The sequence below is a fragment of the Eutrigla gurnardus genome, assembly GCF_963514095.1.
Source record: "Eutrigla gurnardus genome assembly, contig: SCAFFOLD_54, whole genome shotgun sequence".
In the NCBI taxonomy this organism is placed as follows: domain Eukaryota; kingdom Metazoa; phylum Chordata; class Actinopteri; order Perciformes; family Triglidae; genus Eutrigla; species Eutrigla gurnardus.
Genome location: NW_028155488.1, coordinates 100411 through 172499, shown reverse-complemented (window position 1 = coordinate 172499; position 72089 = coordinate 100411). Strand labels below are relative to the sequence as shown.

The 72089-nt window shown below is 45.0% G+C and overlaps 4 protein-coding genes and 2 pseudogenes across 6 annotated transcripts; all 6 read right to left on the bottom strand.

Moving 5' to 3' along the window:
• Positions 1–12431: 12431 nt before the first annotated feature.
• On the bottom strand, positions 12432–13912 carry LOC311010252 (zinc-binding protein A33-like; annotated as a pseudogene). Its single transcript has one exon. The product of its transcript is annotated as a zinc-binding protein A33-like (transcript).
• A 10318-nt stretch (positions 13913–24230) lies between these two features.
• Positions 24231–26816, bottom strand: LOC311010262 (nuclear factor 7, brain-like; the record flags this gene model as incomplete). Its single annotated transcript, XM_084040796.1, has 2 exons — positions 24231–25581; positions 26707–26816. 2 exons carry the CDS (start codon positions 26814–26816, stop codon positions 24231–24233), a joined length of 1461 nt encoding a protein of 486 aa, XP_083896922.1.
• A 5090-nt stretch (positions 26817–31906) lies between these two features.
• LOC311010261 (nuclear factor 7, brain-like) lies at positions 31907–33367 on the bottom strand (annotated as a pseudogene). The gene has a single exon. The product of its transcript is annotated as a nuclear factor 7, brain-like (transcript).
• Positions 33368–38464: 5097 nt separating this feature from the next.
• Positions 38465–39925, bottom strand: LOC311010259 (nuclear factor 7, brain-like; the record flags this gene model as incomplete). The annotated part of the gene is made up of 1 exon (XM_084040795.1): positions 38465–39925. One exon carries the CDS (start codon positions 39923–39925, stop codon positions 38465–38467), a length of 1461 nt encoding a protein of 486 aa, XP_083896921.1.
• Positions 39926–48914: 8989 nt separating this feature from the next.
• Positions 48915–51167, bottom strand: LOC311010243 (zinc-binding protein A33-like). The gene has a single exon (XM_084040785.1). It carries the CDS (start codon positions 51141–51143, stop codon positions 49683–49685), a length of 1461 nt encoding a protein of 486 aa, XP_083896911.1. The 5' UTR covers positions 51144–51167; the 3' UTR covers positions 48915–49682.
• Positions 51168–55968: 4801 nt separating this feature from the next.
• Positions 55969–61014, bottom strand: LOC311010258 (uncharacterized protein; the record flags this gene model as incomplete). Its single annotated transcript, XM_084040794.1, has 2 exons — positions 59865–61014; positions 55969–58781 (listed from the first exon to the last, which is right to left on the bottom strand). The coding sequence occupies exon 2, from the start codon at positions 57091–57093 to the stop codon at positions 55969–55971; it is 1125 nt and encodes a 374-aa protein (XP_083896920.1). The 5' UTR covers positions 57094–58781; positions 59865–61014.
• Between the last annotated feature and the right edge of the window lie 11075 nt (positions 61015–72089).

Genomic DNA, 72089 nt, shown 5'->3' with positions numbered 1-72089 from the left:
AAGCTTGCTTACTTTGTTGATCTGGTACAAAACATTGTACCATACAATGGTGCTTACCAGAAAAGGCCATGTCTGCATCTCCTTGTAGATCCCTCTCGCTGACGAGACAACTTCTGCATCCCTCTTTTCCTTGGCATGGTCCTCTAACACAGTCAACACCTTTAGGATGTCAGGCAACTGATAGCGAACAGCTTTGACAGCTTCAATTCGACATTCCCATCTCGTTGTAGACAGTGCCTTTACGGTAAAGGTCTTCACATGGTCCTTGAGGATGGTCCAGCGGTGTACTGAGGAGCTGAAGAGAGTTTAGAGACGCTGCAACAGACCAAAGAAACCGACTGATGCCACAGATGACTTGGCTGCGTCACCAACAACAAGGTTCAGTGTGTGACTTCCACAGGGAACACATAAGGCTTTGCTGTTGAGATCGAGCACTCTCTTCTGGACCCCTTGGTTCTTGCCCTGCATATTGCTGCCATTGTCGTATTACTGGCCACGACAGTTAGCAAGGTCCAAACCTAGTTTTTCTAGGTGCCCTAAAAATAACTCAAACAGGCCTTTGCCTGTTGTATCATGGGCCACCAGAAATCCAACGAAATGTTCGTGAACTGCTATGCCTTTTTTTAAATCACAATTGACTATGCGCAGCACAACCGAGAGCTGCTCGTTGTGACTCAAATCAGGTGTGCAGTCCATTATTACCGAGTAATATTTGGCTTTTTTTATTCGGTCAACAATGGCATCTGTTGTGCACTTGGCCACTTGGTTAGTGCTGCTTCCAGCTATCAGTATTTTTCCTGTGCTCTTCAGACCTTTCATGGTTGATTAGATGCATTGCAAGGTTTTTCCAGTCTTTAAATCCTTCCTCACTCAGTTGTTGTTTTTGTTTTCCAAAAAGGCGACAACAAAAGCAAAAAACACGGTCTGCACTTTCACTGTAGACTAACCAAGTCCTGTTCACCCTCTCACCATTTTTCATTACTATGTAATAGTATGCTTTTGTGAATCTGCGGCCCTTTTCATTTTGTGGAAAATCTTTATCTTTGACCTGGACTGGACCCAATTTGACTATCGAGCAGCGCTCTCTATCAGTGAGCAGCTTGGGCCAGAGTGCTGGGTCATCCACAAGAATATGTGTCTCGCAGTCATTGTTATCGTCATCATTTTCAATAACCGAAGTGGAAGAAGGACAGTGAGAAATATTCACTACCAGTTGTGCATCATTTCCGTCAGTTTGTTGACACACGTCATTAGCATCGCTGCTGGCTGAGCCAGAGCCACTTGGAACGAAAGGAGCAGTAACGTTACCAGTGACAGCAAACGACGATGACGGCTGCTCTTGATCCGCCGACGGTCCCGCTGCCACTGCGGTGGCTGTAAAAAAGCTGGATAGCTTTGGCAGCTTTGAAAGAAAGTCCTTCCTTTGGTCTTTCTTTTTCTTTTTATGTGACCCGCTTTCATACGATCGCTTCATGTTTCACTCAATTTATGTCTCACTCGATTTCTGTCTCCGCTTACTGGTTTGAATTTGACATCATTTCCGCATACGCGTGATGAGCGTGATGCGTGTAACATGGAATAGTCCATGTAGTGCAGACTGAAGGGGGGTGCACACAGAAAGATCGTCAAAACATGAGCAATTAGACATCCGGATGCTACTATTGTGAAGAGATTTTTATAAAAAGAATAAATATGGGGACAAAATATATGCATTGGGGCATTTTGGGGGCCCCAAAAACCTTCTATGGGGCCCGGGGCTCCAGGCAAATGCCTGGTTTGCCTAATAGTACGGCCCGCCCCTGCTGATGAGGAAGAGGAGGCTGATCTGACTGTTTCTCAGGAGGAAAGAGTCACTTCCTATTTGGTGGAGAAGATCAGGAGGTTTTTAGCAGAGACCAAAGGTCATAGAGCAGTGCAGATAGAGCAGTTCTTCCCTGATCTAATTGGTTTCATCAGATCTGTGAATCAACTTAGAAAAGATGGTGTTTTCAGCAATCTGGAGATTTTCAGACTCAAGAAGCTGGTGACAAAGGCAAAAGTCATTTTGGTTGGAAATGATGATTAACTTCATGAAGATGTACATTTTACTCTCTGTCACTGTATTTGCTGTCTGTTTTTGTGTCATGGCGAACATTAATATTGGGACCATTAATATTAATGGGGCACGCAATGAAGCAAAGAGAGCTTCTCTGTTTAAACTGTGTGAACTGAAGAAGCTGGATGTGTTGTTTGTCCAGGAGACTCACAGTGACGATAAAAATGAGGGGGACTGGAGGAAGGAATGGCCAGGGCAGGTTTTCCTCAGTCACAAACAGTCCAACAGTGCTGGGGTGGCAATACTTTTCTCCAGAGCCTTCAGTCCTGAGAATGTGGAGCTGCAACACGTCATGGCTGGACATGCTCTCATGGTTAAAGCACATTATGAAAAGGTTAAAATGGCCTTCTTTTGTGTATATGCTCCAGTGGTAACAATGAACAGAATTACTTTGTTAAATGAGTTATGTGACATTATAAGTGGTATATCTGATGAATATTTATTCCTGGGGGGTGATTTTAACTGCACTGCGGATACGGCGCTAGACAGGAATCACATGGAGCCCCATCCTGCCTCGTCTGCTCGGCTCAAGCGTCTCATTGAGACACATGATTTGAAAGACGTGTGGAGGGGTTTTAATGGCAGGAATAGACAGTATACCTGGTCTCACTGCAGAGACAACACAGTGTCTCTGGCCAGACTAGATCACATTTATTGTTTTAAACATCATTTTAGTGTTTTTAAAAGCTGCCGTATTGTCCCGGTGGGTGTGTCGGATCACTCCTTGGTTCAGTGCAGTCTTTTTATCCAGAATGTAAAGACATCTAGTGCCTACTGGCACCTTAACACAGCTCTTTTAGAAGACCGTTCTTTTAGAGAGGCTTTTAGGTTTTTATGGCTTTCACATAGGCAGAAGAAGTTCACGTTCACGTCAGTGCAGAGGTGGTGGGACTTCGGAAAAACTGTCATAATACTGTTTAATACAAATAAATTATCTCTAAATCTCGGTAAAACTAAATACATGCTATACGGTAAGAGAGGCAGCAATAACAATCCCAACATTCATGTAAACGGAGTTAATATTGAGAGGGTCCGTGAAAATAATGTTCTGGGAGTGATTATCGATGACATGTTAAGTTGGAAGCCACACATAGCACAATTAAAAAGGAAGTTGGCTAGGAGTGTGTCTATACTTTGGAAAGTACAAAAAATCCTAAATCAAAAAGCACTTCATCTGTTATACTGCACACTAGTCTCTCCGCACCTGCAATACTGTGCAGAGGTGTGGGGACACACATATAAAGGCTCCACACAGCCCTTGTTAATTCTCCAAAAAAGAGCCTTGAGAATCTTACACTATGCCAACTACAGGGCACACACCAACCACTTATTTATCGAATCTAAAATACTCAAACTATATGATTTAATAAACTATCGCACAGCACAAATGATGTACAAAGCTTATAACAGAACTCTCCCTCAGAACCTACAAAATCTCTTCATACACAGAGAGAGACACAATCTTAGAGGGAACATGATTTTCAGGCAAAGGAAGGTACGAACTACGTTAAAATCATTTTCCTTATCGGTCACAGGGGTTAGACAATGGAATGTGTTAGAAGAAGAAGTCAAAAAAACATCAACACTAAGTGGCTTTAAGAAGAAGTATGTATATTCAACCGTTGACCGGTATAGATTACTGCATGAGAGTTGATAAGTGTCTGAGACACGAATCAGTAGACATGTGTTGTGACGGGATGGGAGCATAACAAATAACAAATGAACATTCTGTACCCAAACAATAAGTTGGACCGAAGAAACTGTATGGTGTGATGTCAGTTGTACGTGGTAGGGAGTATCAACAATGTGTAGATAAATGAGGTATGAATACCAAGCGCAACTGTTACTCCTACAATTCACGATGGAGTTACTGAGCTGGTCACTGAATGCTATCGACAGAGTGTTCTCAACACGGCGTGCGGGTTCTGGTGAACCTGCGTGCCCGGATGGGACCTTCATGTCCGGCTACATCATGGATGGTTGGGGAAAGTGGAGAGTCATCTGCCTTGCCACTCTGGATGTGGAAGACGTCGAGAACGTGTACGTATTCGCGTTCATGACAACTGGAATGATCGCCTTGGGATGTGGAATCTTCATGCTACATCGGAAACTGAGAAAGATCGCCACGGAGGTGACCGGCGTGAGGGTGGACAACGCCACCACTCGGTCTACTGTGGTCGGGATGGGCTCTGACATCTCTGCAGTTCGTGACTCCACGGCACTGGTGCGAGTTGAAGTGGCCACTAACCGGGAAGAAATAGTGACCAATCGGTCAGCCATGGTCGGGATGCGCGCTGACCTCTCCGCACTTCGCGAGTTCCCGTCACGGAAGCGAGCTGAAGTTGCCAATAACCGGGAGGAAATGGCTAAGTCAAGGGCAGCGAAAGCTGCAGAGTACAGTGAGGATTCATAAAAAAAAAAAATAATAAAAAGGGGGGGGCTCCCTCACCATCTCTCACCATCTCCAAAACTAGTACCTACACTGGACTTTATTTTTTATCTTTATTTTTACTTTTCTATTTTTAATTTTTACTTCTCTTTTCCCTCGGACCTTGTCTACATGTTGAGACTGTTGCTCTATTGTGATGAACAATATGGACATGTGTGCAGACACACAGGTAATCTGTATGCACTGGACTTCAGCTCTCTGTACCACCTACTGCTGTAACATGTTATGTCAAATGTCACTAGGAAAAGGAAAAGTTATGTCAAATGAAAAATGCAATGAAAAGAAAAGATTCTGATTCTGATTCTATCCTGTGTGTAATGGGGGCGGGACCAGATAAGCCTTGGCTTCTCCCGCTTTCCCTTTCGGCCATGTGTATTTTTTTTACTATGTGAAAATGATGTGTGATGATGATTTAACTGACATGCCCGAAATAAACAAATAAATAAATAAATAAAACAATTTTGTCAACAGTATAATCGCAACGTCACCAAGCAAATCACCAGGGCCCTCATTTATAAAACTGTGCGTAGGATCCTTAGGCCTACTAAAAGTGTACGTACGGCAAAAAGCCAAAGTTTGCCGTACAATTATACGATGGCTTAATGGCTGTATGTATGTGTGTTGATGATACATGCACATAAATAAGGAGAATATTTAGTTATTCCCGCTGTGTTCTACAGTGATCTAATGGAAGGTATTACATGCAATTGGGCCGTCTCCTCCTCCTCCTGCGGTGACAGCGCTGATTCAATATTTCAAAATGATTTTGATTTAAGATACAAGTCAGATTTTAAAAGAAGGTGTTAACATGATAAAAACTATCACTCTTTAAAAGCGAGTTCATCATGATAACGCAGATCTAACGTATGATATGGAGTGTAATTAAATGTGTGCGAGTCATCAAAAATATATAGTTCTTCTCACGTTTACTGCTGATTCCCTTCCAGTCTCCAGAGTGTGCGTACCGATACGCATGCCTCAGAGTTTGCTTACGGGTACGCACACTTTCCCGTCAAGTTTGGTTTTTATAGATCACAACATTTGCGTGGAAAGTGGCGTACGCACGTTTCCAGCCCCGTTTTGTGGAACGCAAGCTTTATAAATGAGGGCCCAGGTCCCTTCAGGACCTGGAGACTGAGGTACAGCACTTACTGGGCTGTACAGGAGAACAAAGGCATATTGAAGCCCTTAAAAGTAAAAAGGCTGCTATAGCCAACCTGTTGGGCACCACAGCACCGGGAGCTTTGGTTCGGTCACGCTTCATGAACGCCTCCATGATGGACGCCCCTTCCAAGTTCTTTTTCGACCTGGAAAGCAAGAATGGCCAGAGGAAGGTTATCCACTGCCTGCGTTTGGACAATGGGTCTTCACTTACCGAAGTTACTGAGATCCGAAGGCATGCCACACGTTTTTATAGAGACCTTTTTAAGTCTGAGTTAGTGGAGGACCGAGAGCTGGAAGCAACCTTTCTGTCCGATTTGCCTCAAGTTGGGGAATCAGCTGGTTCTCTATTGTCAGCTGACCTAACTCTGGATGAACTTCATGTGGCCCTCATGAGCCTGGCTAATGGCAAGGCTCCAGGCATCGATGGGATCCCGGTTTACTTTTATAAAACTTTCTGGCCGGTGGTGGGTGAGGACATGTTGGAGGTGTTCCAGGAAAGTTTCAGGAGTGAACTTTTTCCTCAGAGCTGTAGGAGGGCTGTGATAACTCTGCTCCCAAAGAAAGGAGACCTCCAGGACCTAAAGAACTGGAGGCCAGTCTCTTTGCTCTGCGGGGACTACAAGGTCCTGTCGAAGGCTCTGGCGTTGAGACTCAGAGAAGTGATGGCAGAAATAGTTCATGTTGACCAGACCTACTGTGTGCCCGGCAGGTTAATTAGCGATAACATCGTTTTAATTCGGCATGTTTTGGACGTCTCTGACTCTTTGGGCATTGGGACTGGTCTTATTTCCATAGATCAGGAAAAAGCTTTCGACCGGGTTGAACACCAATACCTGTGGAAGACACTTGCTGCGTTTGGGTTCAGCCCAGGTTTTATTGCTAGGATCCGGGTTTTGTACAGTGACGTTGCGAGTATACTGAAAATTAATGGTGGTCTGGCTGCGCCTTTTGCTGTTCAAAGAGGAGTGCGACAGGGATGCTCACTGTCAGGCATGCTGTACTCTCTAGCCATTGAGCCCCTGCTGCACAAGCTAAGAAAGGAACTGTCCGGTGTGTGTTTTCCCGGATGTCCGGCAGCTGTTTAACTTTCCGCCTATGCTGATGATGTCATTGTGGTTTTAAATACACAGGCGGACATAAAGGTTTTAGAAGGAAGTGTTGAACTTTTTAATAAACTGTCATCATCCAAGGTCAACTGGAACAAGAGTGAAGCCTTTGCAACGAAGAAGGATTTGCTCAACAAACTGGTTTTACCAGGGGGGTTGGTTTGGAAGGCAGGGGGTTTAAAGTACCTTCGGGTTTTCTTAGGTGATGAACTATGCCTAAAGAAAAACTGGGAGGGAGTTTTGGAGTCCATTGAGGGCAGACTGAAGAGGTGGAGGTGGTTGTTGCCCTGTATGTCCTTTAGAGGTAGGACTCTTATTGTTAACAACCTAGTGTCTTCCTCTCTTTGGCACAGGCTTGCGGTTGTGGACCCCCCCTCTAGTCTGCTCTCACGGATTCAAGCTATTTTAGTGGATTTCTTTTGGGATAAACTTCACTGGCTTCCACAGGCGGTGCTGTTTCTCCCCAAGGAAGAGGGAGGACAAGGGCTGGTGCACCTAGCCAGCAGATGTGCGGCCTTCCGGCTGCAGTTTATCCAGAGGCTGCTGTACGGACCACAAGACCTGGTGTGGAGACCGCTGGCTAAGCTGATCCTGCAGAGCGTTGGAGGTTTAGGATTACAGGAGTCTGTTTTTTTAATGGATTTTAAGACTGTGATTTTTACCTCCCTCCCTGTGTTTTATCGTGGACTTTTTAGTGTGTGGAAGCTGTTGTGGAGGCAGAGGGTTCGGCATGAATCTGTTTTTTGGCTGCTGCAGGAACCACTGGGTCATGGAAGCCTCCTGAGCCACCCCGCCTGGGTTGGAGCAACAGTCACAGAGGCTTTCAGAACAGCAGGGATTTCAACTCTTGGGGCCATGTTAGAGTACACTGGGCCAGATCTACACGAGACAGCAGGTTTGGCAGCTGGACTGGGATGGAGATCACAGAGGATCGTCGGCCGACTGCTGAGCCACTGGAGAACTTGTCTGACGGGACAGGAGCGGCACCTATTGGGAGATTACAGTCGTGGTCAAGCTGCCTCTTGTTCTGTTGATCCGTTCCCCTCCCTCATCATTTGCCCCAGTTCGGACCAACAGTGTGAGGTGAGCCTGAAGGAGGACAAGGGCAAAGCACTGTCTGTTCTGATGGTGAGGTGTCTGAACAGACAGAAGTTGCAGCACCAGCCGAAGCTACCGTGGAGAGCTCATCTGGTCTTGGGCAAGGAGGTCCGTCCCGAATGGAGGAGTCTCTACAAACCTCCACTCTCCAAGAGGGTGGCGGACCTCCAGTGGACACTCCTGCACGGGATTCTAGCTGTAAATGCTTTTATATCCATCCTGAACTCTGCTGTCCCAAACATTTGTCCTTTTTGTGAGGCAGTAGAAACTGTCTTTCACTGTTTTGCAGAGTGTCCTCGTCTTATTCCTCTCTTCTCAATGTTGGGTTGTTTGTTTAGAAAGACAGGAGAAGTTTTTTCTCTTAGAATCTTCATTCTTGGCTTTCGCTACAAGAAGACTCAAAAGGACAAATGCCAGATGATGAACTTTATTCTAGGTCAATCAAAGATGGCGGTGTATGTAAGTAGGAAGAGGAAGGTGGAGGACAATGTGGACTCTGACATTGTTCTGCTGCTAAGCAGAATGATAAAAGCGAGGATCCTGATTGACTTTAATTATTACAGGGAAATGCAGGATCTAGAGCGTTTTAAAATGACATGGACTCATGGTGGTGTACTGTGCTCCGTTCAGGAGAATGAACTCTTGTTCTCAGATCAGCTGGTCTGATCTATTAGCTCAGATTTTATTTCTGTTTGTATTTCTTTTTTTATGTCATTGCACTGATGTGAACTGATATGACTCACACAGCGAAAATAAAGATGATTTGAAAAATCAAAATCTCTCTCTCTCTCTCTCTCTTTCTCTCTCTCTCTCTCTCTCTCTCTCTCTTCCTCCACACACTCTTCTTTTGTTTAGCTTAGCTTTGTGTGTATTTAGGTAGTTAGGTAGTAAGTGTGTTGTGTGTAAGAGTGTTGAATCATTCCATCGTATGTTTCCTCCACTTGTTTGTGTTTGACCCTCTTGTCCTTCAGAGACTCCAAGTCAGATCTCATCCGGTCCTTCAGGTCTCTGACTGCTTGTTCTATAGGAATCACCTTGTGACCCTGGTGGAGAGGAAACTCACAGACAGGACACACAACTCGATCTTCATCCTCACAGAACAGCCTAGCCTCTTCTGGGTGTTTACTACACACCACCTCCACCTTCTCCTCTCCCTTTTCTGTCTCAGGTGATCCAGTTTTCTGTCTCTTGGCAAAGGAGTCAGCCAGTCCCTTTAGGGTGAATTTCAGCGGAAGACTATCTTTTGAGGATTTTCTTTTACAAATGGGACAGTTTTTGTTGTTAGCTTGTTCCCAGAATCGTTGCAGGCAGCTTGAACAGAAGCTGTGGCTGCAGCTCAGAGACACAGGATCACTGAAAGTCTCTGAACACACGTGGCAGGTCAGGTAACTTTCAAGAAGATCTCTCTCAGCCATTTCCTCTGGTGTGAATGATCCTTTAACAGCAAGACTCACCAAAGCTGTGTGATCAGTCCGTATGATCTGTGTTAATAGTCCACGCCCTTCTACTTGGAATGGCGTCGAATCACCTGTCAGTTTCACATTCCAACATTTTAAGTAAAATCATTCTGTCACCAGCAGATGGTACTATTTGATTTACTGTCAGATTTCACAGCAACTTTGTATGTAAACAGTTTATTTGTAAGTGAAAAAGAAGATAAATGAGAATATGTATTGACATTGTAAACAAATGTCTGAACACAGAAACACAGAGGCTAAAACATTACAATTCAAAATTTGTGTTCAACATGTTTTGTATCAATGTAAATCATCATTTTATTAAATGACAATGTACTCTTCCAAGACAGTGAAAATACTATAAAAGAAGTATTTCACTTGTGCAAAACATTTCCTCTGAAATTACACAGATACATAATAGTCACCTTTACATCTCATTGTACGCAACACAAACGTGAATAAAAACCTAAATGTAAAACCAAGGACGAAATTTTGATTTCAGAAGTGGGGGGGACACAAGTATTTTTAATAAAACTCTAACTCTTTCAGTTCACTGTGTTTTCTTGCAGTTCTTCTTGTTTTCTATTGCTAATTTTAATTTTACTGTTCCCTTTTTTGGTTTGACTGGTTGTAAATCATGTAGCAAAACATTATCACTGAATTCTAATCCAATAGTTATAATAACAACAATAATAATAATACATTTTATTGATCAGATTATTGAGAGCTTTGTAGATGATGAGGAGGATCTTGAAGTGGATATGCTGCTTTATTGGGAGCCAGTGACGGTGTTGCAGGATGGGTGTAACGCATTTCTTTGAGTAACTTACACTTTGACTTCTAAAGAAGTCTCTTATGTCCACTTTTCTTTTTTTTAGACATCCTGGCTGCGTCTAATTACCAAACACACAAGCACGCGCGCTCATACGCACAAGGACACCGATTCAAACGTAAATCTAAATAAAACCTCTGATATTACAATCCTTCTAGCTGACGTGAACCAGGCAGAACAAACTCCCAACTTCCAGTAGCGGACTCCTGTAGGACTCCTGACCGCAGACTAGCAGACCGTCGGTGTGCAAGCAAGATGGAGCGACAGCGGGGACGGCCAATCACACAAGAAACGGCAGAGCCAATCGAGGAGCTTGTGGGCGGTCTAGACAAAGGGAAACAGGCTTCAGTTTGAGCGGCCGTTTTCCGCTTGGTCCTAGTGCTTGACGCGTCTCTGTTTACTATAGCGTAACATTGTTTTTGGACGGTAAAAAGTGCAGGGGACCAAAACGGCCTTTTGAAAAAGTGCAGGGGACATGTCCCCTGTGTCCCCCCCCTAAATTACGTCCGTGTGTAAAACAAACCTACACGACCATTAATGAATCCTCCACCATCAGGCCAGTATCATCAGTCTCTCACTGGCCTGCAGAGGGCAGTAGAGTAACCAAAAGCTGCACTCCTGATACAAAACTGATACAAAACTGATACAAAAAACCCTCCAACGGTGAGAAGACTTCTAAAAACCTCTCAGATCCTCAATGAGCTCTTCTGCCTACCTGCTTCAAATCGGGCCACTCCTTTGGTAAAATATGATTATGAATATCAACCTTCATCCTTGTGTTTACCCTCGGGGGACAACGTGAAGCCAAATGAGTTTTTGCAGTGAGCGCAAAACCAGCAACATTCCCTGCGGAGCCTCAGCCAGAAACCAATGACCGACCGGTGAACGACTGCTGCTGGGACACGCTGGTCATTCATTAGCTAGCCTGTAAGACTAAAACGTAATCATTAGTCTACGGAGGCTACATCCCCTTGTAAATTGAGACTAGGGTTGGGTTTATTTCTGGTTTCACCGCTTTGGTTCAGTGTGCGGGCTAAACCGGTTGAACCGGCATTTGTCCTTATGACATGTTCAATGATTTTATCTGCAAAAAAATGACAGAGACCAGGAAGCAGGAAGTAAGCATTAACAATCAGGCCACCCAATTATTTTCATCAGCCTTTTTTGATTGGACGGGGTTTTTACAGTCCTGCCACGGACACATTTTTTTTACGTCAGAGCATAAAAACAATGACACAATTTAGACTGGGTTCGAATTACACAGTGGCTTTCGGGGAAGCCCTATTTGCTTTTGTGCACTACGACTTCCCAAAGCACATGCACCCATATAGACACAATAACAACAAGGCAAGAATCATGCAAGAAGTTTAATATCCTCATCAGAGCAAACAAAACACATCATCACAAAGCAGAGGAACACATGTAATATCTCTTCTCATACACACCCCTTCATGAACAACACATCAGGTGAACAACAAAGCTGAGCGTTATTTAGCTGCCGTAAGTTGTTTTTAACAAAGCAAAGTAAAACTGTCTGTCTGCGGCTCACAGCTCCCTCTCTGTCTCTCTCTCACTGTCTCTTCACTTTCCTCACGTTTGTCTGTTGGTTGCTCCAAAAAAATGGAAGATTGAATTAGGGACAAAAGTTATGTTTACAACCATGAGGTGTGTAGGAAAAACACAGAACTGTGTTAATTACTGGACAGACAGATGTTCAGAAAAAGGAATGGTATATTTACATATTTATACAAGGAGTAGGTCAGTTGGAAAAACCACAGAAACTTTGACTTTGAACGCATCGGTGAACTGAAAAAGCCCCGCCCCCTTTGTTCAGACCTCAGAGTGCCGCAAACAGGAAGTAAGCATTGACAGACAGGCAGGCCGTCCGGCCGTTTTTGATTGGACGGGGTTTTTACAGTCCTGCCACGGCCACAATTTAAAAAATTTAAAAAATAAAATTTTATGTCAGAGCATTTAATGTATTTATTGCTATCGGTATGTTACAAGGATTTCAAGGTATATAACAGAAAGTATTTCTGGATAGAATCACCTACTCAACCTTTAAGTGTATTTGATGGACTTGTTACATTTTCTTGCACTTTTGTTCAAATACGTGAAACTAAAGTAATATATAGAATATGTCTGACAATCAACAGTCACACTTGGTAGAAAGGAAACAGGGAGATTATTACATCAACATTCACTTTTTGTTCCATTCTGAACAGTATATCATTATTTTTGGTTTCAAATGAAAGATTTTCTTTAAAAACCTGAACAAACGACGACCACTACTCTGAAATCCTAATGAGTCGCTGAGAGCTCACCTCCCTCCCTGAACATCACAGAAACCTCACTTTGACATATTTTGATATCAGCTGTTTTAGCATCACCAGCTCGTCCGATATAGAACCAGGGGAAGAGTTTCTCAGTAAACGTGTCTCTGTGAGTGTAGATGGGAGTCATGTCTTCAGGGTTGTAGAAAGGCACCTGCCCCCCATCATAGTCCAGCTGGACTCTGATCCTCTGGAGACTCTTCTTCACTCTGACAGTCTCACCAGCTCCAACAATGTATTTTCCCCCCTCATACAATAAACACCAGATTCCATATTTTGGTGTCACAGATATTTCTCCCTTCCTGTGATATGACTCTTTAGCCAAACCTACAGACCAGTGTCGATGGTCTCCCACCTCCACCTCCCAGCTGTGTTTCCCTGAGCTGAAGCCCTCAGAGCCCAGAACCTTGGCATACTTAGAGTTTCTCTCTGGATTGTCAGGAAGCTGCAGGTTTGTGTCTCCCCGTCTCACCTGGGTCAGATCATCAGACAGACAGAGACTGGAGGATGCAGTGTTTGGGTCCAGAATGACAGGACTGAAGTGGACACCATCCTTCATCTTCTCCCAGACCCTGAAGGACAGGTTGCCCAGATGTTTGGCCACATCTATCAGTGCTCCCGAGACCGGCTGTGGATCTGACAGTGAGGTCTGGACTCTGGTTCTGGTCTGAGTGGATTTATAACTGCTGAGGAACGGCACGTTGTCTTTCTGCAGGTCTTCTTCAACAGCAGAGATACTGTCTGACAGAGAGGAGATCTGATCCTGGATCACCTTCATCTCTCTGCTGATCCTCTTCCTCTTTCAGGAACTGGTGCAGCTTGTTGAACTCTGCTCTGATCTGTGTCTCCGTGGACAACAGCTGCTCCTTGGAGTGTTGAATCATTCCATCGTATGTTTCCTCCACTTGTTTGTGTTTGACCATCTTGTCTTTCAGAGACTTCAAGTCAGATCTCATCCGGTCCTTCAGGTCTCTGACTGCTTGTTCTATAGGAACCACCTTGTGACCCTGGTGGAGAGAAAACTCACACACAGGACACAGAACTCGATCTTCATCCTCGAAGAACAGCCTAGCCTCTTCTGGGTGTTTACACACATCACCTCCACCTTCTCCTCTCCCTTTTCTCTCTCAGGTGATCCAGTTTTCTGTCTCTTGGCAAAGGAGTCAGCCAGTCCCTTCAGGTTGAAGTTCAGCGGAAGAAGTTCTTTGGAGGATTTTCTTTTACAAATGGGACAGTTTTTGTTGTTAGCTTGTTTCCAGAATAGTTGCAGGCAGCTTGAACAGAAGCTGTGGTTGCAGCTCAGAGACACAGGATCACTGAAAGTCTCTGAACACACGTGGCAGGTCAGGTAACTTTCAAGAAGATCTCTCTCAGCCATTTCCTCTGGTGTGAATGATCCTTTAACAGCAAGACTCACCGAAGCTGTATGATCAGTCCGTATGATCCGTGTTAATAGTCCACGTCCTTCTACCTAGAATGGCGTCGAATCACTTTTTACTTTCACTTTCCAACTTTTAAAGTAAAAAAGCTGACATTTCATTCTATCACCACCAGATGGTACTATTTGATTTACTGTCAGATTTCACAGCAACTTTGTATGTAAACAGTTTATTTGTAAGTGAAAAAGAAGATAACTGAGAATATGTATTAACATTGTAAACAAATGTCTGAACACAGAAACACAGAGGCTAAAACATTACAATTCAGAATTTGTGTTTAACACGTTTTATATCAATGTAAATCATCATTTAATTAAATGACAATGTACTCTTCCATGACAGTGAAAATACTATAAAAGAAGTATTTCACTTGTGCATAACATTTCCTCTGAAATTACACAGACACATAATTGTCACCTTTACATCTCATTGTACGCAACACAAACATGAATAAAAACCTAAATGTAAAACCAAACGTACACGACCATTAATGAATCCTCCACCATCAGGCCAGTGTCATCAGTCTCTCACTGGCCTGCAGAGGGCAGTAAAGTAACCAAAAGCTGTACTCAAGTAAGAGTATTGTTATTTAAAAAAAATATGACTCAAGTAGAAGTAAAAAGTAGTCATCCAAATAGTTAATTGAGTAAGAGCAAGAAAGTATTTAGTGGAAAAACTACTCAAGTAAAGAGTAACGTCTGATTTACTGGTTCAATAATCAGAGCATCAACGTAAAATAGACTAAATAGAAAATATAAATGTGCAAATTTAGATATTGCCAAACAATATTTCTGTCACTAAAACAATAATCAATTCAATCTCTACAAAATAACAAAAAATAAGGCAAATTCAGCCACAAGAAACGCTAATAAATCCTCAAGCATGCTCAATTTAGTAGTTTCAAAACATTCTCTTCTGTCTCACTGTCACTCATTTTTATAACAAAGCTTTTGAAACCAGCTCCGTTCCGTCCTCCTGGTAATGCCAGAGATGTTTGGAGCCCATCAGTGCTGCAGCTCAGAGACACAGGATCACTGAAAGTCTCTGAACACACGTGGCAGGTCAGGAAACTTTCAAGAAGATTTCTCTCAGCCATTTCCTCAGCAGAAAGAAAAGTTGTTCCCGGCCGGTGGTTTTGTGTTCTGTCATGTGACTACCTGGCTACGTTTGATTGGTGAAATGGAGTCAAACATAGCTAGTGGCTACTGAAGGGACCTCACCATCAGGACTACAAAAAGCGGCCTATGCAGGCCCAGGAGCCTTCACATACGGTCAGAACAAAGGGACAAAGGGGATAATAAAAAACTACAACCGCCATTTTGGTTTCACTTCTCACCAAGGTGCAACGTGACACAACTGGTGCCCTATTGGCTGACAACCACAGGTACCCCAGGGGGTCCCCGGGAGCAGAAATTGCGCTGCCTTAAGAACTCTCTCTTCCATCGCAACATGACATTGCAATAGGGGGTGAGCTCCTCCACCGCAGCACACCGCTGCAACAGGAGATGAACTTTTAAAGTCTGCAGCGTTTCCTTTGTCTTAGGCCACAGTCTTTTCCCAAACTCGCTAGACGAGCGACAGACTGTTTTCCCCCCATTTTCCGCGACTCGCTCCTTTTCTTTTACTCGTTTTTGGATCCTGAGAGATCGCCGCACCCGCGCAATTCTTTGTTTGCCTGAAGAAGAGGAACGAAAGGTTCCTTTGTTTCAGTGACCAGTCGGAAGGATAACCTCTGCACCCCACTCCTGTCTGAAGTCAGCTGACTAAATCGCCATGCTGTGCGATTCTATTGTTGCCCACGGATGTTAACGGGACAGTGGTGAGGACCCAAATGCGGACAGACAGGAGTTCAGGTGGAATTAACAGGTTTTATTGAAAAGGTTCAACGGCAGGCAAGTTGAGGGTCTGGGGGTGTCCTTGAAGGGGGGCAGGCTGAGGAAGGAGCAGGCAGGGGTGTTACCAGGCGGAGGCTGGTGGAGGTGAGCGGGGCCGGGGAGCAGAGCAGGCAGGCAGGCAGGCAGGTGGGAACAGTGGCTACGATCTGGCAGCGAGCATGTGGCAGGGCTGAGGAGAAGTAGCCTCGGTTATTGCAGGATGGGAAGCAGCTGATGGGGCTCTGCTCTGTCTCAGCACACCTGCAATCACTCACTATGCCTGCACATGCACACCACACACACACACACACACACACACTCAAGCAGTAGCTGTAACAGTACCCCCCCTCCTATGGGCGCCTCCTGGCGCCCGAACGGGCCTGTCAGGGTGGCGGGCGTGGAAGTCCCGAATGAGGGAGGGGTCCAAGATGAGCCGGCGAGGAATCCAGGCACGCTCCTCTGGCCCATAGCCCTCCCAGTCCACAAGGTATTGCCAGCCTCTTCCCCTGCGTCGCACATCCAACAGCCTCTGAATCGATCAGCCGAGGAGGAGGAGGTGCTACAGTGGGGGGAGACAGAGGACTCGACAGGCTTGATCTGGGACACATGAAAGGTAGGATGAATGCGAAGAGATGCGGGGAGCTTCAACCGGACAGCAGAAGGGTTGATAACACGATCAATTACAAATGGCCCAATGAAACGTGGGGACAACTTTTTAGACTCCACCCTCAAGGGGATGTTCCGAGATGACAGCCATACCTTCTGACCAGGGGTGTAAACCGGAGCCACAGCACGGTGACGGTCTACATAGGTCCGGGCTCTATTGGATGCACGGAGAAGTGCCGCCCGGGCTGTCCTCCATGTGCGGCGGCAGCGGCGCAGATGGCTCTGGACCGAGGGCACGGCCACCTCCTCCTCCTGACTTGGAAACAAGGGGGGTTGGTATCCAAGGCAACATTCAAATGGTGACATACCTAGAGAGGCATTGGTGAGGGAGTTATGGGCGTACTCCACCCATGGCAGCTCAGAACTCCACCGGGAGGGGTTAGTAGAGACCACACAGCGAAGGGCGGCTTCCAGCTCCTGATTGACTCGCTCGGTCTGGCCATTGGTCTGTGGATGGAATCCTGAGGAAAGGCTAACAGAACACCCAAGAGCAGAGCAGAAAGCTTTCCATACCCGTGAAATGAACTGGGGGCCTCGGTCCGACACAATATCAACGGGGATACCATGAAAACGAAACACATGAGAGATCAGAAGGTCAGCAGTCTCTCTTGAGGAGGGGAGTTTGGCCAGAGGAATGAAATGGGCTGATTTGGAAAATCTGTCAACAATAGTTAAGATTACCATGTTACCATTCGATGTGGGAAGACCGGTCACAAAATCCAAGGCTATATGGGACCATGGACGACTGGGTACAGGCAGGGGGCGGAGTAGACCAGAGGGGGGTTGAGTCGAAGTCTTGTTTGCGGCACAAACCGGGCAAGCAGTAACAAAGTCCCTGGTGTCCCTGTCCATGGTCGGCCACCAGAAGCACCGCCGAAGGAAGGCCAGAGTACGGCCCACCCCGGGATGACAGGTAAGTCTGGTTGAATGGGCCCATTGGAGGACTTCAGAGCGGACCGACTCTGGAACAAAAAGGGAGTTGTGGGGGGCCATTACCTGGATCGGGTTGATTCTGCTGGGCGCGGCACACACGGGACTCAATGTCCCAGGTCAAGGAGGCCACAATGCAGGATGGGGGTAGAATGGGATCTGATTCCGGAGGTGCATCAGCTGTGAACTGGCGGGACAGGGCATCTGGCTTGGTGTTCCTGGAACCAGGGCGATAAGTCAAGGTGAAATTGAATCTTCCAAAAAACAAGGCCCACCTGGCTTGTCGTGGGTTAAGACGCTTAGCCGTCTGGATGTAGGCCAGGTTCTTGTGGTCCGTCCACACAATGAAAGGCTGGTTGGCTCCCTCCAACCAATGGCGCCACTCCTCCAGTGCCAGTTTGACTGTCAGGAGTTCCCGGTTTCCAACATCATAATTTTTTTCTGCGGAGGACAGCTTGTGAGAGTAAAACGCACAAGGATGCAGTTTATGGTCAGTGGGAGAACGTTGAGAAAGAATGGCTCCGACCCCAGTCTCGGAAGCATCCACCTCGACCACAAACTGAAGATCTGGATCCACCTGGGTGAGAATGGGAGCAGAGGTGAAGCGGCCTTTAAGTTGAAACGCACTCGCAGCCTGTGTAGTCCAGTGGAACTGACGAGAGGTTGAGGTCAGAGCTGTGAGAGGGGCTGCTAGGCGACTATAGTTCTTGATGAATCGCCGGTAAAAATTGGCAAACCCCAAAAACCTCTGTAACTGCTTTCTGGTAGTGGGGACAGGCCACTCAGATACTGCCTCAACCTTAGCGGGATCCATCTTCACCTGCCCCTGTGTGATGACATAGCCCAAAAAGGACACAGTGGAAGCATGGAATTCACATTTGGCAGGCTTGACAAATAACTTGTTCTCCAACAGTCGTTGGAGTACCTGACGGACATGCTGCTGATGAGTTTCAAGGTTAGGTGAAAAGACGAGGATATCATCCAGATAGACGAACACAAACCGCCCGACCATGTCTCGGAGCACATCATTTATGAAGGTCTGAAAAACAGCAGGACCATTTGTTAGACCGAACGGCATCACCAGATATTCAAAATGTCCCAGAGAGGTATTGAAGGCGGTCTTCCACTCATCCCCCTCCCTGACACGGATGAGATGGTAAGCGTTTCGCAGGTCCAGCTTGGTGAATATCTTGGCTCCATGAAGAGGGGAAAAAGCAGAATCGATTAGTGGCAGAGGATAGGTATTCTTGATGGTTATGTTGTTTAGTCCCCGGAAATCAATACAAGGCCTGAGAGTGCCATCTTTCTTACCCACAAAAAAGAACCCTGCACCCACTGGGGAAGAGGATGGTCTGATGAGGCCTGCAGCCAAGGAGTCCCGGATGTACTCCTCCAAAGCCTCCCGCTCAGGACGAGAGAGGTTGTACAGGCGACTGTGGGGGTGCGGTGCGCCCAGCTGCAGGTCGATAGCGCAGTCGTACGGCCGGTGAGGTGGTAATGATAGTGCACGATGTCTACAGAAAACAGGGGCCAGGTCATGATAAACTGGGGGTACAGAAGTCAGGTCAGCTGGCTCAGGAACTGATAGCGGTAAAGACGAGGCAGGAGCAGGGGCTGAATGCAGACAGTTGGCGTGACAAAAATTACTCCAAGAGATTACCTTACCAGTTGACCAGTCAAGTTGGGGGTTGTGTGCCCTCAACCAGGGATAGCCGAGAACCAGGGGAGAGCTGGGGCAGTTTATGACATGAAAACTAATCATCTCCTGATGATTACCTGAGACTCTGAGGAGGACGGGCACAGTCTTGTTAGTCACACGGGTAAGAAATCTATCATTTAGAGCTCTGGCAGTTATAGGCGATTCCAGTGGTACAGTGTCTATAGCCAGCTGTGCTACCATCTTGCTGTCTAAAAAGCTCTCCTCAGCCCCTGAATCAAGGAGAGCACACAAGGGTAATGTCTGGTCCTGCCATATGAGGGAGGCATTGATCTGGGGTCTGGAAGGAGACTGACTACTATGACTCAACAGTAACTCCCCCACTACTGCTGAGCCGGCCCTTTTCCCGGGCGGAGTGGACAGGAGAGTAGAAAATGCCCGGTTTGGCCACAGTACAGACAGCTCCAGGAATTGAACCGGCGCTGCCTCTCCTCTGGCGAGAGTTTGGCTCGGCCCAGTTGCATGGGTTCGGGATCTGGAGGACACTGAGGAATAGAGGCAGTCGGGGGAGAAAAACAAGGTAAGGTTGATGGTGTAGTGGGAGGATTTACCTTACCTGTCTTCTCCCTCCGACGCTCACGGATGCGGTTGTCTATGCGGATGGTCAAGGCAATCAAGATATCCAGTCCCTCGGGCTCCGGGTGAGAAACCAGCTCATCCTTAAGGGTCTCATTGAGGCCGTTCTGAAAGGCCCCCTGGAGTGCCTCCTCATTCCAGCCACTCTCCGTGGCGAGGCAGCGGAAACGGATGGCGAATTCTGCGACAGAGCTGGCACCTTGGCGGATGGAGATCAGTCTCTTGGCAGCGTCTCTCCCCCGGACGGGATGATCAAAAATCTTCCTCATCTCTGCTGTGAAGTCGGGGTAGGAGGAAACAAGCGGAGACTGCTGCTCCCACACCGCTGTGGCCCAGCTGCGTGCAGCCCCCCGGAGACAACCCATCAGGTACGCCACCTTGGCTCGGTCGGAAGCATATGAACTGGGCTGTTGGTCAAAAACAATATTACATTGCATCAAAAAATCTCTACAAGTGCCGAGGTTACCGTCATAGGGCTCTGGAGGCGGCACATGGGGCTCCCGGGTTTGAAGCTGGTTGCTGCCGGTTGCCACGGGGGCTGGGGGACAGTCTTGGGCAGAAAATTGCAGTTGGAGATTTGCCAGGGTCTGTGACATCTCGGTTATCTGAGCCGTGAGTGCTTGCAACACCTCACTGTGTTGCACGAGGACCGCGCCCTGTCCTGTGAGCGCTTGACGGACGGCACCATCCTGGTCCGCTGGGTCCATACTGGCCAGATCGTACTGTTAACGGGACAGTGGTGAGGACCCAAATGCGGACAGACAGGAGTTCAGGTGGAATTAACAGGTTTTATTGAAAAGGTTCAACGGCAGGCAAGTTGAGGGTCTGGGGGTGTCCTTGAAGGGGGGCAGGCTGAGGAAGGAGCAGGCAGGGGTGTTACCAGGCGGAGGCTGGTGGAGGTGAGCGGGGCCGGGGAGCAGAGCAGGCAGGCAGGCAGGTGGGAACAGTGGCTACGATCTGGCAGCGAGCATGTGGCAGGACTGAGGAGAAGTAGCCTCGGTGATTGCAGGATGGGATGCAGCTGATGGGGCTCTGCTCTGTCTCAGCACACCTGCAATCACTCACTATGCCTGCACATGCACACCACACACACACACTCAAGCAGTAGCTGTAACAACGGAAGGAAGGAACACAAACTGTTTTCTTCATTTGAGTCGACCATCGAGAGACAACTGCTACGCCCCGCTCTCGTCTGGACTCAACCGACTCGTCGCGTCCCCTGCTGCCGCCGAGGACTCGCAAACAACAGCCCGCCGCCGCCGGCACGTCAAGTAGCACCGCCGCCGCACAAGACGGACTTACGCACATTGACAAAGTAAGAGGCTATCTGTCTGGGCAGAGACATAAGTTTCATAGTGTAGCATATGCTTGTAATTTTTGTTAACATGTTTTAAGTTTTGAACATGGACTGCCGAGTTGTTTTATGTGTTGTTGTATTTGAATGCTGATTGTGTACCCACGCCGCTGGGTTTCATCTCGGAAACAATGCGTGTCCAACCTCGGACACATTCACAAATTCAGTAAGTGATCTACCATCAGTTAAAGGACCGGGGTCCCGCAGAACGAACGCCAGTTCATTCACGAGCTCCCGTGTGATGGTAATAGCTTACTGATCCTTTGTTTATTACGCGGCCATTCTCTCTCTCTCTTTGTTCTGGCTAACACACATGTGCACACACATACACCGCCCCCACACGTATCCTCTGCCAGCTGTTTCTGTTTCCAGACGCTAAGGAAATAGCTCCATCTGGTGGCTGTACCCGGCCATCTCTCTCTCTCTCTCTCTCTCTCTCCCTCTCTTGCTATTCTATCTGACGTCAGTGGCTCCGCCCCTGAAAGCTGTGAGGAATAGCTCCATCTGGTGGCTGTACCCGGCCATCTCTCCCTCTCTCGCGTTTCTATCTGACGTCAGTGGCTCCGCCCCTGAACGCTTTGAGGAATAGCTCCATCTGGTGGTCGTCCCCGGCCTATCTCTCTCTCTCTCTCTCTCCCTCTCTTGCTATTCTATCTGACGTCAGTGGCTCCGCCCCTGAACGCTTTGAGGAATAGCTCCACCGTGGTCGTCCCCGGCCATCTCTCTCTCTCTCTTCCTCCACACACACGCACACACACACACACACTCCACGTGTGTCTCTTCCTTTGTGTAGCTTAGCTTTGTGTGTTAGGTAGTTAGGTAGTAAGGCTTTGTTAATTGCAGTGTTATTGATTGTAATCATTATTACTGATTTTAATAAATCTTATTATATTATAACTAGCGGTCTCTTGTGCTTGTTGTGTATATGCCACTGGATAACAGCAGGTTGTGAAGGCTAGTGCTTGAATTTCACGCCTTTTTAATTGTTTGATTGTTTTTATACTTCTATGCCAATGATGCCATAGCATAAAATTATGTAAGCCCTCAGAAATCAAATAAATACAGTTTACTCTGAAAGAATGTTAACGAACAACATATAAAAGGTAAGACACAAACCTTTATTCGCTGTAAACCTTTGGAATAATACGTGGAGCATGCTTCAGACATGGATGAGTATATAGAAACCAACAAACACACAGCATTTCCTGTACCAAAGTATGTTCACAGTTCACATATAATAATGCTACCACCCAAAAAAACCTAACCCAAGCGCTTGGATAATTTTCCCTAACGTTGGGGCCCATTCGTAGAGTTGGTGCACATGAAGTTTTATCCGGTCACAAAGCGTTAAACTTGGAAACCAGGACAGTTCACATAGTCTGCTTTAAAACAGTCCCGTCTCTCGGTTCCGTTCCAATGTCAAGTACTCACGCAACCTTCCGTCGCAGATGCAATATGGCGTTAGCCAGCCAGGCCGTAGAGCGATGTCCAGACAGCTCCGCGACGACTCCCGTAGCCCGGGCTACCAGCAACACGTCCTCGTTCCTGGCTGTACCTCGTCCGCTCTGTCCTCACGACTCCCACGAATGTCGTTCCTCGTGTCGCTCCTCGCGTCCGTGTTGTGAAGCAGGCTAGCTCTCTGCTGCGAGCTAACTCACTGCAGCGCTAATGTCGGAGCTAGTGACGAAGACCACGCTATCGCGGCTCGAGAAAAGAAAAACCGTCACCGTCGTGTAAACTAAAACACAATCGATGGAGATATGTGAAAAGAGTCCTCTGACCGATAAAGTCTCTCTCTATATATATATATATTACACACATGCAAAGCAACATGTGAAAGGCATTCTTTTTTTCCAGTATATTTGTATTATCATTCTATGTTTGTATTAACCAGACCTCACATTTAATAGGCTTACTCACAGCACAATGCACGGAACTTAAGATCAAGCCATGAGATCAAAGCGACCAAAATAAAAAGTATAATTTCACCACAAGGTGGCCACCGAGTGCGGACCTGAACACACGTCATTGAACTTTTAACCAATGAGAACCATTCCGCTGTAGCGGAGGTGTGGACAAGCCAGTTGCAGCCACCGTGGACCGCGCTGCCAAGCGCCGCAAGAAGCGGCTCTTAAAAACTGAGCTGCGTTTCAATAACGGTTTGAGTCGCCCTCGCTCACTTGCCCTCAGCCCTTGCTATGACGTCACACGGAGGCCCCTTGGAGGGCGGAGGGAAAGAGGGCGGAGGGGGAGTGAAAGGGGTAAATGGAACACACCTGCCCTCGTTCACTAACAGCCCAGACAATCATGGATCAACCACACGTTGTTGGAGTAGCGCTATACTGCCTATTCCAAATTACACAAAATATGTGGAGACTCATTTCATTGAGACAAAGACGTATTCTACGCTGGATGGCAATACGTCGGCTTATATACTTACACTTGTAAACGGTGGGCTCTGCCATAACTCTGCAACAGACAGTCTAATTGCATAATTTATAAAGAAGAAAGTAGAAAATGAATTAAATTTAATTCATTTTCTACTTTCTTCTTTCTTCTTCTTCCTTGGTGGTGAATAGACAGCAGACAATGGTGTTTGAGGTTCATTATCGCCACCACATGGACATATTTTTCGTGCACCACTGCAATGCATTGTGGGTGATATACAGCTCTGAAGTGACTATCGTTGTTCACTCGATCACTCAGCCCTCAAGGGTCGATCTCACGGAGTTCACTTCAGCTGTTCAGGGAAATGGAACAGCCCTTAAGATGGCGGCGGGGATTCCCCCGAGGGCAAGTGCTTAGGGCAAGTGAGCGAGGGCGACTCAAACCGTTATTGAAACGCAGCTCTTGTTCCCGCGATGTTTTGGGTCACGTGATATGGTCTGTGACGTCTTTGCAGTCTGCTGCTAAGTCGGACACAATTCTAGCCATCATGCATCACTTTCAACACATCACGTTAGGTAGCGCGCTGCAGGCGGCTACATCAAGTCGAACTCGCCTATTGTAAAACGGGAAAAAGGGGATTCTGGGAAATGAAGTCCTCATCCACTCCGTGTTCGAAAACAGTACAAAGGAATAGTCTGCATGTTTTTACCATCACTTATTATAAAAACACAGTAAAATAAAAATGAATGTTTTTACACATTTTTAGAAAACCCTACATCACTTTGACATATTTTGATATCAGCTGTTTTAGCATCACCAGCTCGTCCGATACTGAACCAGGGGAAGAGTTTCTCAGTAAAAGTGTCTCTGTGAGTGTAGATGTGAGTCTTGTCTTCAGGGTTGTAGAAAGACACCTGTCCCCCATCATAGTCCAGCTGGACTCTGATCCTCTGGAGACTCTTCTCCACTCTGACAGTCTCACGAGATCCATTAGTGTATTTTCCCCCACGGTACACTAAACACCAGATTCCATATTTTGGCATCACAGATATCTCTCCCTTCCTGTCATATGCCTCTTTAGCCAACCCTAACAACCAGACAGGATGGTCTCCCACCTCCACCTCCCAGCTGTGTTTCCCTGAGCTGAAGCCCTCAGAGCCCAGAACCTCGGCATACTTAGAGTTTCTCTCTGGATTGTCAGGAAGCTGCAGTTTTTTGTCTCCCTGTCTCACCCGGGTCAGATCATCAGACAGACAGAGACTGGAGGCTGCAGTGTTTGGGTCCAGAATGACAGGACTGAAGTGGACCACATCCTTCATCTTCTCCCAGACCCTGAAGGACAGGTTGCCCAGATGTTTGGCCACATCTATCAGTGCTCCCGAGACCGGCTGTGGATATGACAGTGAGGTCTGGACTCTGGTTCTGGTCTGAGTGGATTTATAACTGCTGAGGAACGGCATGTTGTCTTTCTGCAGGTCTTCTTCAACGGCAGAGATACTGTCTGACATAGAGGAGATCTGATCCTGGATCACCTTCATCTCTCTGCTGATCCTCTTCCCCTTCTGCTCCTCTTCCTCCCTCAGAGCTGCCAGTCTGGACTCCTCTTCCTCTTTCAGGAACTGGTGCAGCTTGTTGAACTCTGCTGTGATCTGTGTCTCCGTGGACAACAGCTGCTTCTTGGAGTGTTGAATCATTCCATCGTATGTTTTCTCCACTTGTTTGTGTTTGACCCTCTTGTCCTGCAGAGACTCCAAGTCAGATCTCATCCGGTCCTTCAGGTCTCTCACTGCTTGTTCTATAGGAATCACCTTGTGACCCTGGTGGATAGGAACCTCACAGACAGGACACACAACTCGATCTTCATCCTCACAAAATAGCCTAGCCTCTTCTGGGTGTTTACTACACACCACCTCCACCTTCTCCTCTCCCTTTTCCGTCTCAGGTGATCCAGTTTTCTGTCTCTCGGCAAAGGAGTCAGCCAGTCCCTTCAGGGTGAAGTTCGGCGGAAGAATATCTTTGGAGGATTTTCTTTTACAAATGGGACAGTTTTTGTTGTTAGCTTGTTCCCAGAATCGTTGCAGGCAGCTTGAACAGAAGCTGTGGCTGCAGCCCAGAAACACAGGATCACTGAAAGTCTCTGAACACACGTGGCAGGTCAGGAAACTTTCAAGAAGATCTCTCTCAGCCATTTCCTCTGGTGTGAATGATCCTTTAACAGCAAGACTCACCAAAGCTGTGTGATCAGTCTGTATGATCCGTGTTAATAGTCCACGTCCTTCTACCTGGAATGGCGTTGAATCACCTGTCAGTTTCACATTCCAACATTTTAAGTAAACAAGCTGACATTTCATTCTATCACCAGCAGATGGTAGTATTTGATTTACTGTCAGATTTCACAGCAACTTTGTATGTAAACAGTTTATTTGTAAGTGAAAAAGAAGATAACTGAGAATATGTATTGACATTGTAAACAAATGGCTGAAGACAGAAACACAGAGGCTAAAACATTACAATTCAGAATTTGTGTTTAACACGTTTTGTATCTATGTAAATCATCATTTAATTAAATGACAATGTACTCTTCCAAGACAGTGGAAATACTATAAAAGAAGTATTTCACTTGTGCAAAACATTTCCTCTGAAATTACACAGACACATAATAGTCACCTTTACATCTCATTGTACACAACAAAAACATGAATAAAAACCTAAATGTAAAACAAAACCTACACGACCATTAATGAATCCTCCACCATCAGGCCAGTATCATCAGTCTCTCACTGGCCTGCAGAGGGCAGTAGAGTAACCAAAAGCTGTACTTAAGTAAGAGTATTGTTACTTTCTAATAATATGAGTCAAGTAGAAGTAAAAAGTAATCATCCAAATAGTTACTTGATTAAGAGCTAGAAAGTATTTAGTGGAAAAACTACTCAAGTACTGAGTAACGTCTGATTTACTGGTTCAATAATCAGAGCATCAACGTTAAATAGAAAATATAAATGTGCAAATTTAGATATTGCCAAACAATATTTCTGCCACTAAAACAATAATCAATTCAATCTCTACAAAATAACCAAAAATAAGGCAAATTCAGCCACAAGAAACACTAATAAATCCTCAAGCATGCTCAATATAGTAGTTTCAAAACATTCTCTTTTTGTCTCACTGTCACTCATTTTTACAACAAAGCTTTTGAAACCAGCTCCGTTCCGTCCTCCTGGTAATGACAGAGATGTTTGGAGCCCATCAGTGCTGCAGCTCAGAGACACAGGATCACTGAAAGTCTCTGAACACACGTGGCAGGTCAGGAAACTTTCAAAAAGATCTCTCTCAGCCATTTCCTCTGGTGTGAATGATCCTTTAACAGCAAGACTCACCAAAGCTGTGTCCTTTTAGGGATTACAATCCTTATTATCCGTGTTCATAGTCCACGTCCTCGACAAAACATGATACAACATGACAAAGTTCACACCGGTGTGGACTTTGTCATAAGAATACCAGGAGGACGGAGGGAGGCGTGGATGTTAGCGTGGCCCGCCACAGAGCACCAGCAGAAAGAAAAGTTGTACCCGGCCGGTGGTTTTGTGTTCTGTCATGTGACTACCTGGCTACGTTTGATTGGTGAAATGGAGTCAAACATAGCTAGTGGCTACTGAAGGGACCTCACCATCAGGACTACACAAAGCGGCCTACGCAGGCCCAGGAGCCTTCACATGCGGTCAGAACAAAGGGACAAAGGGGATAATAAAAAACTACAACCGCCATTTTGGTTTCACTTCTCACCAAGGTGCGAAGTGCAACGTCACACAACTGGTGCCCTATTGGCTGACAACCACAGGTACCCCAGGGGGTCCCCGGGAGCAGCCGTGAGGTATAAAAATTGCGCCGCCTTAAGAACTCTCTCTTCCATCGCAACACGACGTTGCAACAGGGGGTGAGCTCCTCCACCGCAGCACACCGCTGCAACAGGAGATGAACTTTTAACGTCTGCAGCGTTTCCTTTGTCTTAGGCCACAGTCTTTTCCCAAACTCGCTAGACCAGCGACAGACTGTTTTCCCCCCGTTTTCCGCGACTCGCCCCTTTTCTTTTACTCGTTTTTGGATCCTGAGAGATCGCCGCACCCGCCCGATTCTTTGTCTGCCTGCAGAAGAGGAACGAACGGTTCCTTTGTTTCAGTGACCAGTTGGAAGGATAACCTCTGCCCCCGCTCCTGTCTGAAGTCAGCTGACTAAATCGCCAAGCTGTGCGATTTTATTGTTGCCCACGGAAGGAAGGAACACAAACTGTTTTCTTCATTCGAGTCGACCATCGAGAGACAACTGCTACGCCCCGCTCTCGTCTGGACTCCACCGACTCGTCGCGTCCCCTGCTGCCGCCGAGGACTCGCAAACCACAGCCCGCCGCCACCGGCACGTCAAGAAGCATCGCCGCCGCACAAGACGGACTTACGCACATCGACAAAGTAAGAGGCTATCTGTCTGGGCAGAGACATAAGTTTGATAGTGTAGGATATGCTTGTGTAGCCCGGCAGTCTGAACAGCCATTCTAGTTCAGATTATCTAAGTTTTCTGGTTTGGTGGCTCGCCGCTGCCACCTAGTGGTGTAACATCAGCAGAGGGCTGTTATTAGCACAAAACAATAGTTCACTACTTGTCTTTAAAGTAGGAAGTAGAAAGGCTACGTTAGAAGAGTTTTTTGACCGTGGAAGGAGAAGTCGTCCGACGTCGCGGAGGTTCCTGACCCGTCCGAACGACGTGGCTATTGAATATCCCGGTGAGTTAGCTGTTAGCAAACACGGCGAATTAGCACATTCAACTAGCCCGGTGAATTAGCATTCTGGTTGATAACTTGAAAAAGGTTTATAACTTCAGACTGTGGATTTATTGTGTTAAAAAAAAAACAGTCGGGATAAGCTGATAAGCTCATGGTGATATTACGAATGGTGTGTTTATTTTGGAAATGTGTAAATACTGTGAAAAAATGCTAATTAGGCCTGTTGGTCAGCTACTTCAGATAATTTAGCAGACATGGTTAATATTATGTGCTTAATGTGTGAATATATTCTTTGTGAGCTTTTTTATTAAGCATATGGATGCAAAAGTTAAAGCATATATGTGAGTGAAATGTTATTATGTGAAGTATGAGGGATTGTGTGATAGTGTGTGTAACTCTGAGAGATAAAAAAAGAAAGAAAGAGACAACACATTGGACTTTTGATAAGGACAATTATTAATTTTCCCTGCACGTTTTGTGCAGGCTGGTTTTTTGTTGAGCTGTTCTACAAACTGGATCGAGTGCTCAAGCTGCCTTCATCCTGCTGCTTTCTGGTTCCCCCTCATCATTCCCCTCCATCACTGCTCACTGGATCTCCAGTCATCATCCCCATCATCTTCAGTCCTCCTCTCCTCTACTCACCTCACAGCCTTCATCGTCTGTAACCAGGATGGACAGTCTTTCTCATAAAGGGTGGTAGGAAACTTGAGTGCACTCAAAATAAACTGAAACATTCACAAACTTGGGTTGAGTAACCAAAGACTGACTCATACTCAACCTGTTGACACAAGAGTACATTTTTTGCTCATTGAGATCTCAATTTTTTGTGTTTTATTTTGGTTGGGTCTCAACGATTTATCTAACAATTATTTGCCATATTTGTTTTGGTATTGATAATTTAACTTCAAATTGGGCCAGATGTATGTTTAAATTTTGTCATGCCCAATTGTGTACCAGGTTAAAGGTCCTCGTTACAAATATAAAAAAGTGTATTGAAGTGAAAAAAAATCCATTTAAAGCTATTGTTTAACTTAAAGGTGAATACCGGAAAAAAGTGAAACAAACCGTTAAACATTGAAACAGAAACCAATACAGTGAATTTAAACGGTTTAGCTGTTGGTGTGAGTTATTGTGGGAAGAAATAAAAGTGTTTAATTTACTACTTTACTGCTCTATTTTACTTTCAGTCTCCTCTCAGAACCTAGACATTAGACATACCTGCAGGGTTGGTGGAACACACGCCAGGTGGGTTACACTTGTAATTCTTGTTAACGTGTTTTAAGTTTTGATCACAGACCGCCGAGTCTCCACACGCACGCACGCACACACACACACACACACACACACACACACACACACACACACACACACACACACACACACACACACATTCCACGTGTGTCTCTTCCTTTGTTTAGCTTAGCTTTGTGTGTTAGGTAGTTAGGTAGTAAGGCTTTGTTAATTGCAGTGTTATTGATTGTGATCATTATTACTGATTTTAATAAATCTTATTATATTATAACTAGCGGTCTCTTGTGCTTGTTGTGTATATGTCACTGGATAACAGCAGGTTGTGAAGGCTAGTGCTTGAATTTCACGCCTTTTTAATTGTTCGATTGTTTTTATACTTCTATGCCAATGATCACGATGATTGGCATGTGAGAATAAAACCTTTATATTGAGACTGAATACAGTTTTAGGTTATCTTTTCTCTGATCCCAGGGTGGTGCCCCGTATATTCATGATTATATCATAATAATATATTAAATATAATTATTAATATCGATAATCATATTGACATTAATAATTAGCTGTTGATAACCAAATCTGCTCCTGATACATCCCCAACACTACGTTTGACTCCATTTGACAGACAGGAAACAAACACAGTAGAGCAAACAGAAGCTCTGCAAACAATACAATAAAGATTCTTGTTAGAGATGAAGATTAAGGGGAACACTGCTGGCAAACTTTAGAATTCAACATCGACAATTCAAAGATAAGGTCAGGTCTTTGCAGCCAACAGTTGTAGATCAATGGATTAGACGGATATGATTTTAAAAGGCTGGATCTATTTCTGATGAATGTGCGGCAAAAACTGTATGCATTGATTTATTGTGTTACTATATCAATGTCATGTCCACCTACCAGTCTATCAAACATGCTGACAAGGAGTAAAACATTACAAAAGGGAGTAAGTTGAGTGCTTACTGGCACAACCGTCTTTTCTTTCAAGTGATCACACTTGACAACTTGAAGCTTCTGACATTGTGTAAAATGTGTTAATTGTGAACTCAAGGATTTTAAAGTGTCCATCACTTTAACGTCTTTATAGTTATGTGTACAGTTTGTGTTGTATTAATTAAGACTTTGGACCTGATGTTTTCTGACATTTTTACAGAGGCTCCAAATGTGTCATATCCATTCATTTTCTGAAATGGTCCCTGTGGCCATCTTTGAACCAAATCATGTTGTTTTCCGTTCTATATCTATAACCGTGTGGAGCAGCACACTGTCGACTAACAGTCCACGTGTAAAGATGTTTTATCCAAAAATATTTAAATAAAAACAATGACACTATTTAGACTGGGTTTGAATTACACAGTGGCTTTCAGGGAAGCCCTATTTGCTGGTGTGCACTACGACTTCCCAAAGCACATGCACCCATATAGACACAATAACAACAAGGCAAGAATCATGCAAGAAGTTTAATATCCTCATCAGAGCAAACAAAACACATCATCACAAAGCAGAGGAACACATGTAATATCTCTTCTCATACACACCCCTTCATGAACAACACATCAGGTGAACAACAAAGCTGAGCGTTATTTAGCTGCCGTAAGTTGTTTTTAACAAAGCAAAATAAAACTGTCTGTCTGCGCCTCACAGCTCCCTCTCTGTCTCTCTCTCACTGTCTCTTCACTTTCCTCACGTTTGTCTGTTGGTTGCTCCAAAAAAAATGGGAAATTGAATTAGGGACAAAAGTTATGTTTACAACCATGAGGTGTGTAGGAAAAACACAGAACTGTGTTAATTACTGGACAGACAGATGTTCAGAAAAAGGAATGGTATATTTACATATTCATACAAGGAGTAGGTAATTTGGAAAAACCACAGAAACCTTGACAATGAACGCATCGGTGAACTGAAAAAGCCCCGCCCCCCTTTGTTCAGACCTCAGAGTGCTGCAAACAGGAAGTAAGCATTGACAGACAGGCAGGCCGTCCATTCATTTTCTCTGCACGTTTTTGATTGGACGGGGTTTTTACAGTCCTGCCACGGCCACAGATGAAAATATTAAAATGTTTTTTATGTCAGAGTATTTAATGTATTCATTGCTATCGGTATGTTACAAGGATTTCAAGGTATATAACAGAAAGTATTTCTGGATAGAATCACCTACTCAACCTTTAAGTGTATTTGATGGACATGTTACATTTTCTTGCACTTTTGTTCAAATACGTGAAACTAAAGTAATATATAGAATATGTCTGACAATCAACAGTCACACTTGGTAGAGAGGAAACAGGGAGATTATTACATCAACATTCACTTTTTGTTCCATTCTGAACAGTAAATCATTATGTTTGGTTTTCATATTAAAGATTTTCTTTAAAAACATGAACAAACGACGACCACCGCTCTGAAATCCTAATGAGTCGCTGAGAGCTCACCTCCCTCCCTGAACATCACAGAAACCTCACTTTGACACATTTTGATATCAGCTGTTTTAGCATCACCAGCTTCTCCAATACAGAACCAGGGGAAGAGTTTCTCAGTAAAAGTGTCTCTGTAAGTGTAGATGTGAGTCATGTCTTCAGGGTTGTAGAAAGACACCTGTCCCCCATCATAGTCCAGCTGGACTCTGATCCTCTGGAGACTCTTCTTCACTCTGACAGTCTTATTACCTCCATCAGTGTATTTTCCCCCACGATGCAATAAACACCAGATTCCATATTTTGGTGTAGCAGTTATCTCTACTTTCCTGTCATATGACTCTTTAGCCAAACCTACAGACCAGTATGGATGGTCTCCCACCTCCACCTCCCAGCTGTGTTTCCCTGAGCTGAAGCCCTCAGAGCCCACAACCTCGACATACTTAGAGTTTCTCTCTGGATTGTCAGGAAGCTGCAGTTTTTTGTCTCCCCGTCTCACCTGGGTCAGATCATCAGACAGCCAGAGTCTGGAGTGTGCAGTGTTTGGGTCCAGAATGACAGGACTGAAGTGGACCACATTCTTCATCTTCTCCCAGACCCTGAAGGACAGGTTGCCCAGATGTTTGGCCACATCTATCAGTGCTCCCGAGACCGGCTGTGGATCTGACAGTGAGGTCTGGACTCTGGTTCTGGTCTGACTGGATTTATAACAGCTGAGTAACGGCACGTTGTCTTTCTGCAGGTCTTCTTCAACGGCAGAGATACTGTCTGACAGAGAGGAGATCTGATCCTGGATCACCTTCATCTCTCTGCTGATCCTCTTCCCCTTCTGCTCCTCTTCCTCCCTCAGAGCTGCCAGTCTGGACTCCTCTTCCTCTTTCAGGAACTGGTGCAGCTTGTTGAACTCTGCTCTGATCTGTGTCTCCGTGGACAACAGCTGCTTCTTGGAGTGTTGAATCATTCCATCGTATGTTTCCTCCACTTGTTTGTGTTTGACCCTCTTGTCCTTCAGAGACTCCAAGTCAGATCTCATCCGGTCCTTCAGGTCTCTGACTGCTTGTTCTATAGGAATCAACTTGTGACCCTGGTGGAGAGAAAACTCACAGACAGGACACACAACTCGATCTTCATCCTCACAGAACAGCCTAGCCTCTTCTGGGTGTTTACTACACACCACCTCCACCTTCTCCTCTCCCTTTTCTGTCTCAGGGGATCCAGTTTTCTGTCTCTTGGCAAAGGAGTCAGCCAGTCCCTTCAGGTTGAAGTTCGGCAGAGGAAGTTCTTTGGAGGATTTTCTTTTACAAATGGGACAGTTTTTGTTGTTAGCTTGTTCCTAGAATCGTTGCAGGCAGCTTGAACAGAAGCTGTGGCTGCAGCTCAGAGACACAGGATCACTGAAAGTCTCTGAACACACGTGGCAGGTCAGGAAACTTTCAAGAAGATCTCTCTCAGCCATTTCCTCTGGTGTGAATGATCCTTTAACAGCAAGACTCACCAAAGCTGTGTGATCAGTCCGTATGATCCGTGTTAATAGTCGACGCCCTTCTACCTGGAATGGCGTCGAATCACCTGTCAGTTTCACTTTCCAACATTTTAAGTAAACAAGCTGACATTTCATTCCATCACCAGCAGATGGTAGTATTTGATTTACTGTCAGATTTCACAGCAACATTCTATGTAAACAGTTTATTTGTAAGTGAAAAAGAAGATAAATGAGAATATTAACATTGTAAACAAATGGCTGAACACAGAAACACAGAGGCTAAAACATTACAATTCAGAATTTGTGTTCAACACGTTTTGTATCAATGTAAATCATCATTTAATTAAATGACAATGTACTCTTCCAAGACAGTGAAAATACTATAAAAGAAGTATTTCACTTGTGCAAAACATTTCCTCTGAAATTACAAAGACACATAATAGTCACCTTTACATCTCATTGTACGCAACACAAACGTGAATAAAAACCTAAATGTAAAACACAATGTACACAACCATTAATGAATCCTCCACCATCAGGCCAGTATCATCAGTCTCTCACTGGCCTGCAGAGGGCAGTAGAGTAACCAAAGGCTGCACTCAAGTAAGAGTATTGTTACTTTCAAATAATATGAGTCAAGTAGAAGTAAAAAGTAGTCATCCAAATAGTTACTTGAGTAAGAGCAAGAAAGTATTTAGTGGAAAAACTACTCAAGTACTGAGTAACGTCTGATTTACTGGTTCAATAATCAGAGCATGAACGTTAAATAGAAAATATAAATGTGCAAATTTAGATGTTGCCAAACAATATTTCTGCCACTAAAACAATAATCAATTCAATCTCTACAAAATAACAAAAATAAGGCAAATTCAGCCACAAGAAACACTAATAAATCCTCAAGCATGCTCAATATAGTTTCAAAACATTCTCTTCTGTCTCACTGTCACTCGTTTTTATAACAAAGCTTTTGAAACCAGCTCCGTTCCGTCCTCCTGGTAATGACAGAGATGTTTGGAGCCCATCAGTGCTGCAGCTCAGAGACACAGGATCACTGAAAGTCTCTGAACACACGTGGCAGGTCAGGAAACTTTCAAGAAGATCTCTCTCAGCCATTTCCTCTGGTGTGAATGATCCTTTAACAGCAAGACTCACCAAAGCTGTGTCCTTTTAGGGATTACAATCCTTATTACACACTTCTCACCAAGGTGCGAAGTGCAACGTCACACAACTGGTGCCCTATTGGCTGACAACCACAGGTACCCCAGGGGATCCCCGGGAGCAGAAATTGCGCCGCCTTAAGAACTCTCTCTTCCATCGCAACACGACGTTGCAACAGGGGGTGAGCTCCTCTACCGCAGCACACCGCTGCAACAGGAGATGAACTTTTAACGTCTGCAGTGTTTCCTTTGTCTTAGGCCCAAGTCTTTTCCCAAACTCACTAGACGAGCGACAGACTGTTTTCCCCCCGTTTTCCGCGACTCGCCCCTTTTCTTTTACTCGTTTTTGGATCCTGAGAGATCGCCGCACCCGCGCGATTCTTTGTTTGCCTGAAGAAGAGGAACACGAAAGGTTCCTTTGTTTCAGTGACCAGTCGGAAGGATAACCTCTGCACCCCGCTCCTGTCTGAAGTCAGCTGACTAAATCGCCAAGCTGTGCGATTCTATTGTTGCCCACGGAAGGAAGGAACACAAACTGTTTTCTTCATTCGAGTCGACCATCGAGAGACAACTGCTACGCCCCGCTCTCGTCTGGACTCAACCGACTCCTCGCGTCCCCTGCTGCCGCCGAGGACTCGCAAACCACAGCCCACCGCCACCGGCACGTCAAGAAGCACCGCCGCCGCACAAGACGGACTTACACACATCGACAAAGTAAGAGGCTATCTGTCTGGGCAGAGACATAAGTTTGATAGTGTAGGATATGCTTGTGTAGCCCGGCAGTCTGAACAGCCATTCTAGTTCAGATTATCTAAGTTTTCAGGTTTGGTGACTCGCCGCTGCCACCTAGTGGTGTAACTGAGTGATAGGAAGTGGTGCACTGACGAGTGTTTCCAGTCCGAAAAAACGACAGACACGTGTGTGGAGAGTGAGCTTAGCAGCATCAGCAGAGAGCTGTTATTAGCACAAAACAATAGTTCACTACTTGTCTTTAAAGTAGGAAGTAGAAAGGCTACGTTAGAAGAGTTTTTTGTCCGTGGAAAGAGAAGTCGTCCGACGTCGCGGAGGTTCCTGACCCGTCCGAACGACGTGGCTATTGAATGTCCCGGTGAGTTAGCTGTTAGCAAACACGGCGAATTAGCACATTCAACTAGCACGGTGAATTAGCATTCTGGTTGATAACTTGAAAAAGGTTTATAACTTCAGACTGTGGATTTATTGTGTTAAAAAAACAGTCAGGATAAGCTGATAAGCTCATGGTGATATTACGAATGGTGTGTTTATTTTGGAAATGTGTAAATACGTGTTTTAAGTTTTGATCACAGACCGCCGAGTCTCCACACACACACACACGCACGCACACACACACACTCCACGTGTGTCTCTTCCTTTGTTTATCTTAGCTTTGTGTGTTAGGTAGTTAGGTAGTAAGGCTTTGTTAATTGCAGTGTTATTGATTGTGATCATTATTACTGATTTTAATAAATCTTATTATATTATAACTACCAGTCTCTTGTGCTTGTTGTGTATATGTCACTGGATAACAGCAGGTTGTGAAGGCTAGTGCTTGAATTTCACGCCTTTTTAATTGTTTGATTTTTTTTATACTTCTATGCCAATGATCACGATGATTAGCATGTGAGTATAAAACCTTTATATTGAGACTGAATACAGTTTTAGGTTATCTTTTCCCTGATCCCAGGGTGGTGCCCCGTAGATTCATGATTATATCATCGTCGTTGCAACTGAAATACCAGTTTAGTCTAGTGCAGGTGAGAGTTTGGCAATGAAATACCAGAAGACATAATATCAGAATCTGAAGATCTTTTAATGCTGCAGCATGAGCCATTCCCAGTGTGACACAGGAATCACTGAAGAGTCACTGTTTCTGTTGGCACTTATAATGCAGTTGAATTTACATATAGGTCTGACATCCTACAGCAATCAAAGGGTCATTGTCTTATCCTGCATCAATGGGCTTGTCTGGCGACGCCCCTGGTGACAAATGGTCCTGCAATATGCATTGAGGACAGACAGCCATTTGCCCACAGAAATACATGATTAAATAGGAATTTCCCTCACATCATAATAATATATTAAATATAATTATTAATATCAATAATCATATTGACATTAATAATTAGCTGTTGATAACCAAATCTGCTACTGCTACATCCCCAACACTACGTTTGACTACATTTGACAGACAGGAAACATAAACACAGGAGAACAAACAGAAGCTCTGCAAACAATACAATAAAGATTCTTGTTAGAGATGAAGATTAAGGGGAACACTGCTGGCAAACTTTAGAATTCAACATCGACAATTCAAAGATAAGGTCAGGTCTTTGCAGCCAACTGTTGTAGATCAATGGATTAGACGGATATGATTTTAAAAGGCTGGATCTATTTCTGATGAATGTGTGGCAAAAACTGTATGCATTGATTTATTGTGTTACTATATCAATGTCATGTCCACCTACCAGTCTATCAAACATGCTGAAAAGGAGTAAAACATTACAAAAGGGAGTAAGTTGAGTGCTTACTGGCACAACCGTCTTTTCTTTCAAGTGATCACACTTGACAACTTTAAGCTTCTGACATTGTGTAAAATGTGTTAACTGTAAACTCCAGGTTTTTAAAGTGTCCATCACTTTAACGTCTTTATAGTTATGTGTACAGTTTGTGTTTTATTAATTAAGACTTTGGACCTGATGTTTTCTGACATTTTTACAGAGGCTCCAAATGTGTCATATCCATTCATTTTCTGAAATGGTCCCTGTGGCCATCTTTGAACCAAATCATGTTGTTTTCTGTTCTATATCTATAACCGTGTGGAGCAGCACACTGTCGACTAAAGATGTTTTATCCAAAAATATTAAAATAAAAACAATGACACTATTTAGCCTGGGTTTGAATTACACAGTGGCTTTCAGGGAAGCCCTATTTGCTGGTGTTCACTACGACTTCCCAAAGCACATGCACCCATATAGACACAATAACAACAAGGCAAGAATCATGCAAGAAGTTTAATATCCTCATCAGAGCAAACAAAACACATCATCACAAAGCAGAGGAACACATGTAATATCTCTTCTCATACACACCCCTTCATGAACAACACATCAGGTGAACAACAAAGCTGAGCGTTATTTAGCTGCCGTAAGTTGTTTTTAACAAAGCAAAATAAAACTGTCTGTCTGCGGCTCGCAGCTCCCTCTCTGTCTCTCTCTCACTGTCTCTTCACTTTCCTCACGTTTGTCTGTTGGTTGCTCCAAAAAAATGTAAGATTGAATTAGGGACAAAAGTTATGTTTTCAACCATGAGGTGTGTAGGAAAAACACAGAACTGTGTTAATTACTGGACAGACAGATGTTCAGAAAAAGGAATGGTATATTTACATATTTATACAAGGAGTAGGTCATTTGGAAAAACCACACAAACTTTGACTATGAACGCATCGGTGAACTGAAAAAGCCCCGCCCCCTTTTTTAAATTTTCTCTGCACGTTTTTGATTGGACGGGGTTTTTACAGTCCTGCAACGGCCACAGATGAAAATTTTAAAATGTTTTTATGTCAGAGCATTTAATGTATTCATTGCTATCGGTATGTTACAAGGATTTCAAGGTATATAACAGAAAGTATTTCTGGATAGAATCACCTACTCAACCTTTAAGTGTATTTGATGGACATGTTACATTTTCTTGCACTTTTGTTCAAATACGTGAAACTAAAGTAATATATAGAATATGTCTGACAATCAACAGTCACACTTGGTAGAAAGGAAACAGGGAGATTATTACATCAACATTCACTTTTTGTTCCATTCTGAACAGTAAATCATTATGTTTGGGTTCAAATGAAAGATTTTCTTTAAAAACCTGAACAAACGACGACCACCACTCTGAAATCCTAATGAGTCGCTGAGAGCTCACCTCCCTCCCTGAACATCACAGAAACCTCACTTTGACATATTTTGATATCAGCTGTTTTAGCATCACCAGCTCGTCCAATAGCGAACCAGGGGAAGAGTTTCTCAGTAAAAGTGTCTCTGTGAGTGTAGATGTGAGTCATGTCTTCAGGGTTGTAGAAAGACACCTGCCCCCCATCATAGTCCAGCTGGACTCTGATCCTCTGGAGACTCTTCTCCACTCTGACAGTCTTATCAGCTCCATTAGTGTATTTTCCCCCGCGATATAATAAACACCAGATTCCATATTTTGGTGTAGCAGTTGTCTCTACTTTCCTGTCATATGACTCTTTAGCCAAACCTACCAACCAGTCTGGATGGTCTCCCACCTCCACCTCCCAGCTGTGTTTCCCTGAGCTGAAGCCCTCAGAGCCCAGAACGTTGGAATACTTAGAGCTTCTCTCTGGATTGTCAGGAATCTGCAGGTTTGTGTCTCCCTGTCTCACCTGGGTCAGATCATCAGACAGACAGAGTCTGGAGTGTGCAGTGTTTGGGTCCAGAATGACAGGACTGAAGTGGACCTCATCCTTCATCTTCTTCCAGACCCTGAAGGACAGGTTGCCCAGATGTTTGGCCACATCTATCAGCACTCCCGAGACCGGCTGTGGATCTGACAGTGAGGTCTGGACTCTGGTTCTGGTCTGAGTGGATTTATAACTGCTGAGGAACGGCACGTTGTCTTTCTGCAGTTCTTCTTCAACGGCAGAGATACTGTCTGACAGAGAGGAGATCTGATCCTGGATCATCTTCATCTCTCTGCTGATCCTCTTCCCCTTCTGCTCCTCTTCCTCCATCAGAGCTGCCAGTCTGGACTCCTCTTCCTCTTTCAGGAACTGGTACAGCTTGTTGAACTCTGCTGTGATCTGTGTCTCCGTGGACAACAGCTGCTTCTTGGAGTGTTGAATCATTCCATCGTATGTTTTCTCCACTTGTTTGTGTTTGTCCCTCTTGTCCTTCAGAGACTCCAAGTCAGATCTCATCTGGTCCTTCAGGTCTCTGACTGCTTGTTCTATAGGAATCAACTTGTGACCCTGGTGGAGAGAAAACTCACAGACAGGACACACAACTCGGTCTTCATCCTCACAGAACAGCCTAGCCTCTTCTGGGTGTTTACTACACACCACCTCCACCTTCTCCTCTCCCTTTTCTGTCTCAGGTGATCCAGTTTTCTGTCTCTCGGCAAAGGAGTCAGCCAGTCCCTTCAGGGTGAAGTTCACCAGAGGAAGTTCTTTGGAGGATTTTCTTTTACAAATGGGACAGTTTTTGTTGTTAGCTTGTTCCCAGAATTGTTGCAGGCAGCTTGAACAGAAGCTATGGTTGCAGCTCAGAGACACAGGATCACTGAAAGTCTCTGAACACACGTGGCAGGTCAGGTAACTTTCAAGAAGATCTCTCTCAGCCATTTCCTCTGGTGTGAATGATCCTTTAACAGCAAGACTCACCAAAACTGTGTGATCAGACCGTATGATCCGTGTTAATAGTCCACGTCCTTCTACCTGGAATGGCCTTGAATCACCTGTCAGTTTCACATTCCAACATTTTAAGTAAACAAGCTGACATTTCATTCTATCACCAGCAGATGGTAGTATTTGATTTACTGTCAGAAGCTCTGCAAACAATACAATAAAGATTCCTGTTAGAGATGAAGATTAAGGGAAACACTGCTGGCAAACTTTAGAATTCAACATCGACAATTCAAAGATAAGGTCAGGTCTTTGCAGCCAACAGTTGTAGATCAATGGATTAGAAGGATATGATTTTAAAAGGCTGGATCTATTTCTGATGAATGTGTGGCAAAAACTGTATGTATTGATTTATTGTGTTACTATATCAATGTCATGTCCACCTACCAGTCTTATCAAACATGCTGACAAGGAGTAAAACATTACAAAAGGGAGTAAGTTGAGTGCTTACTGGCACAACCGTCTTTTCTTTCAAGTGATCACACTTGACAACTTTAAGCTTCTGACATTGTGTAAAATGTGTTCATTGTAATATGTGAAGTATGAGGGATTGTGTGATAGTGTGTGTAACTCTGAGAGATAAAAAAAAGAAAGAAAGAGACAACACACATTGGACTTTTGATAAGGACAATTATTAATTTTCCCTGCACGTTTTGTGCAGGCTGGTTTTTTTGTTGAGCTGTTCTACGAACCGGATCGAGTGCTCAAACTGCCTTCCTTCTGCTGCTTTCTGGTTCCCCCTCATCATTCCCCTCCATCACTGCTCACTGGATCTCCAGTCATGGTCCCCATCATCTTCAGTCCTCCCCTCTACTCACCTCACATCGTCTGTAACCAGGATGGACAGTCTTTCTCATAAAGGGTGGTAGGAAACTTGAGTGCACTCAAAATAAACTGAAACATTCACAAACTTGGGTTGAGTAACCAAAGACTGACTCATACTCAACCTGTTGACACAAGAGTACATTTTTTGTTAATTGAGATCTCAATTTTTTGTTTTTTATATTGGTTGGGTCCCAACGATTTATCTAAAAATTATTTGCCATATTTGTTTTGGTATTGATCATTTAACTTCAAATTGGGCCAGATGTATGTTTAAATTTTGTCATGCCCAATTGTGTACCAGGTTACAGGTCCTCATTACAAATATAAAAAAGTGTATTGAAGTGAAAAAAAAATCCATTTAAAGCTATTGTTTAACTTAAAGGTGAATACCGGAAAAAAGTGAAACAAACCGTTAAACATTGAAACAGAAACCAATACAATGAATTTAAACGGTTTAGCTGTTGGTGTGAGTTATTGTGGGAAGAAATAAAAGTGTTTCATTTACTACTTTACTGCTCTATTTTACTTTCAGTCTCCTCTTAGAACTGTGAGAGAAATTCCTATTTAATCATGTATTTATGTGGGCAAATGGCTGTTTGTCCTAAATGCGTATTGCAGGACCATTTGTCACCAGGGGCGTCACCAAACAAGCCCTTTGATGCAGGATAAGACAATGACCCTTTGATTAAAGACAACATCTGGGGACACATGGAGAAGGGGGCCTGCAGGATGTCAGACCTGTATGTAAATTCAACTGCATTATAAGTGCCAACAGAAACAGTGACTCTTCAGTCATTCCTGCATCACACTGGGAATGGCTCATGCTGCAGCATTAAAAGATCTTCAGATTCGGATATTATGTCTACTGGTATTTCATTGCCAAACTCTCACCTGCACTAGACTAAACTGGAATTTCAGTTGCATCGACAGATGGGGGCTCATCCGGGATTGCTGGCTTCGAGGATTTCCTGAGACACAGTTAGAAAGGAGGGCGCCTGAATCGGTTGTGCTTCACGGAATCCTTGACACAGCAATCCAAAGTGAAAAGAACTTAAAAGGTGAGGACATAATATCTGATAATATTCAATAGTAGAGGCCTAATGGGTATTACTCGCGTACGGGCCGACGGGTCTATCACCGATGTCTGGGACACGCTGATCGAGTAAGGAAATAACTCGCGTTTAAGGGCCGAAAGGGTCTATTATCGGCGTCTGCAGGCGCGTTAATCGAGTTAAGCTAACCGAGGGTTGGCATCTGGACTACTGAGCTTAGTCCAAAGTCCATTGACGGCAGCTGAGAACGCGTTAATAGAGCTAACAAGGAGTTGGCACCCAATGTCAGGAGGACTGATCTGGACTAGACGTAGGGGCTAGTCACCCTTTTAATGAATATCCGGAAAATGATATTTCATTAAAAGGTCCTAACTGACTGAGCGCAGTTAAACTTTTTATTCTATTTATTTTAAACAAGCTCATTCCTGTTCTCTCAAAATCAAAGTCAACCTCAAAGCCTGTCAATAACACCATCAGGATGGGTCTGCTAAATGTAAGGTCTCTTAATAACAAATCATTTTTAGTCAATGATTTTATTACCACTTCTAAACTTGATTTTATGTTTTTAACTGAAACATGGCTAGAACAAAATAACAGTGCAAGCATTCTGATCGAGACAGCACCTATATAAAAACTATAATTTTATTGATGTTTGTAGATCTGGGAAAAGAGGTGGAGGGGTTGCTGCTATATTTAAAAATACATTTCAGGGGAAACAGATGTCACTTGGTGTTTTTCCATCATTCGAATATCTTTGTGCTGTGTTGAAATGCTCTCCCAGAGTTCTCCTGTTAATTATTTACAGGCCACCTAAATATTCGTCAAATGTTTTCGATGATTTTACTGAATTATTGTCTAGCATCTCCACTGATTTTGACTGCCTAGTTATAACTGGTGACTTTAATTTTCATATTGATGATTTGAATGACAAGGGTGCAAAAGAACTTTTTAATATTCTAGACACATTTGACCTTTCTCAACATGTGAAAGAGGCTACTCATTGTAAGGGACACACCCTGGACCTGATTATCACAAAAGGTCTCCATGTTTCTGATGTTTTTGTGACTGATCCTTCATTGTCTGATCACTTCTGTGTTTTCTTTAATATTTCTTTCATTCCTGACACACAAACAGAATCAAATAAGGTCAAAAAGCGGTACATCAATGAACATGCCAATGTACTCTTTAAAAATGCCATTTCCTCGTTACCACCTCTAAACCCATGTCATGCTGATGATCTTGTAAACATCTTTAATTCCAAAATTCTGAATGTCATAGATGTCATTGCACCTGCTACGGTTAAAACAATTTCTGGTAAGCAAAAGGCACCCTGGAGAAAAGCTGCTGTTGTGACAGCCCAGAGAAGAGAGTGCAGGAAGGCTGAACGAATCTGGCGGAGTACTAAACTTCATATTCACCATGACATCTATAAAGAGAGCCTCCGGGCCTACAATTTAGTCTTAAAAAGTGCGAGAGAAACATTCTTCTCCAATATCATAAACAACAACACTAATAAGGCGAAAACCCTATTCGCAACTGTTGACAGACTGACCAACCCCCCAACACAAATACCAGCTAAACTCCATTCCACGCAGAAATGCAATGAGTTTGCATTCTTTCATACTAATAAAATTGAAGGCATCAGACGCGCCATCAATATCTCAAACAAAAAAGTTGGATCACCACCCTGTTCAGGCAAAAGTAACACAGCAATGATGGCAAGCTTTAATGCCATAGACTCTAAAACTCTAGTGGAAACGGTGACAAATCTAAAATCATCCACCTGCTGCCTTGATGCTTTACCTACCAACTTTTTTAAGAATGTTTTTGACTGCCTATCAATAGACGTATTGCAAATAATTAATAACTCCATTCAATCAGGCAATTTCCCAAAGGCCTTCAAAACTGCAGTCATTAAACCTCTTCTAAAAAAGCGGAGCCTAGATGCCTCTATTATCAACAACTACAGACCAATTTCAAATCTACCCTTCATAAGTAAAATAATTGAGAAAGTTGTCCTCCAACAACTAAGTCACTTCCTGGCTTCAACTGGCTGCCACAACAACTTCCAGTCAGGATTTCAACCTTTTCATAGCACCGAGACGGCCCTTATTAAAGTTGTAAATGACATCTGTCTTAACACAGACTCTGGCAAAACTTCAATATTAATGCTATTAGACCTCAGTGCTGCATTTGACACTGTCGACCACTCAATACTCTTGGACAGGTTGGAAAACTGGATGGGGCTCTCAGGTCTTAAACTGGTTCAAGTCATATCTACAAGATAGGAACTATTTTGTTTCCATTGGCGACTTTGTATCATAACCTACCAATGTAACGTGTGGAGTCCCCCAAGGTTCAATCTTGGGGCCAACTTTATTCAACATCGACATGCTCCCACTAGGACAAATCATGCAAAATAATAACATTGACCACCATTGCTATGCCGATGACACCCAAATCTATGTAGCACTATCACCAAACGACTATCGCCCCATAGATCTTCTGTGCCAGTGCATTGAGCAAGTCAAAGACTGGATGTGCCAAAACTTCCTACAACTAAATGAGGACAAAACTGAGATAATTGTTTTTGGTGCTAAAAAAGAAAGGTTTAAAGTAATTCAACACCTTCACTCTCTGTCCCTGAAAACCTCAAACAAAGCCAGAAATCTTGGGGTTATTATGGATTCTGATTTACATTTCGACAGTCACGTTAAATCAGTAACAAAATCAGCCTACTATCACCTAAAAAATGTAGCAAGACTTAGAGGGCTCATGTCAGCTCAAGACTTAGAAAAACTTGTACATGCCTTTATTACTAGTAGGCTAGACTACTGTAATGGTCTCCTTGCAGGTCTTCCGAAAAAAACTGTCAGGCAGCTACAGCTTGTTCAGAACGCTGCTGCTAGAGTTCTTACAAAGACCAAAAAATGTGAGCACATTACACCAATTCTTAAATCCTTGCATTGGCTCCCTGTATGTCAGAGGATTGATTTCAAAATCCTCCTGCTCACATATAAATCACTACATGGTCTAGGACCGAAGTATATCACTGATATGCTCCCACTACATAAGACTTCTAGACCACTAAGATCTTCTGAGACCAATCTGTTAGTGATTCCCAGAGTAAACAACAATCACGGGAGAGCATCATTTAGTCACTATGCAACAAATGGCTGGAATAAACTTCCTGAAGATGTAAGACTTGCCCCAACTCTGACCACTTTTAAAACTAGACTGAAAACTTTTATGTTCACCATAGCTTTCTGCTAAATCCTTTAATGTCTCCACTGTTTTTAGTTATTGCAAATATGTTTTTATTCTATTTTCTTTCTGTAATGCATTTTTAAAATTTTTATTATTTTCTTTTAATTCTTCTATTTTTTTTTCTTTTTTTCTTCTCACTTTGTTTTATGATGTGAAGCACTTTGAGTCTGCCTTGTGTATGAAATGTGCTATACAAATAAAGTTGCCTTGCCTTGCCTTTATCCAGGGTCCATAACGGCAGCTGAGAACGCGTTATAGGAGCTAACGACGAGTTGGCAACCAATGTCAGGAGGACTGATCTGGACTAGACATAGGGGCTAGTCACCCTTTTAATGAATATCTGGAAAATGATATTTCATTGAAAGGTCCCAACTGACTGAGCGCAGTTAAACTTTTATTCTATTTTATCCAGAATCTACTTAACGGCAGACGTGAACGCGTTAATAGAGCTAACGAGGCAGTAGCACCCGATCTCAAGAGTACTGATCTGACAATAGAGGTACCAGGGGTCGGCACCAAGTCCAGACGGGCTGACCAGATTGGACGTAGGGGCCAATCACCCTTTCAATGAATATCTGGAAAATTGAAAGGTCATTGAAAGGTCCCGACTGACTGAGCGCAGTTAAACGTTTCTATTTTTATTTTTTATTATTATTATTTTTTTGTTTGTTTCTTTGCTTTGTTTGTTGTTTTTTGTTTTTGTTCATTAGGATCCGGATCGAGCTGCAGCTATTTTTACGGCTGTGGTCCACATTAGAAATTGTGTGTGGTATCACAGAATCTCTGGGTTCTTTCTGGTAAGACTTGTTGAAATGATTTACCATGGGTAAGAATCAAAGTAAACTAAGGGGTCCAAAATTTTATATGAGGGGTGTGCAAAGACCATGTATGACAAGCATGGAGACGGAACATGTGAGTATCTGGAGGTTTGGGAGAAATATGGTTTTTCATCGAGTGGTAGTTCCAGTCTAAATTAGATAGATAGATGTATTAAGGCAGCAATTAGTGCTGAAAAAAAAAAAACATTTCATGGAGGTTGAAAAGCTTTCAGTGATTGTAAACAGCAGTATTGTACAGGGACATACAAAATAATTAACATAGCGGGGGGTGGGGAACTAAAAACCCAGTGTGCTAACTTTCCCACAGGCAGAGTACACCAGGACCTGGACTGTTTCTCTGGCGAAGCACGGCCTCCTCCTCCCTACACACCTCCTGAAGCTGCACCACAACAACTATTACCTGCGACAGCCGGACCCGAGTCATCGGACCTGCTGCACCTTTGCCTGATCTGAACGCTCCAGCTATGCCAAATATGTGAGCAAGAACTGAGGAGAAAGCTGCGTGAAGAAGGCAAAGCTGGAAAATAGACTGCAAATGGCTCAACTGCAGGCCTATGAACGGAAACTACACCATCAGGGCAGAGGAAGACCAGGCAGACGGGGCAGGGCTCATGGATGGACATTTCAAAAACACTGCTCACCACGCCTGTCACCACCGTGGGAGTTCACTGGATTAAAGACTGTCCCAAAGCAAAACAAAAACAAAAAAAACTCAGAAGAATGGCAATTCTGACCAGAGGACAGGAGTTATAGTAACAAATCCAGGAACAAGAGGGAGAAGGACACATGGGAGAGGAGGTTGGTGACTAAGCAGAGAGACGGAACAGGGACTGGACATGGGTGAGCAAAACACACAGACAAACACACACCAGAGAAAATAGACATTTTCAGGGTGTCACCTTTGATTTTCAGAAAGTGAACAGGCATGCCAGGCTGACACAGTGGCACTGCTAAAGTTTTTAGCAGCACAAGGCCACAAAGTCAGCCTCTCAAAATTGTAGTGGGTAAAACAGGAAGTAACCTTCCTAGGCCACATTATTTTCCATAAGGTTTTAAAAAAAAACTAACCGATAATCGGATCCAAGCCATCTTTAAAATTATGCTGAGATGGCACAGCCTCTGCAGAGCATGACACATGATCATGGACATCGACCGACAAACACACGGACTTGGACAACGTCGGACATGCCAGCTTTGTTTAGCTTGTACCAACCCTGACTGCCGCCCCGACCTTGGGCTGACCCAACTCAGAGCAACCTTTTGACACAGACTGTTTGTAAAAAGAGAGAATGAATGTCATCGCTAAATCTTTTTGTTCCTCAGGTAGTTGCATCCATTCTCCTGGAGTGGAGAATGAGCCACCTCACTTCAGCACAGATGATGCATTACCATAATGTTTTGCTCTCACTCCGTCACTATAACCTGATGCATTGTACTTAACAGCAAGCCTTTTGTCTACAGCAGTGGATGGTGAGCCACACGACTGCATGGTGGCAATTGTGGAAACCTGCTCACCACGACCCCATTCAGATAACAATGTAAAATGTGAAAATGCCTAACCTTTCTTCCCAAAAAACACCTCCTCTCTCCTCCAAAGGGCAACCTGGGTTTGCTAAGATGTTTGTATCAGTGCCTGGCTAGATATGGTAGAAACAGCTGACAGTGCCTAGTGTACACGGGACTTCTCTAACCACTCACAAACATTTTGTTCTAAAGTTTTCTTTTCCCAAAATGCTTAGTGTGCCTCAGACCCATGTCAGGAGAAGACAAGGAATCCAGCCAACTTATGCTATGCTTGACTACTGCATTAACCTCTCCAACTCTCAAGTCTGTCCACACACAAGTCAGAGCAGCCCTACCACCCCCTTGCAAGGACCCCTACAGCCTGGAGACTGGGTGGTGATAAAAGACTTCGCTGACGTTGCTGGAGGGAACCACGCTGGGCAGGACCATTTCTGGTACTCCTGATAACCAACACGGCTGTGAAGATAGCAGAGAGAGCCACGTGGGTCCACGCCAGCCACTGCAGGAAGGAGCCACCACTCAAGGCGGAGATCCTGAGCGAGGGAGCTGACCCACAACCCAACGAGGATGAGAAGAAGAAGACCCAGCAAGAACCACAGGAGCGACTGCTGTGATGCCGACGGACAACAATGGCTGTGTGACCAATTTGGTCCGTGGGGAACAGTGGTGGTCCAGTTTTCCACCCGTCTTGATGGTGCTCTGTACACTTCTGTGGACTGGCATTTGTGCTCTGACGTGCATAACAACACCGACGAAGCAGGAAAGATAGTTGAGCAGTACGTTCAGCTCTGCACCACGGCTTGGGATAAGAAGGAACACTCTTGAGGAGGAAGAAAACAGGATCCCGACCATTGAACAATCGTATCACCTGACCGAAAGAAATAAAATTGTATAACACGTAATATAAATCCAGCAACTTATATTAGTAACGATTTAGATTTCTGTAACCCCAATGTGATCCTTTTATGACAGTACCTATTGATTGTTAATTTAATTGTTTGATTTACAAATTAATCAAAAGGGGGGAATGTGAGGGAAATTCCTATTTAATCATGTATTTATGTGGGCAAATGGCTGTAAAGATGTTTTATCCAAAAATGTTTAAATAAAAATAATGACACTATGCAGACTGGGTTTGAATTACACAGTGGCTTTCAGGGAAGCCCTATTTGCTGGTGTGCAGTACGACTTCCCAAAGCACATGCACCCATATAGACACAATAACAACAAGGCAAGAATCATGCAAGAAGTTTAATATCCTCATCAGAGCAAACAAAACACATCATCACAAAGCAGAGGAACACATGTAATATCTCTTCTCATACACACCCCTTCATGAACAACACATCAGGTGAACAACAAAGCTGAGCGTTATTTAGCTGCCGTAAGTTGTTTTTAACAAAGCAAAATAAAACTGTCTGTCTGCGTCTCACAGCTCCCTCTCTGTCTCTCTCTCACTGTCTCTTCACTTTCCTCACGTTTGTCTGTTGGTTGCTCCAAAAAAAATGGAAAATTGAATCGGGGACAAAAGTTATGTTTACAACCATGAGGTGTGTAGGAAAAACACAGAACTGTGTTAATTACTGGACAGCCAGATGTTCAGAAAAAGGAATGGTATATTTACATATTTATACAAGGAGTAGGTCATTTGGAAAAAACACAGAAACTTTGAACGCATCGGTGAACTGAAAAAGCCCCGCCCCCCTTTGTTCAGACCTCAGAGTTCCGCAAACAGGAAGTAAGCATTGACAGACAGGCAGGCCGTCCAATTATTTTCTCTGCACGTTTTTGATTGGACGGGGTTTTTACAGTCCTGCCACGGCCACAGATGAAAATTTTAAAATGGTTTTCATGTCAGAGCATTTAATGTATTCATTGCTATCGGTATGTTACGAGGATTTCAAGGTATATAACAGAAAGTATTTCTGGATAGAATCACCTACTCAACCTTTAAGTGTATTTGATGGACTTGTTACATTTTCTTGCACTTTTGTTCAAATACGTGAAACTAAAGTAATATATAGAATATGTCTGACAATCAACAGTCACACTTGGTAGAAAGGAAACAGGGAGATTATTACATCAACATTCACTTTTTGTTCCATTCTGAACAGTAAGTCATTATGTTTGGTTTCAAATGAAAGATTTTATTTAAAAACCTGAACAAACGACGACCACCACTCTGAAATCCTAATGAGTCGCTGAGAGCTCACCTCCCTCCCTGAACATCACAGAAACCTCACTTTGACATATTTTGATATCAGCTGTTTTAGCATCACCAGCTCGTTTGATACTGAACCAGGGGAAGAGTTTCTCAGTAAAAGTGTCTCTGTGAGTGTAGATGTGAGTCATGTCTTCAGGGTTGTAGAAAGACACCTGCCCCCCATCATAGTCCAGCTGGACTGTTATCCTCTGGAGACTCTTCTCCACTCTGACAGTCTTAACAGCTCCATTAGTGTATTTTCCCCCGCGATAAAATAAACACCAGATTCCATATTTTGGTGTAGCAGTTGTCTCTACCTTCCTGTCATATGACTCTTTAGCCAAACCTACCAACCAGTCTGGATGGTCTCCCACCTCCACCTCCCAGCTGTGTTTCCCTGAGCTGAAGCCTTCAGAGCCCAGAACGTTGGCATACTTAGAGCTCCTCTCTGGATTGTCAGGAATCTGCAGGTTTGTGTCTCCATGTCTCACCCCGGTCAGATCATCAGACAGACAGAGACTGGAGTGTGCAGTGTTTGGGTCCAGAATGACAGGACTGAAGTGGACCACATCCTTCATCTTCTCCCAGACCCTGAAGGACAGGTTGCCCAGATGTTTGGCCACATCTATCAGTGCTCCTGAGACCGGCTGTGGATCTGACAGTGAGGTCTGGACTCTGGTTCTGGTCTGAGTGGATTTATAACTGCTAAGGAACGGCACGTTGTCTTTCTGCAGGTCTTCTTCAACAGCAGAGATACTGTCTGACAGAGAGGAGATCTGATCCTGGATCACCTTCATCTCTCTGCTGATCCTCTTCCCCTTCTGCTCCTCTTCCTCCCTCAGAGCTGCCAGTCTGGACTCCTCTTCCTCTTTCAGGAACTGGTGCAGCTTGTTGAACTCTGCTCTGATCTGTGTCTCCGTGGACAACAGCTGCTTCTTGGAGTGTTGAATCATTCCATCGTATGTTTCCTCCACTTGTTTGTGTTTGTCCCTCTTGTCCTTCAGAGACTCCAAGTCAGATCTCATCCGGTCCTTCAGGTCTCTGACTGTTTGTTCTATAGGAATCAACTTGTGACCCTGGTGGAGAGAAAACTCACAGACAGGACACACAACTCGATCTTCATCCTCACAGAACAGCCTAGCCTCTTCTGGGTGTTTACTACACACCACCTCCACCTTCTCCTCTCCCTTTTCTGTCTCAGGTGATCCAGTTTTCTGTCGCTTGGCAAAGGAGTCAGCCAGTCCCTTCAGGGTGAAGTTCGGCGGTGGAAGTTCTTTGGAGGATTTTCTTTTACAAGTGGGACAGTTTTTGTTGTTAGCTTGTTCCCAGAATTGTTGCAGGCAGCTTGAACAGAAGCTGTGGCTGCAGCTCAGAGACACAGGATCACTGAAAGTCTCTGAACACACGTGGCAGGTCAGGTAACTTTCAAGAAGATCTCTCTCAGCCATTTCCTCTGGTGTGAATGATCCTTTAAAAGCAAGACTCACCAAAGCTGTGTGATCAGTCCGTATGATCCGTGTTAATAGTCACGTCCTTCTACCTGAATAGCGTCGAATCACCTTTCAGTTTCACTTTCCAACATTTTAAGTAAACAAGCTGACATTTCATTCTATCACCAGCAGATGGTACTATTTGATTTACTGTCAGATTTCACAGCAACTTGTAATACTGTTCTGTAAATATTTTATTTGCAAGTGAAAAATGAGATAAATGAGAATATGTATTGACATTGTAAACAAATGTCTGAACACAGAAACACAGAGGCTAAAACATTACAATTCAGAATTTGTGTTCAACACGTTTTGTATCAATGTAAATCATCATTTAATTAAATGACAATGTACTCTTCCAAGACAGTGGAAATACTATAAAAGAAGTATTTCACTTGTGCAAAACATTTCCTCTGAAATTACACAGACACATAATAGTCACCTTTACATCTCATTGTACGCAACACAAACGTGAATAAAAACCTAAATGTAAAACAAAACCTACACGTCCATTAATGAATCCTCCACCATCAGGCCAGTATCATCAGTCTGTCACTGGCCTGCAGAGGGCAGTAGAGTAACCAAAAGCTGCACTCAAGTAAGAGTATTGTTACTTTCAAATAATATGAGTCAAGTAAAGTAAAAAGTAGTCATCCAAATAGTTACTTGATTAAGAGCTAGAAAGTATTTAGTGGAAAAACTACTCAAGTACTGAGTAACGTCTGATTTACTGGTTCAATAATCAGAGCATGAACGTTAAATAGAAAATATAAATGTGCAAATTTAGATATTGCCAAACAATATTTCTGCCACTAAAACAATAATCAATTAAATCTCTACAAAATAACCAAAAATAAGGCAAATCCAGCCACAAGAAACACTAATAAATCCTCAAGCATGCTCAATATAGTAGTTTCAAAACATTCTCTTTTTGTCTCACTGTCACTCATTTTTACATCAAAGCTTTTGAAACCAGCTCCGTTCCGTCCTCCTGGTAATGCCAGAGATGTTTGGAGCCCATCAGTGCTGCAGCTCAGAGACACAGGATCACTGAAAGTCACTGAACACACGTGGCAGGTCAGGAAACTTTCAAGAAGATCTCTCTCAGCCATTTCCTCGGTTGTGAATGATCCTTTAACAGCAAGACTCACCAAAGCTGTGTCCTTTTAGGGATTACAATCCTTATTATCAGAAACATGATAAAACATGACAAAGTTCACACCGGTGTGGACTTTGTCATAAGAATACCAGGAGGACGGAGGGAGGCGTGGATGTTAGCGTGGCCCGCCACAGAGCACCAGCAGAAAGAAAAGTTGTACCCGGCCGGTGGTTTTGTGTTCTGTCATGTGACTACCTGGCTACGTTTGATTGGTGAAATGGAGTCAAACATAGCTAGTGGCTACTGAAGGGACCTCACCATCAGGACTACACAAAGTGGCCTACGCAGGCCCAGGAGCCTTCACATGCGGTCAGAACAAAGGGACAAAGGGGATAATAAAAAACGACAACCGCCATTTTGGTTTCACTTCTCACCAAGGTGCGAAGTGCAACGTCACACAACTGGTGCCCTATTGGCTGACAACCACAGGTACCCCAGGGGGTCCCCGGGAGCAGCCGTGAGGTATAAAACCTGGCGCCGCCTTAAGAACTCTCTCTTCCATCGCAACACGACGTTGCAACAGGGGGTGAGCTCCTCCACCGCAGCACACCGCTGCAACAGGAGATGAACTTTTAACTTCTGCAGCGTTTCCTTTGTCTTAGGCCACAGTCTTTTCCCAAACTCACTAGACGAGCGACAGACTGTTTTCCCCCCGTTTTCCGCAACTTGCCCCTTTTCTTTTACTCGTTTTTGGATCCTGAGAGATCGCCGCACCCGCGCGATTCTTTGTTTGCCTGAAGAAGAGGAACACGAAAGGTTCCTTTGTTTCAGTGACCAGTTGGAAGGATAACCTCTGCGCCCCGCTCCTGTCTGAAGTCAGCTGACTAAATCGCCAAGCTGTGCGATTCTATTGTTGCCTACGGAAGGAAGGAACACAAACTGTTTTCTTCATTCGAGTCGACCATCGAGAGACAACTGCTACGCCCCGCTCTCGTCTGGACTCCACCGACTCGTCGCGTCCCCTGCTGCCGCCGAGGACTCGCAAACCACAGCCCGCCTGTAACTCTGAGAGATAAAAAAAAGAAAGAAAGAGACAACACACAGTGGACTTTTGATAAGGACAATTATTAATTTTCCCTGCACGTTTTGTGCAGGCTGGTTTTTTGTTGAGCTGTTCTACAATCTGGATCAATTGCTCAAGCTGCCTTCATTCTGCTGCTTTCTGGTTCCCCCTCATCATTCCCCTCCATCACTGCTCACTGGATCTCCAGTCATCATCCCCATCATCTTCAGTCCTCCTCCCCTCTACTCACCTCACAGCCTTCATCGTCTGTAACCAGGATGGACAGTCTTTCTCATAAAGGGTGGTAGGAAACTTGAGTGCACTCAAAATAAACTGAAATATTCACAAACTTGGGTTGAGTAACCAAAAAGACTGACTCATACTCAACCTGTTGACACAAGAGTACATTTTTTGTTCATTGAGATCTCAATTTTTTGTTTTTTATTTTGCTTGCGTCTCAACGATTTATTTAACAATTATTTGCCATATTTGTTTTGGTATTGATAATTTAACTTCAAATTGGGCCAGATGTATGTTTAAATTTTGTCATGCCCAATTGTGTACCAGGTCAAAGGTCCTCATTACAAATATAAAAAAGTGTATTGAAGTGAAAAAAAATCCATTTAACGCTATTGTTTAACTTAAAGGTGAATACCGGAAAAAAGTGAAACAAACCATTAAACATTGAAACAGAAACCAATACAGTGAATTTAAACGGTTTAGCTGTTGGTGTCACGTATGGGGGGCTTGGAAACAGGCGTGGACTCGAAAAACAGGGAGGTGAGGACCCAAATGCAGTCAAAAAGGAGGATTTATTTAAATAATAAACTAAATACAAAACAAGAACTAAGACAGAAACAAAGTACCAAACAAAGAAACCACAAGGGCAAAAATGACCATCAAACTAATTACAAAACAAGAACTAAGACGAGAACAAAGTGTTGTGGAAAAATGAATCTGCCCAATAAAGATCAACAACCAGGATCGCTTTTTCTCCGAGGTTTATTCCACTAAGTATTCTCATCTGCAGAAGAAAGTACTGGTCACCCCTGCCTTCTGATGCAAAGGTTCAGAATCAGCAGGAACGACCCTGAGTCCAACAACAATCTCCCTTTTAAGGAGGAGGAACCAAAGGACGGATCATGTCCTATCTTACAAAGACAAGATGTACAGGCAAGGTCAAGATTTACAGAACACAGGCGTCATAGTCCTGAAATTATCTTATGTCAATGTGGCACTCATGTTCATATCATCTACAAACAGGCATTAATTTTCGTCATAGCATAACAGTCAGATGAGGAGATGCGGATCGAGTCAGCCTGACAAATATTCTGATTATAAGTACAAACATCCAAAATTCCCATTACAGTCCCCCCTTTGAACATTTTATGTTCACTAGAAAAGGTAATTTATAATTGTCTATGTCTCTAATTTACGGCAAGGTTTAACAGGGCATGCATTGAACCTGGAGAAAAAGCCTTTTATATTATGAAAGAATAAAACATAAGCTGTTCTTAATTGCATTCTTCATTACACATGCATGTGGAAATAGTGAACAAGCAATATTGATCAAACAAGAAAATCATATTATCAAAAGCACAAGCTAAACAATTTCATATCAGGAGTTGCCATCATGGTACCAGGAACAGAACCTCTTTCCCAGGAGTATACAACCTTCTATACTCTACTGATAACATGTCTGCTATGAGCACAATAATCACAAATATACCAATAATAAGGAAAAAGAAATGGATAATTATTAAAAAAAAGAACCCTCCAACCCTACTTTCTCTTTCTGATACAGACCACCCTTCAGTGACCTGGTGCTTTGAAACCTTCACCTTACAGGGAAAATGATGCACAAAATATGATTAGCAGGTGGAGTGAGGATATAACATACATGTATCTGAACGAATTTCTACCTCAGGGCCCCATAACCTACCATCGTAGCTCAGCTACTTTCTAAAATCTACAGCCCCCTGACAAAGTCGTATGCCATTCTTCACCGGGTTGAGACGAAGGGCTTCTAAACCACCCTCCCCCTTTGTAGCGGACTGGTTGAGCTGTAGAAGCTAAAGGAACTAAGTTCGGACAGGTAGACAGGCGGTTCCTGAGTGAGACAATTCGTTCACAATTACATTTCAAGGTTCACACAAAAAGGGTTTTATTATTAAGCATGAAGTTGTAGTGTGATTCCCTTATAACATCTATGTGTAAGTTAACATCTCAGATTGACTCAATATCTGAATCCAAAAAGGGCGGTACCCACAGATCTTCATCTGGAACAATGGTGATTTTAGGGTACTGTCCTACGGCAGAGCTCACCGCCGAACCCACGAGAGCTCGACAGCAGGGCAGTACGCAACAAACGACCAGCAACATTACAACCACAACCATCAACACAGGTGATAGGAATCTGATGGCGGTGGCTTTCCACCCCCCCTCTGTGAGCCAGGACCAAATGTCCCAGCCCTCAAAAGCCTCAGAGTCTTTGCTTTTCTCTCTGTGTAACAGTTCGTTCAGGTGGGCAACAACATGGGTCATGTTGTCATCTATTGCAGGCACGAAGGTACAGCATTTTGTCCCTATGACATGGCACACGCCTCCCTGTGAGGCTAGGGTCAAGTCGAGGGCGACTCTATTTTGCAGAGCCACGTTTCTGATGCCCTGGACAACAGGGGACAATGCTGCAAAGCTGTGAGTTCAGTCAGATTTTCGAGTTCCAGGGATATTTCATCAATCTTATGTGCATTGTTGACAGTCCCCCACCAGGGGAGGATTCCCGAGAGCCCCTTCTCGGGTTGTGAAACACGTGTTGCCGTGCGCCTGGTCCTGTGCGGTCTGTAGTAGTGACTGTAATGAGTGTGAAAATATTCCAGGCTCGGCACAATGGCAACAGAAGGCAAGAGTCTGGCGAGATAGCAAGACCCACACCAGCCTGGTCTCAAGGACTGATAGACGTGCTGTCCACACACCCACACATGCTGTCTCAATGCACCAAACCCATCGCTAGAGGGCATGGTTACCACGGGGTTGTCCTCCCCCTCTCTGCCTAGACTGTGTGTATGTGTGAGGTTCAATCTGCCAAGGTAAGGGCTAACGCCCCTGCACTCAGGTTTGGTGTATGCAGAGTTCCATGCGCTGCCACACGTGGCCTTGACTGTCTGGTTACAAAAGGACGTGCCCAGGTTGTGGTCAAGCGATGTCCGGCACTCTCTCACAAAGCACACAGCTCCTCGTTGCCGTGTGGGATTTGTTGTCATTATTGAATGGTGCACCTCACTCAGAGCAGTTGTAACATTTCTGAATCTCACCGCGGATCCTTCGTAGCTGACAACGCTGATGTTCAAATCCTCCAACCAAGGAGCAAGGTTTGTGATGATTCGTTCTGGTGATTCCACAGGCTTGGTGAAGGCCACCATGACCCCCATGGTCTCAGAGATTTTCAGTGGCCAAGGTGCCACAGGCAGTGCTGTGCCCACGCCATTGGGGAGTTGGGCGCAGACATAACAACTCTCATTCGTCACCAATCTGGCGGCCAGTGCGACGGCTCGGTACCAGGCGTTCTGTTCCGGCCGGGTGACCGGGGCGACGTCCACTGTGGGTAGTTCTGGTCGGTCCAGGCCTGCGAGGCCGAAGTAGGGCTCGATCTGCAGCAGGAGAAGCAGGAGGAGATGCGTAGTCAGCAGGTGCAGCTGACGTCGCCCCCCGTTCTGGAGTGGCGGGCTGCTGAAGGTCGATGCCATCTGGCTCTCTCTGATCGGCCTGTGTAGGAGCGTCGGCTGATGGCTCTGGGATCCTTCTGCAGTGGCTGGCGTGGATCCAGGTGGCTCTCTCTGCGATCTTTACTGCAGTTTCTGTGACGAGCAGCACCTGGTAGGGCCCGTTCCACCTTCGTGATCGCCAAGTTTTCCTTCTCAGATCTCGGACCACGACCCAGTCACCTGGCTCCAGGTTATGCAGTTTTTGTGTGGTGGGTGTTGGCAGTGCTTCTTTCACCTGTTTGTGAATATCAGAGAGAACAGAGGTTAGGTGTGTGCAAAACCGCAACATTTCGTCCTCACAATGCCCTGTCTCAGGGAGTTGCCTTAGCTCAGGCCCAATCCCGGTTCGCAAGGGCCGGCCGAACAGGATTTCAAATGGGCTGAGGTTATTTCTGGACCTGATTCTTCCCCTCATGTACATCAACACAATGGGGAGGGCCTTAGTCCAGGGTAGTTTTGTTTCCTCGCAACATTTGGCAAGTTTGTTCTTTAGGGTCCCATTTTCGCGTTCTACTGCCCCACCGCTAGCTGGGTGATAGCTACAATGTCGCCTCAGGTCGAACCCAAGGTACTGGCTGATGCTTTTAAGCGCAGCATTTACAAAAGGGGTCCCGTTGTCACTCGAAATCCGTGAGGGCACTCCCCATCTGGGAAGAATTTGTGTAAGTAAGGCTTTTGCCACTGCCGACGCGTCTTGTTTGGAAGTGGGAAAAACCTCGACATATTTTGAAAACATATCGACCATCACAAGGCAGAATTTCTTTCCCTCACTTGGTGTTAGTTCTATGAAATCCATTTGTAGGTGATCAAACGGTCTGCTTGCTGGAGGATGGGCGCTCTGTCTGACCCTGATGCCTCTGCCCACATTGTTTGTTGCACAGATCACGCATCTTTTGCAAAAATTTTGGGAGTAAAGTGAGAAGCCTTTAGTGAACCAATGTCTCTGGATGTCACGTGTCATCCCCTCTTTTGACGCGTGGTCTTGACCATGCGTCAATTTAGCGTAATAGTGAAACAAATAGCCTGGTAGGCAGGGCTTATCGTTGGGACCATACCAGACATTTTGTTTCACCACCCCGCCTGCCCGTCTCCAAGCATGTTTCTCCCCCTGTGTTGCTCTGCTCTGTAGTTCTTGTAAGTCTGCATCGGGTGTTACAGCTGGGCTGGAAGTGATAGCGAGCTGTGTTATCAAGGGTTGCTTAGCAGCGACCTTGGCTGCAGAATCAGCACAGGCGTTTCCTTGTGAAACGTAGTCTGTTTTGTGTGTGTGTGCTTCGCATTTGCATATGGCAATGTGACGTGGCAACAGCAAAGCATCAAGGAGAGAAGCAACCAGTCTGTGGTGAGCGATGGGTTTGCCCGATGCAGTCAGAAAGTCCCGGTTGGCCCAAATTTGTCCAAAAGAGTGGCAAACCCCCCACGCGTATCTGCTGTCTGTGAAAATAGTGACAGTCTTACCTCTAGCCAGTTTGCATGCCTCAGTCAGAGCCACCAGCTCTGCAGCCTGTGCTGAATAGTTAGATGGGAGAGGCTCAGCCAAAAGTGTCTCATGTAATGTGGTGACTGCAAACCCTGATTGGTTGAGGCCTGTTTCCAGGTTCCTTGATGCTGAGCCGTCCACAAAGAGCTCCATGTCGGGGTTGTCAAGGGGTGTTTCCCGGAGGTCAGGTCTGGGGGAACAGATTTCGTTAATGACAGCCACACAATCATGGGGCTCCCCATCTTCAGCTGTGGGGAGCAAGGTCGCAGGATTTAGTATTGTGCAGCGTTGTACAGTGATGTTAGGCAGCTCCAGTAAAATGGTATTGTATCTTAGCCACCGGGCAGGGGACAGGTGTGAAGTTTTCTTCTCTAAAAGGATCATAGAGACTGCATGTGGTACTAATAAGGTTAGTGGAGAGTAACCTACAATGTCACGTGAAGCTACGACTGCTTTCTCAGCTGCGGCCACAGCTCTGAGGCAAGCCGGAAGGCCGGCTGCCACGGGATCAAGTTTGGATGAGAAATAGGCAACAGGCCTTTTTTGCCCCCCATAGTCCTGAAGTAACACGGAAGTCGTGTAGTGCCCCTTCTCGTCAACAGTTTGTGTAAAAGGTCGGCTGCAATCAGGGAGCCCCAGAGTGGGGGGTGTCTGTAGAGCTAGTTTTAGGTCAACAAATGCTTTTCCCGCATCAGGTGTCCAAGTGACTTTGTCCTTTGCCGCGAGACCCTGCCCATGAGCGATCGCTGCCAACGGTGCCTCGATGCTTGCATAGTCAGGAATCCACTGTCTGCAGTATGATGTCATACCAAGAAAGCTCATAACCTGTTTCTTTGTGACTGGTTTTGGGATTTCTTGGATGGCAGAGATGCGTGATTGGGAGAGTGTTTTCCCCTCTTCTGATATGATGTGCCCCAGAAAGGTGACCTGATTACAGGCGAACTGTAATTTGGATGACCTGACCTTGTGGCCGTTGTCGGCCAGGTGTTTTAGCAGGGCCAACTGTCAGCCACGCAGGCTTCTCGTGTGGGAGAACAAATCATTAAATCATCCACATATGCCAGCAAGGCGCTGTTTTGTGGCAGACTTAAGGATTCTAAATTGTCGCGCAGAGCGGCGTTGAAAATGGTGGGAGATTCGGACAGGCCCTGGCACAAACGGGTGAATGTGTACGTTTTACCTTCAAATGTGAATGCGAACCAGTACTGGCTGTCGGGATGTATGGGGATGCTGAAGAAGGCATTAGCCAAATCAACAACAGAAAACCACTTACTTTCAGGTGGGACCTGTGAGAGGATTGTGTGAGGATTTGGTACCGTAGGGGCGCGCGCGTGGATTGCTGCATTTACCGCCTGCAGATCCTGGACAAACCTCCATTCATCTGGCGCGCCTGGAGGCCGAATCTTTCTCACCGGGCATATCGGCGTTCGGACGGGTGAATTTTCGCAGGGGACGATGACGCCTGCTTTGAGGAGGGCCTCAAACACCGGTTTGATGCCCTCCACAGCCTCTTTCCTTAGTGGATACTGCCGCTGGCAGGGCCTGTAGGAGGATTTTGGAGTGATTACAATTGGTTCAGCATTCTTTATCAACCCTACATCATGTTTGTGTCGTGCCCATACCTCTGGTGGTACCTGTTTTAGCTCTGGGATGTCACTGACATTATTGACCATCGTCCCCATGTGTGGAGGTGTGAGGTGTGGTGCGTGAGATACCTTTGGGTTTTGAAGTTTAATTTCGACGGTTCTTCGAGCAGCGATCGCCTTTTGAATTTTAACTCGGTGCACCTTTAACCCCTGATGATACTCGGTGTTGGGGTCGTCCGTTTGTGTCCACTCAGTTGCATCGATGCATTTTTTCAGCCAAGGTTCCAAGTTTTGTGACTCCCCTCTTTTGATCAAGGAAACAAACGGGAACTGCGGCACTTGGAACGAAATATCAGACAGGCACACAGAGATTACACATCGTGCGTCATCCCAATACAGATAGAGCAGTTTTAGGTTATCACACAGGCTGTTCTGTCCAAACCATGTCTGTTCAAATGGTTCATCTTTCCCTGTGGAAGTGTGTGCAGCACAAAACAAGTCTGTGTGGTGCATGACATCAGCGTGTGTGAGTGCAGCTGTGTGTGTGAGTATGTTTGTTATTGCAGCGAGGTCTGAGGAGGGGAAGTGCCACTGATACTGATAAGTTATTTCTGTGCCGAGGGCAGTGAAAAAAGCCTGATTGTGTGAAACATTTCTGAGTATGGTGAGGCCTTCTGGCCCTGAGCTTATGTTTATGCCCAAAACACACATAAGGTCTCTCGCCACAAGATTTATTGGACATAAATTCGACAAAAGAAAAGAATGTTTAAAACTGCCCTTCTGATTGTCTACACATGTCAGTGGGACAGTGTATTGTTCTGTCACCAAGGTACCCGAGGACCCGACAGATTTTGCACATCTGCTGCTCAATTTGGGTGTTGTTTTGAACTCTGTGTGTTGTATAACAGACTCTGTTGCTCCTGAATCTACCAAAAAAGTGAGGGGTGTGCCTTCAACAGTGAGTGTTATTGTGGGTAAATTCTGATAGGCAGCTGAGTTTAGTGAGGCATACCTTCCGTCAAGTTTTCTGTTTTCTGATGTGTGTGAGTTTTCTAAGTGATCAATGGCCTTGAGTATGGAATTGCAATTGTCTTGTGTAGGCTGTGTGGGTGTGCTGGTGTGCTCACGTGTCCCATGGTTGGGATGGGGTCTGTGTCTGATCCAGATGCGCCCGTCACTCTCCCCGGCCCTCCGGCTAGTCAATCCCCCTCGTTGCGCCCTCTCTGGTGGTTGTTCTGCCATTGTCCACGCTCCGGACAATCGTTTCGCCAATGTCCAGGTTTCCCGCAGATAAAACAGCTGTCGTCATGCGCTCTGGGCCTCCGTCCACGCCCTCTTCCTCGTCCGCGCCCTCCATTTCGATTGTCTCTACCCTCCCCGCAGTTTCCCTCGTACTGCCTTGAAAAGGGCCGGTCACGTCTCTGTCTGTTGGCGCTGTTATCTGCATACAGGCTTAGTTGGGCCATTTGTAATTTGGCGGCCGTTTGCTCCGCCTTGGCTCTCCTTTTGTTGGTGGCAACTGTCTCAGCGTGAGTGGCGTGTAGCTCTATTGTATTGAGTCGTCCCGTTTGCCAGCCGACGCACATTTCTTTGACCTTTTCTCTGATCTCTGGTCTCAGTCCATTGACAAAACGATCACGTAGGTGAGCCTCCCATGCAGAGAGGGGCTGATCGTCCCCCATCAGAGCGGGTCGTGGAATGCCGCTGTGGGTGTCGTGCACTTGAGTCAGCCTGGCAAGATATTCAGACGCCAGCTCGCCTTCCTTTTGCTCGCAGGAGGACAATTTTATTACATCCATCCTGAGGCGGAAAGTGTCTGTGATGCGAGTGGCGAGCTGACCGATGGCCGCAACATAGGCGTGGTTGTTCGCATGGGTCCAGGTGGGGTCTGTCATTTTTAAGTCCTCGTCCGGGTAGCCATTGGCCACCTGGCCCCAGGTTGCCCCCATTTGTACCATGAGCAGCCTGCGCAGCTCCTGAGTGGTAGGCCGGAAGTGCTGGCAGAAAGTCAAAAGTTCCGCTGCATACTTTTGTCCCCCATCCCTGACCTTGGGGAACAGGGCAGCAGCCTCTTTCATGTCCGCAAATGTCCAAGGCCTGTGAACCAATTGCATCCCGTGTGCTCCGTCTGCTACCTCGAACATAGGTGCCTGGATGAAGATGGGTGCATCCTGGGAGTCGTGCTCCGTGTTGTTTAGGTTTTTACTCCTGGTGAAGTAGGAGTCCGGCTGGTGCGGGTAGCGAGGGGGTGGTGTGGAGGATCGTGATCGCTGGTGGCCGAGCCCTCTCGCTCTGCCTCTGCCTATTGAGGCCGTCCGGTGGCCTGGTCCCTCTCTCTCCAATGCAGCCAAGTCGTCGATGGGATACAGCACTTGCCGAGGCTGTTGTGCGGGTTGGGCAGCTGCCTGGGCCTGTGGCTGGGCTGGATGGCGGTTGGGTGGTTGATCGACCAGCCTAGCTGGAGGAGCCGAGTCGAGGTCCAGGGTCGCATCTAGTTTAAGACATTGAGAAGAAGGAGGGGGGGAGAGGTTGTTTTTTCCCTGCCTGCCTGTTGTCTCTTTTCCCTCAATTTGGCTTCCTGCAACCAGCTGTCGTAGGCAGCCCAATCCGCTTTGAAAAGCTCCCTTTTTCTACCCCTTCTGCTCTTCCTTTCCCTGTCATCTTTCTCCCTTTGCTTGAGGTTGCCTTTTAGAATTTCCAATTGCCTGAGACTAAAACTGCCTCTATCGGGAAAACCGCACTCAGTGACCCAAATTTCAAATTGATCGACGCAAGATTCACCGTAGTTTGTGATCATATACTGGAGGTTTGGGCTAAGAGCCAGGCCATTATCCCGTTTGCTTTGTGCTGACCCCATTTTCGCGTTTAATTTAGGCTTTTGTTAAAGTCGAACCGGTATGCCAATTGTTTGATTGATTTTGTTTTTGTTCTTGAAAACAGTCTGTAGGCTGAGGTCAAAAACAAACGGCAACAAAACTTTTAAGGAAAGGGTTTTTTTTCCTTTCTATTCTCTCTCCACTCTCTCTCTCCCCTGCAGCGGAGGAAGGGAGGGCAGAGGGGGAGCGCTGTTGATGAGACCTTGGGATACCACAAGGTTCCTATTCACAGTTAATATTACTTATAATATATTTCTCCAATCTCCACCACACACACAGACATACAGGCAAAAGATAATTAGAGATGGAAAACGATGAAAAGGGCACAACAAGAACAACACACAAAAAATGACAACTAGGTCCTGGTCCTCGCAAGGCACCTACTTCACACAATGCAAGCTATTGGGTCCCTTCTAAAGAAAAAAGCGCTTATCACCCATTTGTTGAACCGACTTAACCCGTCTGGGTGAATAACACTGGCAGTGGCCAAATCTGCCAGCTAACTCAGCTGTCCTACTGGCTCGAAGATAGGAAGTGCTTATACCACTGTCTTCCTTTCGATCCAAATACCAGGTGATACCAAGGCTGGTATCACCGATACTAATACCGACACTGATACTGTTGGATGTCCATGTGTATATGAAAATTACGACTTTTACAATGCATTAATATTTCCTGCAAAAGTGGACTTGGAATCGATATTTTGATGTGAAGACTGATTCTAAACAAAACACACTCCAAACTGAAAGTATCGATACTGGCGGACCGATATGCACATCCCCACTCGAAGACAACCAAAGAAAACGTTGCTGTAAATCCCTCCAAACGGAACTAGTCCGTGAGACAAACGTTTTTACCAAACCTTATACTTAACAGACTCGAACTGAAAAGAGCAGTTGATCAAGCTGCTGGCCGACCCTTGCACAGACTCGCACTGTACGTCAATAACAAGTGGACTCGAACCACTTGCAGAGGAGGGACTGGAACCCTCGTCTTTGGTACCACAACCAGACGTCAATAACAAGTGGACTCGAACCACCTGCAGAGGAGGGGAGCTGACAGACTCGAACTGTACCCCAACCCTCGTCTTTGGCCCACAATTTGAAAAGAAACTCACCGGAGAATATTGAAGAGATCCCTCCACCAGGTTCGCGGCTGACGAGGGACAGGTGAAACACATTAGGGCAGGCCAGGTAATCAACACGAGAGGGAGGGGGAGTCAAGACAGCAGAAACAACAAGGACCAGGAAGTACGAGACAGGGAAACACACTGAGGGCAAAATAACACAGGAAATCAAAACCAAGGAAACAGAACATGACAAAACACAGACATGACAGTACCCCCCCCTCAAGGGACGGATCCCAGACGTCCCCAAGTTTCGTTATACGTAGGGCGGGTGGAGGGGGCCAGGAGGAGGGGTTCAGGATACGTAGGGTGGGTGGAGGGGGTCTGGGGGCAGGGCTCAGGAGGCCGGGCATGAGGGCGACCTAGCGGGCGGGACCGCTCAGGAGGCCGGGCATGGAGGCGACCTAGCGGGCGGGGCCGCTCAGGAGGCCGGGCATGAGGGCGACCTAGCGGGCGGGACCGCTCAGGAGGCCGGGCATGGAGGCGACCTAGCCGACGGGGCCACTCAGAAAGGCGACGTGGAGCAGGAGTAGGACGGCCCCCCGTCGGAACAGGAACGGGTGACGAGCGGACCTCCCGAAGGCTGCGTGGAGCAGGCGTAGGACGGCCCCCCGTCGGAACCGGAACGGGTGACGAGCGGACCTCCCGAAGGCTGCGCGGAGCAGGCGTAGTACGGCCCCCCGTCGGAATAAGAACGGGTGACGAGCGGACCTCCCGGAGGCTGCGCGGAGCAGGCGTAGGACGGCCCCCCGTCGGAACAGGAACGGGCGACGAGCGGACCTCCCGAAGGCTGCGCGGAGCAGGCGTAGGACGGCCCCCCGTCGGAACAGGAACGGGTGACGAGCGGACCTCCCGAAGGCTGCGTGGAGCAGGCGTAGGGTGGCCCCCCGTCGGAACAGGAACGGGTGACGAGCGGACCTCCCGAAGGCTGCGTGGAGCAGGCGTAGGACGGCCCCCCGTCGGAACAGGAACGGGTGACGAGCGGACCTCCCGGAGGCTGCGTGGAGCAGGCGTAGGACTCGAAAAACAGGGAGGTGAGGACCCAAATGCAGTCAAAAAGGAGGATTTATTTAAATAATAAACTAAATACAAAACAAGAACTAAGACAGAAACAAAGTACCAAACAAAGAAACCACAAGGGCAAAAATGACCATCAAACTAATTACAAAACAAGAACTAAGACAAGAACAAAGTATCAACAAAAAAACCACAAAGGCAAAAACGACCATCTAAGAAACACTTACAAAAAAGGAACCAAAACACGAAGGGACACGGGAGGCAGGAACGAACAAATCTATGGACAAGACGTGGGGCAGCAGACATCGACATTCAACAGCAACACTCAACAGCAACAATGATCCGACGACGAGACAGGGGAAACACACAGACTATATACACACAGGGAGGCAGGGAGCTGACGAGGGACAGGTGAAACACATTAGGGCAGGCCAGGTAATCAACACGAGAGGGAGGGGGAGTCAAGACAGCAGAAACAACAAGGACCAGGAAGTACGAGACAGGGAAACACACTGAGGGCAAAATAACACAGGAAATCAAAACCAAGGAAACAGAACATGACAAAACACAGACATGACAGTTGGTGTGAGTTATTGTGGGAAGAAATAAAAGTGTTTCATTTACTACTTTACTGCTCTATTTTACTTTCAGTCTCCTCTTAGAACCTAGACATTAGACATACCTGCAGGGTTGGTGGAACACACGCCAGGTGGGTTACACTTGTAATTCTTGTTAACGTGTTTTAAGTTTTGATCACAGACCGCCGAGTCTCCACACACACGCACACACATTCCACGTGTGTCTCTTCCTTTGTTTAGCTTAGCTTTGTGTGTTAGGTAGTTAGGTAGTAAGGCTTTGTTGATTGCAGTGTTATTGATTGTGATCATTATTACTGATTTTAATAAATCTTATTATATTATAACTAGCGGTCTCTTGTGCTTGTTGTGTATATGTCACTGGATAACAGCAGGTTGTGAAGGCTAGTGCTCGAATTTCACGCCTTTTTAATTGTTTGATTGTTTTTATACTTCTATGCCAATGAACAGGATGATTGGCATGTGAGTATAAAACCTTTATATTGAGACTGAATACAGTTTTAGGTTATCTTTTCCCTGATCCCAGGGTGGGGCCCCGTAGATTCATGATTATATCATTGTCGTTGCAACTGAAATACCAGTTTAGTCTAGTGCAGGTGAGAGTTTGGCAATGAAATACCAGTAGACATAATATCCGAATCTGAAGATCTTTTAATGCTGCAGCATGAGCCATTCCCAGTGTGACACAGGAATGACTGAAGAGTCACTGTTTCTGTTGGCACTTATAATGCAGTTGAATTTACATATAGGTCTGACATCCTACAGCCCCCGTTCCAGGTGTCCCCAGAAGTTGTGTTTGATCAAAGGGTCATTGTCTTATCCTGAATTAATGGGCTTGTCTGGCGACGCCCCTGGTGACAAATGGTCCTGCAATACGCATTGAGGACAGACAGCCATTTGCCCACAGAAATTCATGATTAAATAGGAATTTCCCTAACATCATAATAATATCTTAAATATAATTATTGATATCGATAATCATATTGACATTTATAATTAGCTGTTGATAACCAAATCTGCTCCTGCTACTACCCCAACACTAAGTTTGTCTCCATTTGACAGACAGTAAACATAAACACAGAAGAACAAACAGAAGCTCTGCAAACAATACAATAAAGATTCTTGTTAGAGATGAAGATTAAGGGGAACACTGCTGGCAAACTTTAGAATTCAACATCGACAATTCAAAGATAAGGTCAGGTCTTTGCAGCCAACAGTTGTAGATCAATGGATTAGACGGATATGATTTTAAAAGGCTGGATCTATTTCTGATGAATGTGTGGCAAAAACTGTATGCATTGATTTATTGTGTTACTATATCAATGTCATGTCCACCTACCAGTCTATCAAACATGCTGAAAAGGAGTAAAACATTACAAAAGGGAGTAAGTTGAGTGCTTACTGGCACAACCGTCTTTTCTTTCAAGTGATCACACTTGACAACTTTAAGCTTCTGACATTGTGTAAAATGTGTTCATTGTAAACTCCAGGTTTTTAAAGTGTCCATCACTTTAACGTCTTTATAGTTATGTGTACAGTTTGTGTTTTATTAATTAAGACTTTGGACCTGATGTTTTCTGACATTTTTACAGAGGCTCCAAATGTGTCATATCTATTCATTTTCTGAAATGGTCCCTGTGGCCATCTTTGAACCAAATCATGTTGTTTTCTGTTCTATATCTATAACCGTGTGGAGCAGCACACTGTCGACTAACAGTCCGCGTGTAAAGATGTTTTATCCAAAAATATTTAAATAAAAACAATGACATTATTTAGACTGGGTTTGAATTACACAGTGGCTTTCAGGGAAGCCCTATTTGCTGGTGTGCAGTACGACTTCCCAAAGTACATGCACCCATATAGACACAATAACAACAAGGCAAGAATCATGCAAGAAGTTTAATATCCTCATCAGAGCAAACAAAACACATCATCACAAAGCAGAGGAACACATGTAATATCTCTTCTCATACACACCCCTTCATGAACAACACATCAGGTGAACAACAAAGCTGAGCGTTATTTAGCTGCCGTAAGTTGTTTTTAACAAAGCAAAATAAAACTGTCTGTCTGCGGCTCACAGCTCCCTCTCTGTCTCTCTCTCACTGTCTCTTCACTTTCCTCACGTTTGTCTGTTGGTTGCTTCAAAAAAATGGAAGATTGAATTAGGGACAAAAGTTATGTTTTCAAGGTATATAACAGAAAGTATTTCTGGATAGAATCACCTACTCAACCTTTAAGTGTATTTGATGGACTTGTTACATTTTCTTGCACTTTTGTTCAAATACGTGAAACTAAAGTAATATATAGAATATGTCTGACAATCAACAGTCACACTTGGTAGAAAGGAAACAGGGAGATTATTACATCAACATTCACTTTTTGTTCCATTCTGAACAGTAAATCATTATGTTTGGTTTCAAATGAAAGATTTTCTTTAAAAACCTGAACAAACGACGACCACCACTCTGAAATCCTAATGAGTCGCTGAGAGCTCACCTCCCTCCCTGAACATCACAGAAACCTCACTTTGACATATTTTGATATCAGCTGTTTTAGCATCACCAGCTCGTCCAATATTGAACCGGGGGAAGAGTTTCTCAGTAAAAATGTCTCTGTGAGTGTAGATGTGAGTCATGTCTTCAGGGTTGTAGAAAGACACCTGCCCCCCATCATAGTCCAGCTGGACTCTGATCCTCTGGAGACTCCTCTCCATTCTGACAGTCTCACCATCTCCAAAAGTGTATTTTCCCCCGCGATACACTAAACACCAGATTCCATATTTTGGTGTCAGAGTTATCTCTCCCTTCCTGTCATATGACTCTTTAGCTAAACCTACAGTCCAGTCTGGATGGTCTCCCACCTCCACCTCCCAGCTGTGTTTCCCTGAGCTGAAGCCTTCAGAGCCCAGAACGTTGGCATACTTAGAGTTTCTCTCTGGATTGTCAGGAAGCTGCAGGTTTGTGTCTTCCCATCTCACCCGGGTCAGATCATCAGACAGACAGAGAAAGGAGTGTGCAGTGTTTGGGTCCAGAATGACAGGACTGAAGTGGACCACATCCTTCATCTTCTCCCAGACCCTTAAGGACAGGTTGCCCAGATGTTTGGCCACATCTATCAGTGCTCCCGAGACCGGCTGTGGATCTGACAGTGAGGTCTGGACTCTGGTTCTGGTCTGAGTGGATTTATAACTGCTGAGGAACGGCACGTTGTCTTTCTGCAGGTCTTCTTCAACAGCAGAGATACTGTCTGACAGAGAGGAGATCTGATCCTGGATCACCTTCATCTCTCTGCTGATCCTCTTCCCCTTCTGCTCCTCTTCCTCCCTCAGAGCATCCAGTCTGGACTCCTCTTCCTCTTTCAGGAACTGGTGCAGCTTGTTGAACTCTGCTCTGATCTGTGTCTCTGTGGACAACAGCTGCTCCTTGGAGTGTTGAATCATTCCATCGTATGTTTCCTCCACTTTTTTGTGTTTGACCCTCTTGTCCTTCAGAGACTCCAAGTCAGATCTCATCCGGTCCTTCAGGTCTCTGACTGCTTGTTCTATAGGAATCACCTTGTGACCCTGGTGGAGAGAAAACTCACAGACAGGACACACAACTCGATCTTCATCCTCACAGAACAGCCTAGACTCTTCTGGGTGTTTACTACACACCACCTCCACCTTCTCCTCTCCCTTTTCTGTCTCAGGTGATCCAGGTTTCTGTCTCTTGGCAAAGGAGTCAGCCGGTCCCTTCGGGCTGAAGCTCGGCGGAAGAAGTTCTTTGGAGGATTTTCTTTTACAAGTGGGACAGTTTTTGTTGTTAGCTTGTTCCCAGAATCGTTGCAGGCAGCTTGAACAGAAGCTGTGGCTGCAGCTCAGAGACACAGGATCACTGAAAGTCTCTGAACACACGTGGCAGGTCAGGAAACTTTCAAGAAGATCTCTCTCAGCCATTTCCTCTGGTGTGAATGATCCTTTAACAGCAAGACTCACCAAAGCTGTGTCCTTTTAGGGATTACAATCTTTATTATCCATGTTCATAGTCGACTTCCTTGATAAAAACATGATAAGCATGACAAAGTTCACACCGGTGTGGACTTTGTCATTAGAATACCAGGAGGACGGAGGGAGGCGTGGATGTTAGCATGGCCCGCCACAGAGCACCAGTAGAAAGAAAGGTTATACCCGGGTCGGTGTTTTTGTGTTCTGTCATGTGACTACCTGGCTACGTTTGATTGGTGAAATGGAGTCAAACGTAGCTAGTGGCTACATTTGACAGACAGGAAACATAAACACAGTAGAACAAACAGAAGCTCTGCAAACAATATGTGGCAAGGAGGAGGTGAAAAGGGTATGTAACTAGTTTTCTAAAAAGCTCGACAACGCCACCCTGGGAATTTCACCCAGGGAATTTGTTCAGGTACAAAGACACACAGGTTCGTCGTTACTTAGCCGGCAAGAGACGTGGTTCAAAGTTTTAAAATACACTTTATTTTCATATTTTCTTTAAAACAATCTCTAATAGCTCATTCACACAAAATAAATGGGCAAACCTAAACAGGGCTGAGGCCGTAGTGGATGGACGAAGACTAGTGCAGGGGAGGGATCCACCAAAATAAAGAAACAAACTGAAGTCACCCGGCACACGTGGCAGACACACTCTCAGTGAAGAAAACCCACTCCCAAGGACACAGCACGACAAGACGGGAGGATGCCACCACCAGATCACCAGCACCGCCACCACCGGCCTACAGCAACTGAAAAGGGAACAAATTAGTGGGGTTGCACACACACACAAAAAGAAAGAAAACCTAACAAAACCATAAGTAATGGACGGATCACAGACTTAAACAATGTATCAAATAACTACACAAAATAACCAAAGGAGAATAATAAACACAAAACTCAATAACTTAATTTACAACACAACTCAATTAACGGAATGAATGAAGTAGAATTACATAAACAAACTCCAGAAAGAACCCAAACACATACTCAAAAACAATACAATGACACGTTCATACACTCATTCACGCAACATGAGGGGGAGCAATCCCCGGTATATAAAACGTGATCGTGCCCGGCCCGCGGCGTGCGGCCGAACAATCGTCCTGTAGGCTACGATAGGAAGTGGCGGCTAGACCTCTGACGGCCCAGGACAACGCCGTAGAGGCACGCAGCAGCAGCAGATACGGACGGTAAACAGTAATACCAAAGCAGCAGCAGCCCAATGAGTTGGTTATAATAACACCTAACTGGAGGAAACACCGTTAGCATTGGCTAAGTATGTAAACGATTGATGAGGTTAAATGTTAAAATATAGGCTACATACCTTTTTAGTAACAAAAGGCACTCACACACTCACGAGAGGAGGGAAGGAAAAAGGACGCCCGGCATCCGCCAGCATTACCACCGACGAACGATCACAACGGCGCACACACACAGGAAGAGGGAGCACGGAGCAGCACACAATCGCCCTACAACACAACACTATGCCTTGAGCATAATTATCAAAACAAGACAAGCAGCGAGGTGAAGCAGCGTGTGGCCATACCTGTCGGGCACACAACCTCCGACCCGGAAGTGACGCAGGTGACAATGGAAGCGCAGAGGAAGAACCGGTGGGCGGACGACCGCTTTTGTACCGGCGCACCCCAATACGTAGCGGGAATGAAGAACGGAAACCATAGTAACCAATGTAAACAAAAAGAACGAGAGGGAAAACAAGACAAAATGCTCATCCTGCTACAAATACAATAAAGATTCATGTTAGAGATGAAGATTAAGGGGAACACTGCTGGCAAACTTTAGAATTCAACATCGACAATTCAAAGATAAGGTCAGGTCTTTGCAGCCAACAGTTGTAGATCAATGGATTAGACGGATATGATTTTAAAAGGCTGGATCTATTTCTGATGAATGTGTGGCAAAAACTGTATGCATTGATTTATTGTGTTACTATATCAATGTCATGTCCACCTACCAGTCTTATCAAACATGCTGAAAAGGAGTAAAACATTACAAAAGGGAGTAAGTTGAGTGCTTACTGGCACAACCGTCTTTTCTTTCAAGTGATCACACTTGACAACTTGAAGCTTCTGACATTGTGTAAAATGTGTTAACTGTAAACTCAAGGTTTTTAAAGTGTCCATCACTTTAAAGTCTTTATAGTTATGTGTACAGTTTGTGTTTTATTAATTAAGACTTTGGACCTGATGTTTTCTGACATTTTTACAGAGGCTCCAAATGTGTCATATCCATTCATTTTCTGAAATGGTCCCTGTGGCCATCTTTGAACCAAATCATGTTGTTTT

What these genes read in the sequence shown, in the direction of transcription:
- LOC311010243 (XM_084040785.1), bottom strand. Translation starts at nt 51,143, where the DNA reads ATGGCTGAGAGAGATCTTCTTGAAAGTTACCTGACCTGCCACGTGTGT.